The sequence below is a fragment of the Ostrea edulis genome, chromosome 10 (assembly GCF_947568905.1).
Source record: "Ostrea edulis chromosome 10, xbOstEdul1.1, whole genome shotgun sequence".
NCBI classification, from domain to species: domain Eukaryota; kingdom Metazoa; phylum Mollusca; class Bivalvia; order Ostreida; family Ostreidae; genus Ostrea; species Ostrea edulis.
This window is the reverse complement of record NC_079173.1, coordinates 33,753,770-33,814,717: the sequence shown is the minus strand read 5'-3', so window position 1 is coordinate 33,814,717 and position 60,948 is coordinate 33,753,770. Positions and strand designations below refer to the sequence as shown.

Genomic DNA, 60,948 nt, shown 5'->3' with positions numbered 1-60,948 from the left:
TCAAAGGGCTATGTCAACAAAAAAAAGTTATGGCTTAGACAAACTTTGTATGAGAATTGGAGGAAGAAGAATTCACACTAAAACATGTTCCTCTTCTGGGAAAGGGGACATCATTCTAGGGAAATGCGGACCAGTATTGCAGTGACAACAAAATGGAAACAGAACAGTCAAACATGTACTGTGAAATCATCCTTAGGACGTCATATAGCGGGACTAAACGGCAACTTTGTCTATACAATTGATAAAGTCAAATCAACCTATCAAATTGCATGTTATAAATAAAATAAAACAATTAACAAATACAATTTTTGTTAACACAGATTTATTTCAAACAAATGCATTTTGTTATCTACAGAGTAAGCATATTTGACAGCTGGCATCGGCTTTTGCATGACACTTATAAACACAAAAGTATTATAATCAAGCAAACTAACTTGTCTAAGAGCACATCTACATCAAAATTTACAAATAAGCATCACATTGACATAATGATACAAGGATGTCCATATATATAAAGTGTAAAGATAAACCCACAATCATACAAAAATATATCTGAATCCATTTAAACAACAATAAATTCCAAATCACATATCACAGATGGCAAATCAATATGTTACATGATACTTGTTCATAACTAGCAATGTTGATACAGTGAAATCTTCCGCAAGTCCAACAGCTGTGTGTGTATATACATATATATGAAAATTTGCATAGTTTATGGCACCGATACGAATATGCTGCTTGTGACAGCATAAGAGCGTTTCATAGCTTAATTGCAACACAGCATATGATTAATTGACATGCGCTTAATGATAATGAAGATAACTATGTGGCAGTGTGTATGTAGGTATTCATTTCAGCATATCTTAATTTCAAATTAGCAATTTAGAGTTACTGGTCAAAACTACTATAAATGCGATTTGATGTTGGACTCATAGATGTATGTAAGTATGCTAGTATCAGAGATTGTATTTTGATGGAGAAATGCATTAATACATTAAATTTTAATCTTGTGTCAAAAACTTTGTGTATTATCATAAATTACAAAAGCTATAATATTTCCCCAACTTTCCGTCTCCTCATAAACAGAGTTACCAGATAAACGGGATTAATTTTGGGGTTTCTTGATGTGCTCCTTGATTAAAACCGAGTTACCAGATAAAGGGGATTAATTTTGGGGTTTTCTTGATGTGCTCGTGGAAGGCAGGATCTCCACCATAACGTTTTAAGGCCGATCTTTCCTGGAGTGGAATTCCACTGACCTTGGTGAGGAGGAATGTCAGAAAGAGAGGAGAGATGACACTGACGTGCTCCCAGCCCCGCAGGACCGAGGTCGAGGACGTATAAATACCGGACCACATCATGATCTCCCCCAAGTAATTAGGGTACTGGACAACGCTCCACAGACTGTGACTGATAAACTTACCCTGAAGTCAAGAGAATTCATTATTTAGTCAAATGTCCAAGCTATTCATTAAATTACTCCAAAGTCAGTAATTTAGTAAACTGATCCTGACATTAGATAGTAAATATAAATCTATATCATAAATTACTGACATTAGAGAGTAAATATAAATCTATATAATAAATTATTGCCATTAGAGAGTAAATATAAATCTATATCATAAATTACTGACATTAGAGAGTAAATATAAATCTATATAATAAATTATTGCCATTAGAGAGTAAATATAAATCTGATACAGTTACATGTACACACTGATACAGTTACAGACACTGATACAGTTACATATACACACACTGATACAGTTACATATACACACACTGATACAGTTACATATACACACACTGATACAGTTACATGTACACACACTGATACAGTTACATATACACACACTGATACAGTTACATGTACACACACTGATACAGTTACATATACAGACACTGATACAGTTACATGTATACACACTGATACAGTTACATATACAGACACTGATACAGTTACATGTACACACACTGATACAGTTACATATACACACACTGATACAGTTACATGTACAGACACTGATACAGTTACATATACACACACTGATACAGTTACATGTACACACACTGATACAGTTACATGTACACACACTGATACAGTTACATATACACACACTGATACAGTTACATGTACACACACTGATACAGTTACATGTACAGACACTGATACAGTTACATGTACACACACTGATACAGTTACATATACACACACTGATACAGTTACATGTACACACACTGATACAGTTACATATACACACACTGATACAGTTACATGTACAGACACTGATACAGTTACATATACACACACTGATACAGTTACATGTACACACACTGATACAGTTACATGTACACACACTGATACAGTCACATATACACACACTGATACAGTTACATATACACACACTGATACAGTTACATGTACACACACTGATACAGTTACATGTACACACACTGATACAGTTACATATACACACACTGATACAGTTACATGTACACACACTGATACAGTTACATGTACAGACACTGATACAGTTACATGTACACACACTGATACAGTTACATGTACACACACTGATACAGTTACATGTACACACACTGATACAGTTACATATACACACACTGATACAGTTACATATACACACACTGATACAGTTACATGTACACACACTGATACAGTTACATGTACAGACACTGATACAGTTACATGTACACACACTGATACAGTTACATATACACACACTGATACAGTTACATATACACACACTGATACAGTTACATGTACAGACACTGATACAGTTACATATACAGACACTGATACAGTTACATGTACAGACACTGATACAGTTACATGTACACACACTGATACAGTTACATATACACACACTGATACAGTTACATATACAGACACTGATACAGTTACATGTACACACACTGATACAGTTACATATACACACACTGATACAGTTACATGTACACACACTGATACAGTTACATGTATACACACTGATACAGTTACATATACACACACTGATACAGTTACATATACAGACACTGATACAGTTACATATACACACACTGATACAGTTACATGTACACACACTGATACAGTTACATATACACACACTGATACAGTTACATGTACAAACACTGATACAGTTACATATACACACTGATACAGTTACACACACTGATACAGTTACACACACTGATACAGTTACATGTACAGACACTGATACAGTTACATATACAGACACTGATACAGTTACATATACACACACTGATACAGTTACATATACACACACTGATACAGTTACATATACACACACTGATACAGTTACATGTACACACACTGATACAGTTACATGTACACACACTGATACAGTTACATATACAGACACTGATACAGTTACATGTACACACACTGATACAGTTACATGTACACACACTGATACAGTTACATGTACACACACTGATACAGTTACATATACAGACACTGATACAGTTACATGTACACACACTGATACAGTTACATGTACACACACTGATACAGTTACACACACTGATACAGTTACATGTACACACACTGATACAGTTACATATACACACACTGATACAGTTACATGTACACACACTGATACAGTTACATATACACACACTGATACAGTTACATGTACACACACTGATACAGTTACATATACACACACTGATACAGTTACATGTACACACACTGATACAGTTACATATACAGACACTGATACAGTTACATGTACACACACTGATACAGTTACATATACAGACACTGATACAGTTACATGTACACACACTGATACAGTTACATATACAGACACTGATACAGTTACATGTACACACACTGATACAGTTACATATACACACACTGATACAGTTACATGTACACACACTGATACAGTTACATATACAGACACTGATACAGTTACATGTACACACACTGATACAGTTACATGTACACACACTGATACAGTTACATGTACAGACACTGATACAGTTACATGTACACACACTGATACAGTTACATGTACAGACACTGATACAGTTACATGTACACACACTGATACAGTTACATGTACACACACTGATACAGTTACATGTACACACACTGATACAGTTACATGTACACACACTGATACAGTTACATATACACACACTGATACAGTTACATGTATACACACTGATACAGTTACATATACACACACTGATACAGTTACATATACACACACTGATACAGTTACATGTACACACACTGATACAGTTACATGTACACACACTGATACAGTTACATATACACACACTGATACAGTTACATATACACACACTGATACAGTTACATGTACACACACTGATACAGTTACATATACACACACTGATACAGTTACATGTACACACACTGATACAGTTACATGTACAGACACTGATACAGTTACATGTACACACACTGATACAGTTACAGACACTGATACAGTTACATGTACAGACACTGATACAGTTACATGTACACACACTGATACATTTACATGTACACACACTGATACAGTTACATGTATACACACTGATACAGTTACATGTACAGACACTGATACAGTTACATGTACACACACTGATACAGTTACAGACACTGATACAGTTACATATACACACACTGATACAGTTACATATACACACACTGATACAATTACATATACACACACTGATACAGTTACATATACACACACTGATACAGTTACATATACAGACACTGATACAGTTACATATACACACACTGATACAGTTACATATACACACACTGATACAGTTACATATACACACACTGATACAGTTACATGTACAGACACTGATACAGTTACATATACACACACTGATACAGTTACAGACACTGATACAGTTACATATACACACACTGATACAGTTACATATACACACACTGATACAGTTACATATACACACACTGATACAGTTACATATACACACACTGATACAGTTACATATACACACACTGATACAATTACATATACAGACACTGATACAGTTACATGTACACACACTGATACAGTTACATATACACACACTGATACAATTACATATACAGGCACTGATACAGTTACATGTACAGACACTGATACAGTTACATATACACACACTGATACAATTACATATACACACACTGATACAGTTATATGTACACACACTGATACAGTTACATATACACACACTGATACAGTTACATGTACAGACACTGATACAGTTATATATACACACACTGATACAGTTACATATACAGACACTGATACAGTTACACGTACAGACACTGATACAGTTACATGTACAGACACTGATACAGTTACATATACACACACTGATAACGTTTCATGTACACACACTGATACAGTTACATGTACAGACACTGATAGTTACATGTACACACACTGATACAGTTACATATACACACACTGATACAGTTACATATACACACACTGATACAGTTACATGTATACACACTGATACAGTTACATATACAGACACTGATACAGTTACATGTACACACACTGATACAGTTACATATACACACACTGATACAGTTACATGTACACACACTGATACAGTTACATGTACACACACTGATACAGTTACAGACACTGATACAGTTACATATACACACACTGATACAGTTACATATACAGACACTGATACAGTTACATATACACACACTGATACAGTTACATGTACACACACTGATACAGTTACATATATACACACTGATACAGTTACATGTACAGACACTGATACAGTTACATGTACAGACACTGATAGTTACATGTACACACACTGATACAGTTACATGTATACACACTGATACAATTACATATATACACACTGATACAGTTACATGTACACACACTGATACAGTTACATGTACACACACTGATACAGTTACATATACACACACTGATACAGTTACATGTACACACACTGATACAGTTACATGTACACACACTGATACAGTTACATGTACACACACTGATACAGTTACATATACACACACTGATACAGTTACATATACACACACTGATACAGTTACATGTATACACACTGATACAGTTACATGTATACACACTGATACAGTTACATGTACACACACTGATACAGTTACATATACAGACACTAATACAGTTACATGTACACACACTGATACAGTTACATGTACAGACACTGATACAGTTACAGACACTGATTTCGTACCTGGTTTTCTGGATTTGCTCTGAAGGCAGACTTCTGGTAATCTGCAATACTCTCCATCAGGAAACCAGCAGTCCATAGTGACCATCCAATGTAATCACGAGCATTCAGTGGGCGATCCTCTCGCTTGGAATTGACAATCAGAGTAGGAAGCATTGTCAGGAACACCCACACACCTATAAAGAAACAGACCGTAACACTCAGAAGACCTAGAACAACGGCAAAATCATCATCTGTAAGTTCTGTGTACAACGTTTTGAAATTCATTCATTTTAATCCTGTAATTTCATAGAAGACTGTGAATCATACATGTGACATCTCCCAGACTGACTAGCAGACGACCAGTATTCCCAGTATCTCCCAGACTGACTGGCAGACGACCAGTATTCCCAATATCTCTCAGACTGACTAGCAGACAACCAGTATTCTCAATATCTCCCAGACTGACTGGCAGACGACCAGTATTCCCAATATCTCTCAGACTGACTAGCAGACAACCAGTATTCTCAATATCTCCCAGACTGACTGGCAGACGACCAGTATTCCCAATATCTCTCAGACTGACTACCGTATATACTCACCTATAGGTCGGTCCGCCTATAAGTCGGTTGTATTTTTTAAGGTTATTTTATAGGAATTTGTCATTGACCCGCTTATAAGTCGGTCTAGTGTTTTTACCTATGTTTCAAAAAATATTTTGAGAAATCAATAATTATGAGGTGCTCAATATTCAAGCCATATCCGTTTGGAGTTTAAATGCATCCCTTGATCTATTATGGACCATGATCCCTTGATTACCTAAGCAATTATGGTCTCCTCTTAGTGGCACGTGCCTCGCGAAAATTGTTATTGTGGGATTCCGGTATAATTCATTGTATCAACAATAGAGTTTTTAAGAGTCAAGAATGATGATCTAAATTATCTGTTAAAAATATTCAATCTTTTAAGAAATATATTTCAGCTGGTATACATAAGAATATTTCAATATTAAATCGGGTTCGTAATTCAATTTTACTGATAAGCGAATTGAAAGTATTAGTTACGGGTATGTAAATAATTCTAAACTAGATAAAAATATGTAAATACTTGTACTTTATACATGATTTTAAAATACATAAACAATACGTCTAGATACTTGTGAACAATAATCATTTGTGTGGTAGTCGATGATAATCGTCGGAGTTGTTTAAAAAACACTACATTATGCCGCCCAGAAAAATACCAATCTTCTTAGGATGCGCCTATAAGTCGGACATAGAGTTTTGGACCAAAAATTGACTCCCAAAAAACCCGACTTATAGGCGAGTATATACGGTAGCTGGGAGAAGACCAGTATTCCCAATATCTCCCAGACTGACTAGCAGACAACCAGTATTCCCAATATCTCCCAGACTGACTAGCAGACGACCAGTATTCCCAATATTTATGATCTGTTGCTTTCTCGTATATCACAATTTTTTCAAAGAGAGTTTTGGTTCTGCAGCCATGCTTTGAAGAGATATAATAACTATGAATTGTCTTTCTTTGCGGTACTGAGTGATTTACTCTCAGGATTTCAATTTGTGGGAATTTTCTGTTCTGTTCATACCATGAAGATAATTGAAAATGTATAATGGTACATGATGTAAGATGTTGAATTTCACCATAGTGTAATGGTGCAATGTATGTGATGTATGATGTTGAATTTCACCATGGCATAATGGTACATAATGTAAATATATGTTGAATTTCACCATAGTGTAATGATACATGATGTGATACATTAAATTGTACCTTGAATTGTCCAGTACACAAAGAATGTTCCTGGTCGGTCCCTGACTTTGTTAAAGCGCCTGTCTTGGCCTTCTTTTAGGATTCTTGTAAACAGAAACAGTCCAAGCCTATTTAGAAAAAGAAAGGGACTGAGTTCTGAAACCTAAAACATTCATAACAATATTACTATACAAGAAGTCCATGGACCTAGAGTCACCCGAGAAACATGCAACACTCTTCCATACTAGGCATTTCAATCATACAAGGTGTTTAAGTATATTGTTTAAATTCATACACTGTTTGCTGTTCCCCGGAGCCGGAGTAAAAAAAATTAAAGGGTCATGAATCTATAATATTGGTACATGTAGTAGTCTTCATGTTCTTCATATCCATACATATTGTATTTTGTCACAGTGCACCACAGTGAAAAGGATCATCTTATTAAATGAAATGTACCACCAGTGCTCTGCCCGTTCGCTTTAAAACCTTATGAGCCATATCACCCACCTCAGTCATCTACTGTACGTTATTCAGCTCTTATGAATTTTAAAATATTTATTTTAATCTTTATTCCCATGAAACATTTTGTCCCATATTGGGACACTAAGTTTATATCACCCAGAAGTGGCACAATGTCACTATGATCATAACTGCCAACCTCCAACATGTAAAAAGAGGGTCATGACCCTCTTTGGAAAGCAAAAATTCTGGTCATAATGCGTAATGGCATTCACGACATATTTATTAGGATTACATGTGTTATAAGTGTTTATATTTCACAAATATTTACAACAGAAATGTATGTTTTGTGTATTTGTTGAAGAGAAGCATTGTAACTGACAGTGGCACATTTTGAATTTTTCCAGACTGATGGACAAAGCAGGACACAGATTGGTTAAATTTACAGGATAAGAGGGCAGTTAAGGTTTCATTGTTTAGTTCAGATCTGCATGAATTCAGTGTGTATTGTTTTACAATATTAACAACCGAAGATGATGGCAAAAATGAAGACAGTGACTAGATGACTTTTGTGCTAATTTATAAAAGTATTTTTAACATGACTTTGCATTTTGGCATGTTTTGTCAGATCATTTTTAGCTCACGATCCAACAGACAAGAGCGGGTTACACAACGGACAATAAGCTCCATGCTGTACTCAATAACTTGAAAAGTCATTTTCCCAGACTTGTTGGTACAGTGTAGATACATAAATATTGTTTTCTTTTCGTTGGTGTGTCTGTTGCCTGATAACTAAGGAACTCTTCCTGGTGGAAGCCGTTTTACATAATGACTTCAATCCCCGATTTGTCAAATCAACTTGTAGATGATTGTTAATATACCTGCTTTGATAACTTTTCTGTAATGTACATGGCCATCAGCATTGTTTACATAGATCCAAGCTCAAGTTGCAAACTGGAAATTACACTTGCAAAGTAACTTACCAAACCAAATCCAGAAATCGGGTGAAAGGTATGACCATGTAACATATATGAGAATGGATTTAATTTATACATCGACATACAGTTCATTATAATAAATCCATATAAACCACAGGCCTTCAGGCATGGATTATGCAACCCCCTCTCCCACCCCACCCCCCCCCCCCCCCTCCCCATCTAATGATTATGCAACCCACCCACCCCAACCCCAACCATCTACTTTTTATCTGATCTGGAATCAATACATTTATTTTCTTTTTATACTGTAAATATGCATTAGGCCAAAATAAAAATATTGTTTGTTTGCTCTCGCCCCTTCCAGTCTGCATGAGAACATCACACCGACCCAAAAGTTTTTATTTCTTTATTCTGACCAAGTTTTTTTTCCCGAAAAATTTCAGGGTCATAACAGGTACAGATCAGTATTTTATAATGACCAAAATTTTCTATATCTTTGTTGGTTTCGATCAAAAAAAAAAGAGAAAAGATAATACGAATAGAAGTGGTTTGCTACATCGAGATTGAGAAATGTTGTCTACATGAGAAGCGAGGAGACAAGAAACTCCGAGGCGTTCAGGTGTGCAAGTTGTGTTCTTTACTAGGGGAAAGTGTTGATATTTCGGACGGGTGTGATATTTTCGACAGTCAATAAGAAGCATTATACCTATGTTTGCTCAGTTTAAACTTATTTTCGAACTTGATATATTTACAAACTGGAAAACACCTAATTAAATGTACATGTGTGTAACTTAGCTCCGATTGTTTGATTTAAATACATGACCTTGTAAAAGATGTTAGCATCCATTTTGTTTGATCGGCAAAATTAAGTCCTGTTGAAACATTTTCTGGTAAAAGTTAAATCTACCGATATGATTAAAAATTATAAACAAAATAAAAATCACCACCACATATGAATTAATTAACATTATGTGCAAAAACAAAAACATAAAATGCCAGTGAACCACAAAATAAAAGGCAGCAACCCAATTTACTAACTGTCAGAAGTTATAACACCATGTGTCCGAAATAACACCACTGTCCGTGGCTGCAACATTCTATCTGACTTAATTTAAGTGTTAATAATAATATGTGGCATACTTAGCAGAAAAAATCTTATGAAACCCGTTTAACCCGAATATTCGTTGAATTAACCGTTATACCTGGTTCATTAATGATCTTTTCCGAAATACATCGAGTATACTGTTCAAAATATCAACACCTTCCCCTATATGCTAAACGTGGCAATCAAAGAAGAACTTTGTGCAAGAACCGACTTTACGAGTTTGACGAGGAAGCGTGAAATGATGTGCTTCATGACGTTTTGGCATCTGGCTTTGTTAATGGTCATGGGAATTTCATACTAAATAATATTCTGCTGGCTAAAATTTTTTTTTTTACCTACGGTACCTACCTACTGACCCTCTTCAGAAACTTAGGGTTGGGAGAGGGGAAACAAACATACTTTTGAATATGGCCTTAAAGATTATCGAAATCTCTGTTACATGTTAGTAAAAGTCTCGTTATCAGTGTTGATATTTCTACTTATAATCGCTGAAAACGTGATATATTACAATTTAGATGATATTCAATGTATATTTACAATGCATAAGTAAAAAAGGTGTGTGGAAGGTTAGGGGGCATGTTGCATTAACCATCATGCCTCAAGTGTCTGTGTATAAATTAAAACTACCCCTACTGTGACCTCACCATGTGCGACTTCTGGTGAAATATCGAGTCCGAATTATACGATTAAAACTGAGCGATAAATTTTCTTCAGAAACTTTGTGATGCATGAACTACAACTAGCCCAAATGCCAGTTTGGTCCATTACAATTTTTTCCTTTCCAGTTACAATTATAAAAGTAAAATATGTTACATATATATGTAAAGTCAACAGCACAAAAAAAAAAAAGTTTCCCTCAAACTACCAAACCTGAAAGCCCAGGAGGCCACCATGCCGGTGTTGACTTTCTGTCTGAGGTGATAGTGTTCTCCCCATTTCAGACTCTGCAAGGCCAGGTACATAAATGTTCCAGATCCTGCAAAGTGAAAGTAACGAACAACGTGGTTAGAATGTCCATAAATCCACAAGAACCGGTAGTTTTGTCTGTAGTAATAATAGATAGGGTCCACACTATACCAACCCCTAATTTTACTATTATTATTATTACAGACAAAATTACCGGTTAGTGTGATAAATCCATGAACCATTGTCACCAAAATAGAAAACAACAACTAAGGCAAAGTAGACAAGGCTGCTGGTTACAGTAACGAGCATTACAGCTTAATTACAAAACAGGGAGATAAGAACGAAATTTTCAAAAGCTATAATTATTTACACGACAGAGAAAATTCGGCTTACGATTGATGCTCGTTACGTAACTTTACAGTAGGACCCAAATCTTTAATACGAGACATTTTAATGCAATTTCAGGGGATTTACCAGCTAGATCGTAGAATTTTTCTGTCTTCAGAGCAGCTGCCACCGCCCAGCAGGCCCACTGGATGCCGAAGTCTACCGCTACTGCCTTACCCAACGAACTTCCCATGATTTCCAACATGTGCAAAGGTCCTAATGATACCGTAAGGATAAACTTAGAGATTACCGAATGATGGTAAACAATTATTCGGAACACAGTTATTTAATTTAAAGTCGGTCGGAGTTATCTCGCATTGGATTTCCCTTCTCACAAATTATTTAATATTTCATAACAAGCCTATGTACAATGTACGCTGTTTAGGTACGAATTTACCAAATTAAGTGTAATTTAAAGTTGTCATACGTAATTAATATGTAATCTATCGATGAGAAACGACTAATTTCAACATTATCATTTCATCATCTGTGCGTTCATGCAGAGTAAACCCAATGGCAAGCTCTGGTTAGTCCCTGCACGGAGTTTGACCCAATGGGCTGTTGCTAAAACGCGGAACGGAAGACGTAACGGAAAATATTTTATGCAATAATGTTATGAGGAGGTCAGCATTTTGTCACTTAGGTATATATACATTATATGAATATAAAACGATGAATTTAGTACGTACAAATGTACAAATATAATTCTTAAATCAGATTTTCATGATAGTATATTAATTTTATGCTAAATGTACATGTATTTATTTTATCTATACATATATTTTATGACAATTGTTATCAATTCATCTAAGGTGAGAACCTCGTAAGTTGTAAGAACTTGTGTTCAAACCTTTTGTATATTACATATGCAATAAATATGTTCAAACTATAATTTAGTGTTGATACTACCGGTATAAGTAGCCTAAAAAGTACTATTTCATGATTAATTAATATAAAGTTTAGACAAATGTAGAACCACAGGAGTCGGCAATTTTATCAATAAAGTAGAAATATATGAGAAATGAGCATAAATACTACCACTGAGCTTCGCTCGCGAAGCTCAGTGGTAGTATTTATATATGCCCATTTCTCATATATTTCTACTTTATTGATAAAATTGCCGACTCCTGTGGTAGAACCTACCTTCAATATAATCACTTCTAATTTATGATATCACAAAAAATTCTTTCTCAAACACGTACGTTTGCTTGCACCTCTTCGTCCTTCTTACAATATGTAAAGTTATTTGTTCAACCGCCAAATTCAGCTCATGCGCACATTTAAAATCCCAGCATCCCAGTGATGTAAAACGAACGGGGAAGTGACAAAGTTAAAAATAACGTTTTGATGGAAAGATTTCTTGTCGTTTGCAATTGAAACAAAAATTCACGATATGACTGATATTTACGGAAGCTGATAGGTGCCAGGGTAAATAAAAATAAATAAATGTTTATTCGGTATATACATACATACAAACATACATACATAAGATACCAAGGATAACCCATTAAGCTTGAAAGCTTATTTCCAATGGGGTCCTTTTGATGCACGGATGTTTGCGCTAGGGGGTTATTTATGTGGAAGGAAACCGGAGTACCCGGAGGAAACCCACGTGTAGAATTAATATTTATTTAACTGGCGGCCGCCACTTAATTTATGTGGCGGCCACCACTTAAATTACCTGGCGGCCGCCACTTATTATCTGGCGGCCGCCACTTTTTTTTTTCATCATTTATTAAAAAGTATACATACTATTTGGGATAAAATATCCTCGGATACTCCCTCTTAATTCTCACCAATGGTGCCAGGGGCCCATTGGATTGAATGTATTTTATTATAATATTATTTCATATAAGGCATATATATAATTTATATGAAAATACATAATATCAAATATTTTTCAAGGAATAATATATAAACACGTATAGTTATAATGATAAATATTTAAGGATAGTTTATACATTCAGTTTTGTTGATATTAATTTTAAAGCAGAATATATTTATTTCATCTAGGACATTTTTCATAGAAATTTCATTATTTACCGCAACTGTTAAATCGTCTGCGTGCTGTATACCGTTAATGCTGTTATTGTTTTTTATTCTAATCGCTAAGATTTCTGCTACAAAAAGAAAAAGGAGGGCTGATAGGGGACACCCTTGTCTAATCCCCCTTGTCATCGAGCATATTTTAGAAAGCCACCCATTATTTTTCATTTTAAAGATTGGTTCTGTATATAGAATTTTCTATAAAAGTCTATGGCGGCCGCCACTTATTAACTGGCGGCCGCCACTTATTATCTGGCGGCCGCCATATAAATTAACTTGCGGCCGCCACTTAATTTACCTGTTGGCCGCCACTTAATTTATGTGGCGGCCGCCACTTATTATCTGGCGACCGCCAGTTAATTTATATGGCGACCGCCAGTTAATTATATGGCGGCCGCCAGTTAATTTAACTGGCGGCCGCCATATAAATTAACTGGCGGCCGCCACTTAATTTATATGGCGGCCGCCACTCAATTTAATTATTTATATGGCTGTCACCAGTTATTCAACTCCTCTCTCTTTCTCTTTCTCAAAATGAAAGGGGTGCAATCCCTCCCCAATGCTTAGTAATATGTATGTGATATATATATACAATTAAGAGCATTAAATTATTGTTTTTCGATTGTACTGTTAAATACGTAGAACCACGGGGCTGACCCTCCATTTTTTGATAACGTTCAATTTCTGTTATTTTCACATGCAAACTAAATTATTTTCACATGTGAAATAAGATTAATTGGCGGATTGGCCCCCACGCCACTCTTTTGGTGGTAGTAATGAATGGTAAAAATGTAATAATGAATTAACTGATCAATTGAAGGGCTCCCCCTCCCTCTAATTTAGGAGTACGAAGTTTGAACAAAAGAGACATTTTAGGTTCCCTTTCTGCTTGTCAACAATTGTAGAAGATAATTTCTCCTCCGACTGTCCCTATACACTTTGAAAAACGATGCTACGTGTTTGCGTACTATTCTAAATCTTTCCGAAATAACCACTCAGCGATACGAATTACATTCAGCCCGCCATATATAAATTAAGTGGCGGCCGCCAGATAAAATAACTGGCGGCCGCCAGTTAATTTATATGGCGGCCGCCAGGGCCGCCAGTTAATTTATATGGCGGCCGCCAGTTAATTTATATGGTGGCCGCCAGGGCCGCCAGATAATAAGTGGCGACCGCCAGTTAAATTAAGTGGTGGCCGCCACATAAATTAAGTGGCGGCCGCAAGTTAAATAAATATTGATTCTATACCCTGGCACCCATCGGCTATTAAGAATACACACACAGAAAAGAGTTGAACACACACGGACGTCTTGACATATCAGAGCTAGGTGGGGCCAGGTTACTTATAGGAGGAGTAAGCATCCCTGTTGACCGGTCACACCCGCCGTGAGCCCTATATCTTGATCAGGTAAACGGAGTAATCCGTAGTAAAAATCAATGTGCAAAGAACAGCCTATCGGTATGAAACACATCATACAGCATTTTACACAATGACAGGTTGTATTGGTAAATTTGATCGTTATAACGACCATAAATTTTCGAAATCCTGACTTTAAACGAGACTGTAACATCAACTTATTTGTCAGTAGCCTGCTTTGATTAAAACAAAATTGATCATACGCAGATCGAATCAACACCATGTGTAGGTGATGATGGAATGTTACGACATAATCACATAAGTATGAGAAGTAAAGGATGGAGAGGTTAAAATCATCCTGTTTTTCATAATATTGAGTTGTTAATTTGCCAATAATAGCGAAGTATGACTGATCACAAGATATGAATATTTCCTTTTCCCATTTTTATGGAAGAAGCCACTGTATGGGATGTCAGAAGTATAGTATTTGATGTACAAACGTATCATAAGCAATAGTCGTGTGATTTGTTGAAAAGTCATACGTTTTGATATTCTTGATTTGAAAAAAGTTTTGTGATTTCAAATTTACTAAAAAAAATCTTTAGAATACAAATGTATTTTAAAATCTACATTTGATTTACACCATTGCTGGCATATGTTGTCGCACAATACGTTTAATTTGAAGTTTCTCTTTCCTGACAGTTAATATTTTCATGAGGAGCAAAGATAGGGGCTTGTTGGAACATTTACTGGATCCAGCAATGTATCTCTGCTTGTAATGGTTTTTATGAAGTTTAGGAATCCAGTATAGGTACGGTAACTCATATTCATCCGACCCATTGACTGGGATATCAAATGGGTTTAAAACTGAAGCATGATTTTGAAGAATTTCATCTTTTGAAAAGAAAGTTGGAGTTTGAACAGGGTATGCTCACTCCTCGACACCTGTTCTAGGATATGCTTACTTCTCGACACCTGTTCTAGGGTATGCTTACTTCTCGACACCTGTTCTAGGGTATGCTTACTTCTCGACACCTGTTCTAGGATATGCTTACTCCTCGACACCTGTTCTAGGGTATGCTTACTTCTCGACACCTGTTCTCACCTGAGATTTCCAAGTGATTGTCCTACCCTCAGTGTTGTATTCTTTATGGTATTTATGAAATGATCGCTGTTCGTTTTCTTCAGTTTTTCACTTGATAGTTACCAAATAGTTGCAGCCGAATTTGACTCTTGCGTTAATTTCTTTATGTGTACGTAATTATACATTATGAAAATTTTATGGTAGGCAGATAGACAATGGAAAAGTGTCAGAAAAGTTCACTTTAGCTTTCAACGCAGGTCAGTTAAAATCTACATTTAGTGTTTCCATTTCAATACAATTCTCGGTAGCGATTGGCGTATGAGAAAAGAGATTTCGAAACCCGTTGCGGAGGTCACGGTCTCGCGGGCAGTCTTAGAATCACGTGGAATCTCGCGGACAGCTCTGAAATCACGTCGAATCTCGTGGACAGCTCTGGAATCACGTCGAAGGCCACCAGTTCTAACCGTGATTGCCCTCCATAATGAAATGTTAATGTTTCATTAAATGTATCTTAGTGTATTGATTTGTCTGCCTTTGAGCACCCGCGATCTGAAGTCCGATATTAAAGCTAAACAACACCTACCTTAATAGAAATAGATTAGATGTGACAGGAAAATATCAATAATGGGTTTTAATTCTGTTATCCGGCGGTAAAACACAGCAGCATTAATGTGAGCGGTTATCTTAAAAGATCCTAGTAAAACTACAATTCTGAGGATTTTCGGGTAGAAAACACAAATGGATCGAAGGTATGTAAATTCTGAAATCTCATCGATTTGATTATTCCAGTTAATCATACTTCGATTTTTAAAACTTAGGCTACATGGAAAACATGAAAATTCACTTTAAATTTCATTTTGTACTCTACTGAAATAAAAATGAATTAGTACAAATGTGATTGTTTGTAGTTAATTTAATTTGATTATGTTCAGTGCACAATGTCTACATATGTATTTAGCATTTTAAGAAAAGGAGCATGAAAAAAAAAATGAAAGTACATCAATTATTGAATTGAAAATCATGACTGAAAGAACTTCAGCATTAAAACTTCAATTTCAAATCATAATTCATTTGTTTTTTTTAAAGTTTTGATGGTTAAGTGACATTAATTTTTAACAAGACATGCATGATAATATATCGATTATTCTTGAATGCATAAATTTTGCACTTTGTTGATAATTTTGACACGGTATGTTTGTCAGAATACACACACAGATTGATGCAAAAGCAAATTTCGTATTTCTAGAAATATTTGAATTGGAAACTGCCCCGATGTGAACAATCGCTTGATTTTTAAGATACATATTTTAATGGTAAATGTTTTTCACAAGTGATTGATTTCGTAAATGTAAATAAAACCATATAGGCATCGTCCTGCCGCAGAAAAAATATTGCATAACACTGTCAACACTACGCCAAGGATTCAATCATTATTTGATAATAACTCTCTCTCTCTCTCTCTCTCTCTCTCTCTCTCTCTCCATTTTTACACCTTTAGGTCTTGTCACCTATAAGAAGCCCCATGGCTATTTTCTTTTCCTTGAGGAGGGTGATGGTGGGGGGGGGGGGGGGGGGTTGTTCCATGCATGTACCAGTTCAGTTATTCGTTAAATGATTACGCTGCAGTACTCGTCTGCCATGATCGACTGGTATTCCCAGAAGCTGTATTAAGGAATATTGAAATCCGTTACACTCAGCGTTAAACAATTCTAACCAGTAGTCAATAAACTTTGTTTGCTTTATATCAAATACAGAATAGGAACCAAGTTTGACGAGTAGATTTTAATTGCTTTAGTCAATAAAACAGTCAATATTTCTGGTAACGCATAAGCAGTAGAGATAGATCAAGATGAAAGTGTGGGGGTTGATCTAAGAGGATGGGGGGGGGGTGATCTGAGAGGGTGTGGTTGATTTAAGAGGATGTGGTTGATTTGAGAGGGTGGGGTTGGTCTGAGAGGGTGGGGGTTGATCTGAGAGGGTGGGATTGATTTGAGAGGGTGGGGTTGATTTGAGAGGGTTGGTGTTGATCTGAAGGGTAGGGTTGATCTGAGAGGGTAGGGGTTGACTTGAGAGATTGGGTTGATCTGAGAGGGTTAGGATTGATCTCAGAGAGTGGGGTTTATTTGAGAAGGTGGGGGTTGATCTGAGAGAAGGAGGTTGATTTATGAAGGTGGGGTTAATATGAGAGGGTTGCGTTGATTTGAAAGGGTTAGTTTGAAAGGATGGGGTTGAAGTGAGAGGATGGGGGTTGAGATAAATGGGTGGGGTTGATATTAGAGGGTGGGGGTTAAACTTCAGGGAGGGTGTGGTTGATCTGAGAGGGTGGGGTTGATCTGAGAAGGTGAGGTTGATTTGAGAGGATGGGGTTGATCTGAGAGGGTGGAAGTTGATCTGAGTCGGTATTCATAGGGATTGTCACCATCAAATTGGCATTATATATATATACCCAGGTATAGTGTCATATTTGAAACATCTACAGTACATTATCGAATTTAATATCCGAAATGTGAAAATGATCTGGACATTAGGAACGATGACTTATGTCACTGTATGCTTATGTTTGAGTTTGATGTTAGAGAGAGCAACAGCAAGTGAGCGAGAGAGAGAGAGAGAGAGAGAGAGAGAGAGAGAGAGAGAGAGAGCGAAAGAGTGAGAGAGAGAACAAGAGAGAGAGAGCGCGCGAAAGAGTGAGAGAGAGCGCGAAAGAGTGAGAGAGGGAGCGAAAGAGAGAGAGAGCGAAAGAGAGAGAGAGCGCGAAAGAGTGAGAGAGAGCGAAAGAGTGAGAGAGAGAGAGTGAGAGAGAGAGAGAGCGAAAGAGAGAGAGAGAGAGAGAGAGAGAGAGCGAAAGAGTGAGAGAGAGAGCAAGAGAGAGAGAGAGAGAGCGAGCGGGCGAAAGCAAAAGAGAGCGAGAGCTAGTGAAAAGAGTGAGAGAGAGCGCGCGATAGAGAGCGAGCAAAAGAGATTTAACAAAACTGAGCGACTGAGAAAGAACGAGAGAGAGAGAGAGTGTGTGGTAGCGAGAGAGCGAGCAAGAGTAAGGGAGAGAGAGAGCAGAAGAGAGCAAAAGAGGAAGAGAGAGTGAACAAGAAAGAGAGCGGGAAAGAGAGAACGAGAGAGAGAGAGAGAGAGAGAGCGATAGTGAAAGAGAGTGCGAGAGAGAGCGAGAGTGATAGCAAGCAAAAGTGAGAGAGCAAGTGAGAGAGAGAGAGAGAGCAAACGATACAGAATGAGCAAGAAAGAGGGCAAAAGGGCGAGAGAGCAAGCAAGAGAGCAGGTGAGAGGAAGAGAAAGCGAGAGCTAGCAAAAGAGAGAGAGCGCAAGATAAAGCGAGCAAGATAAAACACGAGAGAGCGAGTGATAGCGAAAGAGCGAGAGAGCGAGCGAAAGATTAAGAGCAAGTAAGAGAGAGAGAGTGAGAGAGAGAAAGATTGAGCGAGCGAGAGAGAGCACGAGAGATAGCGAGAGAGAATGAATTAGAGCGAGCAAGACAGCGAGAGAGAGCAAACGAGAGAGAGAAAGTGAGAGTGAGTGAGAGAGAGAGAGAGAGAGAGAGAGAGAGTGAGAAAGAGAGAGCAAAGGTGCAAGAGAGCAAGCGAGAGAGATAGAGAGAGAGAGAGAGCAAGCGAGACAGAACGAGCAAGAGAGAGCGCGAGAAAGCGAACAAGAGAGAGCAAACGAGAGAGAGAGAGAGAGAGAGAGAGAGAGAGAGAGAGAGAGAGAGCAAGCGAGGGAGAGCGAACGAGAGAGTGCAAGAGAGAGAGATAGCGAACGAGAGAGTGCAAGAGAGAGAGATAGCGAGAGAGACCGATAGCGAGAGAGAGAGAGAGAGAGAGCAAGCGAGAGAGAGAGACCGATAGCGAGAGAGAGAACGAGAGAGAGATTGAGAAAGAAAGAGAGAGCGAGAGAAAGTCAAGTTATAAAAGGTAGATATACATGTGTATTTATGTGTAGTTTAAGTTTTGAATAAACAAAACAAGAATACTTAATATTTATCTACATATTGATTGTTGTCTTGACATTGCCCTCGTGCCATGCTGTGCGAACATAACTTAAAACAACCGGCAATTTGTATACATTATATCTATAAACAGAGCCTTCGATAAATGGTATTGATTTAAACAGCAGGGAAAAGAATTCCGAATCAAAAGACAGTCATATCAATTTTATAGACCCCAAGGTACACAAAAGCGAGATATACCTCAGCGAAAATCGGGGAGGGCCGGCCGCATATGTACATAGGAAAATTTGATTACAGATTTAAGACTGTGACATATTGCCTGAGTCTTTCTTAACGACGGGGCTTAAAATCTCAATTCGTCGGTCATCGTTAATCCATACAGCCCATCGCTTCCACTGGACAGTTAGGAAATTCCAAGTTTTCTAAATGATTCTGAAGTAATTTTCTGCGAGGGGCATATGTGAGTGTGTGGGTACAGCGATGAGTTACCTGAATACTTACAGAAAACTGAGGTAAGAGAGCAGGGGGTGGGTTGGGGGTTAAAATATTGCCATGAGGCTGCTTCTCTTGCCATGCAGGTGTAGATTCAAATATGATTACCATACATTCAAGCAGGAATAGAAAGCAGGGGCGGATCAAGGAATTTTTAAGAAATGGGAGAGGGAGGTTCTACCAGTAATATTTCTAACGGGGGGATTCCACCCTCAAATGTGTTATTTTTACCTTTAATAACAAAATTTTCTGACGAGAGGGGAGTTCCGATCGACCCCCTCCCCTGGATCCGCCACTGGAAAGCATGTCAACACTTGTTAAATCATTAGTCTTATGGTTTTTTCCTTGAATGTCGAAGAAATAGCCATGTCCACTGTTAAAAGTTTCATACACTTGAATATGATATGAAATACTTTATTGCAGAGTACACCCATATGGGTCAAGCAAACAAATGAACAAATTAGTAACAATAACATTCAGATAATATATATAATGATAAAATGCTTTAGACTGTCTGAACGGTGTCTAATTTCAACCTAAAGGGACCAAATTTTCCTTCTTCATTCATTTCACATGCAAATAGCATCAACGAGGCATGGAAAATTGATCTCTATATATGTTATGTACCCTGTATATTTAAATGTATCACTCAGCAAGATGTATCAATGTATTGGGTATTTTATTGAGTTGATTATCGGTGCATAACGTCATCAGTAAAGGCCTATGTAAGCCTTTGACGTCTTTGAAATCCACACCATTGATAAATTACCTTTAGAGTGCGACATCTCGAAAAAGACGCACGTCAAACGAACTTAACAATGAGATGAAAATGATGATTTCGTCTATTACGATCTTTAATGGTACATGTACATGAAAAGAAAGGATAACGAAATATCTCATCGGTATTTTTTTCTTAAAATCACCAGTCTCTAATTTCAGTATTTCTACAGCAGAGGAAAAACAGTTGTCGTTTACCCTATTGAATATTATACATTTATTGCATGATAGTGAGGGAGATATGAAGATTTATTCACCCAAGAAAAATCATATTCACCGAGGGCAACACCCGATTATCGGTGCTGGATTCAATAGGAAATTTATGTTTATGAAGATAACGTCAAGATTCAATGTCAAATTAAAAAGGATGGTAAATTCGTCCATGAAAAACCGATAGGTAGATCTACGCTAAATAATGAGACAGCCGGAGGAACTTCCTTCTCTTTCAGCAGTGAAAATAAAATATGCTGAAGATAGGAGATAGTTTTAATCCCAGATAATCCCCCACTACGTGCACTTAACACATTTATAAATCTGAATAATACTTTATTCAATAGATCTGGTTGTATAAACAAACTTTAATGAGAAAACTAAATGCATATTAGTGTTCTTAAATAAATCTTATGAGACATTAACATTTTCTTACACAAAATGGCTTGACAACTTCAGAAAAGAAGTTTCTGTTACGATTAAGCTGATTATAGAATAAATTGCGTGCGGTCTGAAGATTCTACAAAAGGGCGCTTTACACTTGGTCGACAGGCTAATGGTACTATTGATAACTAGGAGAATTCCTTGTAATGACTAACATTTTCGGTGATATAGTTCGAAAGTTCTAAACTGATAAAAGTTTATTTGTTAATTAAATGGCCGAGTGTCCTTTCACTAACCCCCCCCCCAACCGATAGTAACGCCTCACTACCCCCCCCCCCCCCCACTGAAAGTAACGCCTCACTACCCCCCCCCCCCCGATAGTAACGCCTCACTACCCCCCTAACCGATAGTAACGCCTCACTACCCCCCCAACCGATATTAACGCCTCACTAACCCCCAACCAATAGTAAGGCCTCACTACCCCCCCCCCCCAACCGATAGTAACGCCTCACTACCCCCCAACCGATAGTAACGCCTCACTATCCCCCTCCCAATCGATAGTAACGCCTCACTATCCCCCTCCCAACCGATAGTAACGCCTCATTATCCCCCTCCCAACCGATAGTAACGCCTCACTATCCCCCTCCCAACCGATAGTAACGCCTCACTACCCACCCACCCCCAATTTCTTCTTATTAATCTATCGTGTATATGGAGTTGGTTTATAAAGGGTTTTACTGAAAATAATTACCTTTTGCACTTAGAATACTACATGTTAAAAAGAAATATACCGGTAACATAGAATTTGAGAATTCCAAAGAAGAAACTAGGAATATTGTCAGTGTTTTTTCAAATTCTTCAAAAGTTCCAGACTCTTTTTCAAAATTTAAATCATTTAAAAAAAATTATTTGTCAAAGTACTAAATCTTCAAACAAAATTACGAGTAAATTGATAAAGACGTTTTTAACAATTGGCGTTTTGTTTGTATATCAAGCAAAGTAATGGATTTACAACATTGGAATTAGTTGCAGATCTCTGCCAGGTGTATCATATATTGCAAGTATGATACTGACGATAGATTGAATAAAAACAGAAACGGTAAATCCGTGCAGATTTAGACCCAACAATGCACCCGCCACACCGAAGCCCCCTACCCCCTAGCGTATGAATATTGACAAAAGCAAATAAGCACGTGGTCACTGACAACACCTGTGTAAAACATTCTTGTACTTTTACATAACCTGACACATACACAGGCTAGTTTTTCTGATCAATCATTTGTGTTTTAACGGCAAAATTTTAAAGATATCTTCCAGCATATTCCTATTTTAAAAAGTTGACACTTTAATTTCTCCGAGCGACAATTGATGTTACCGTATCTTTATCACATTAGGGATTGACCTCGGACTTGGAACTCGGAGACTAGCGATAGTTTCATCACAGAATGAAGATTCCCGTTTGTACCCGTGCTTGTCAGAATTATACGTGTAATTTGTCATTTCTGAATAGAGAACTGTTGTCTGGACGATCGTTCGATATTCAATAGTGAACTGTGAACTGTCTTCCGAATTTTTGATGATCAAGCGGTTGATTCAAGCGTACTTATAGACATGTATTGACTACTCGTTATACGCAATGCTGACATAGATCACAACGTCAAGATTTCAATATACATTGTACAAAGCATGTTTCCTGTGCTGCATTTTTTTCTTCTTCGGAGTAACATTATGTAAGCTCTCAGTCTGTAAGCAATGCGTTCAGTGACTCGCACGTAAAGAAAAACGGCCTGAATATTTTGTCCAGTCAACAGGTCGCTTACAAACTCTACACTTGTAAGCATTCTTACCACAGGTTTTAAAATTGCAGTAAATTTATTATGTTGAAGAACTACTTGATTTCTTGCCACGATGTTGAAGTGCATTTGGAATATATATATCAACCGTCTAGTTTAAAGTCTTCAAAGGTTTGTAATCTGTAGTGGGCACGCTGCAATACTCATAAGTTAGAGAGAGAGAGAGAGAGAGAGAGAGAGAGAGAGAGAGAGAGAGAGAGATTAGCGATGGCAATTATTTGAACCGCGTTGTGAGGACTGAAGGACACAATTTCTTACAGTTACATCCGCTTAAATGTGGCCCATATAATTTGCAAGGTTTAGAAACAAGATATTAGACTAGCAATCTAATTAAAATTAGATCCTATGATCTGCTCATCTACTATCGCTACACATAGCCTATATGTAGCGATAGCAGATGAGCGGATTATAGGATCTAATTTTGATTAGGTTGTTAGACTAGTGAAGTCAAGTGGTGTGGGGGCATGACCCTACTGAAAATATTTCTTGAAAATATGTTTTTTTTCAAAATTCGATAGAAAGTATTGGATAAAATTCTTATAGGTGTCCCTATAACTATCTAGGATACAATCTAATTAAAATTAAATGTTAGATCCGCTCACATACTCGCTACATAAAAGTAACGAGTATGTGAGCGGATCTAACATCTAATGTTGATTAGATTGTCTAGGACAGTGCATTTTATTTTACCTTCACAACAATCTATGTGTGTATTCTATCCTAGACATTTGCAGGTTTCGTCAGAGAGAGAGAGAGAGAGAGAGAGAGAGAGAGAGAGAGAGAAACAAATTTGCAATTTGTTATCCTTGGATACCAAAAGGAACATGAGTGCTATAACTCACGTGAAGTGGCCATTCAAATTTACACCAGACATTAATAAAAGTATTGGGTTATTGGAGTGCTCCTTCACTCGACAAAAGAGTGAAATATGACTTTAATAATTCCCGGTCTAAGTTTTCCCGTGGTACAACATTTGAAATCGCAAAACTTTTCTGCAATCAACATCAAAACGTGTGATGTACAAGCATTTCTTTTGGCAAGAGGATATTTTCTTGAGAGAAAAAACCCAATTCCTCGTTTTCTACAAGGGAGTGTATCATAATTAGGATTTATCTTAATTAAGGATGAACAATAGATAATAACCCCAAAAGTAGTACTTCATTTATCGCTTTAAATTAAGAACTAGAAATTATCGATGTAGGTCTTCCGTTTCTAACCTGTATATTAGTTATCTAGAAACAATACATGTAGTTTAAAGGAAAATGAATTTATCAGAAATAATTCTTCTGTATGATTATATTGCCTAATAGTTCTCTTTGTGTCTGATTATAAGCTAAGAATGACAAAATCCATATTTTATATACTTAGAAAATATGCTATGTGTCCTTTAAGGTGGGTTTGGTTTGAAAACAATCGCTTAATGTGGATTCTAGATAGGCGAGTGCCTGCTGTTAAGTCAAGATATATAGAGATATGTAGAACTTACGCTGACTCGCTGTTAAGTCAAGTTCTATAGAGGTATGTAGAACTTACGCTGACTCGCTGTTAAGTCAAGTTCTATAGAGGTATGTAGAACTCAAGCTGACTCGCTGTTAAGTCAAGTTCTATAGAGGTATGTAGAACTTATGCTGACTCGCTGTTAAGTCAAGTTCTATAGAGGTATGTAGAACTCAAGCTGACTCGCTGTTAAGTCAAGTTCTATAGAAGTATGTAGAACTCAAGCTGACTCGCTGTTAAGTCAAGTTCTATAGAGGTATGTAGAACTCAAGCTGACTCGCTGTTAAGTCAAGTTCTATAGAAGTATGTAGAACTCAGCTGACTCGCTGTTAAGTCAAGTTCTATGAAGCCCCCAGAAGCTCCTGGATTTAATAGATTTTACAAGGCTTGAGATATGTCGCCTACGTAGTCATTTTAACTATGTTAATATGTCAGTCTTAATGAGGTGAAATGACACAAATTTTAAGTTTAAATATATATATATAAGTTCTCCCAATAAAAGTAACAATAAAGCAAAATATCTTGTCATTTATTTATCTGAAAATGGAAACAACCATTGTTTCTTTTATCATTTATTTTTTTTACTAAACAAGAGTCCGTGATTTACTTTTAATGTGAAAATTTTAGGGAGGGGGGGGGGGCGCACTGATAGAAAGTACCGATGTAATCTTATATTGACCTAATCTTATTTTGACCCATGTACCGATGGGATTTTATGTTGACTCGTGTATCGATGGGATCTTGTATTGACCTAATCTTATATTGACGCATGTACCGATGGGATCTTATATTGACTCGTGTATCGATGGGATCTTATATTGACCTAATCTTATATTGACCCATGTACCGATGAGATCTTATATTGACTCATGTACCGATGAAATCTTATATTGACTCATGTATCGATGGGATCTTATATTGATTCGTGTATCGATGGGATCATGCACTGACTAACTGTTTTGTTTTTATTCGGAATTTACAACCCCAAGAGTCGTTATAGAGAGGTATGTTAAGCGTGATTCCACCGTTTTCTCTCTGAATTCGATGATTCAAGATCAGGCCATGCACTCAGTTCATTTACTTACCTTGGAGTACAGTCTTCAATCGAAAAATTTAATATAGAAAGGTAAACGACCTTGCATTCAAATTTCGCCTGTCTTCAAAACTGTTATCATGGTATCGTCACCATTGTTCGGGTGTATTCCATGGGATTAGAATTTTATCCCGCGGTTATTGATCACCTGTAATGCCGAATTAGTGCACTGTGATTGAGGACAACAAGGTGGTTCCCAGAATGAGTAGGCAAAATATATGTATATGGAAAAAGTACAGACCACAGGTGAAAATAAGCATACATGTACACCTATTGATATCATGCAGCGGTCGTATGTGTGCTGTATGTCAATGACTGTATACCATTTACTCCTAGGCCTTCGTTGTAGATTGAATAGAAAATATTACAAGGGTATTTCATTGACGGGGTTCGAGGACAACAACTGTTTTGTTTGGCCTGAGGACGAATATGTTGCCCGAAGACGTAGGCTGAAGACACATATCCGTCGAGGGTCAAACAAACCAGCTGTTGTCCGAGGACACAGTCTATAATTGATTTGTTATATACCTTCATTTTTTTTGGTTCTGTTTTACTAGATGCATATTGTTTGTTGATTCAGAATATTCAACAATACAGTGTGATTGCATACACTAGTTTGAAAGAAAACATACCCAATTACCTAATCAACAATCAATAATTACATGTTTCGTGTTTCTTCTAGACTGCGTTATATCCAAGGAATCTTTTATTTCATCATCAGTCAAAAAAAAAAAAAGAGAATCACGTGACTTGTGTAGCCAATAGAAATAGGACAGAGTAATAGTTCGTAATCTGTTGACCGTTCAATAGACTATGGGTGTCATAGTTGGTTTAACAGTAAAACTGTTGACTCTAAATCGTGTTACTTTTATAGAGGACAAAAATTAATCTTGTACCAAACCGCTATACTTCATATGCAAACATCAATTTTGGTATTCATTTGATTTTGGTTAATGGTTAAAAATAATCCAACATATGCTGATCAAAATTAAACTCAAATCAAAAGACATCGATGTATATATTTAAAAAAAATGTTTTCATTAGTAAAACACTTAACAGAGAGATTATGAAAAGAGTTTAAGCACTTATTTAAAAGCTGTGGAAACAAAACTGTTTCTATGACAGTATACGGAAACATTTCATAAATTGAATTAAACAGTGCGGGCATAAGGCGTGTATTTCATTTTGTTTTGAAAATTGCAATTGACATGTTAACAGATGCATGAAATTGGAGATGGAAACCCAGTATATTTATCTAAGCTGTACAAACACCATTGCTGCTTAACATTAATGCATCAGAACAGCTGTACCGCAGTGACAGAATAAATGTCGAATGGCCTTGCCCACCCGCAATATGCTCAATGGTTCTCATTCAAATTCTGGCGTCAGCTTCTGTAGGGATTTCACTAACAGCTCAATACGCTGTCTAGGAGGGGTTTGTTCTAAGTATTTGTACATATAACTTTACAAAAAAAACTAATAGATTGTTTTCAGACTTTCAAGTGAATGGTTTTTTCAAAGCATTTCAATTCAAATGAAGATAGCGTAATTTCTTATGGACTATTATCAACGTTAACACGATTTTCATATCTTTTAGATTAATGATATCAAAGGCTTTGTTCATTTGAAAAACTCACTCTCAGATTAAAACTTTTAATTTTTTTTCCTTCTGAGTAAATATTCGAAGGGGGCTAAATGGTTACTAATAAGATTGGCCGTTATAGCTAACTAGAGTATGAGATGAGTTTGCAGTTTGCAAAACAAACATTCATTGTCGAGATTCTGTAATGATTTGTAGAGAGTTTATTCTGATATTAAACACCATGTCGATTTCTAGAGAATTGAGTGAAATGAACATTTCATGAAATATAATGATAAATGCATAAAAGTTAGCGAATCTATTAGAAATATACTGGAATAAAACAGATTTAGGGCACTCATAATTCATAAAGCGCACACCTGGAATTTACCAACACCATTCTACTGAAGATGAGAAGGGATTTGTTTTTATAATAACATATTATTGACAATTGAGTATATATCCATAAGGTGGGTCATTGAAAAAATCTTCTCAAGAACCACTGTGCTAGAAAAGATTAAACGTATGCAGTGGCGCAACCGGCGTCCCCCCCCCCCCCCCCATTTTAAAATTTTCAAACTTTAGGTAAATCGTGGTATCTTGTTTAGAAAAATGTACTAAACAATGTAAGAAGCAATAATTTCTTCCACTCCCGGAGAAATAAATGACAAAATCTATTGATTTCTTGAATTACCTTATTGGGAGAACTTAATTTTTTCCAAAAACCATTAAAATTTGCGTCATTTTATTAATTTCAGCTCATGCAAAATGATAGAAAATTGTTTTTTGTACAAAAGACTAAATAGGAGATATATTTCAAGTCCTATAAAATCTGTAAAATGCGGGGGCTTTGCCCCCTGGGCCCCCACCAGGGCTTCGCCCCCCAGACCCTCTGCCTCATAAAGTGGCGCCCCCGTAACCGCAATTCCTGGATCCGCCCCTGGTATGGGAACTCTTCTTGATAAAATGTAGACTAATATCTACAAATCATGGTCCCAGTGGATAGGAAGGGGTCAAAATAGGATATCAAAGTTTTTACATGTGAATACATGTATGATTTAGGGGCAGGACAATGGTGAGTCATATCAGAGTATACAAACATCCTCAGTCAATGCAGATTCAAGTGTATTCAACCCCCCACCCCCACCCCCACCCCCGGTGTAGGACTGGGACTCAGTAAGGGATCAAATTTTACATGGTACATCTGTTGCATGGAAAATAATCTTTAAACCTTTTCTGAAGAACAACAGGACCATGGTTAGTCGTATTGATATACAAACATCTTCATGGAGGAATTACAGATTCAAGCTTGCTCAAATGATGCCCCCCAGGCGGTACATGTAACGTACAGGAATAAATTCATTATAGTTTGAGTTCACTATGAATAGTCTAAAATTTTACCTTTGGTCAATGACATACTTATAAGCAGGAAGTATCATAAATTATGTTTGTCTGTCTGTCTGGCTGCCTGTCTTTCTGCCTGTCTCTCTGTATGTATGTATGTGAGACAATATATGCATTTGACATGCCTGTAAAGATACTTGTACATCACAAAGATTAGCCACGAGCACATCAAGTACTAACTGCTAATATTTGATTCAAAATGGTTAAAAGTTATATTTCTTAAAGATTTTGGTAATGAATTCAACAGTTTTGCAGATTCATATCTAAAAGATTCCAACCCATATGTTGTTGATTTCAAACATTTGAAATTCATAATCGGTAAATTATCAGGACCCGGATAAAGCGCTCATTAAATTCTCTTTAAGAGCGGCTACGGACACGAGTGTACTGTTTGAATAGCTGAAATGTCAAAAGCAGTGTAATTTTTTCTTTAAAGGTTTATAAAAAAGCTTAACTAAACGGGTAATGAGGCAATTAATTACACTAAAAATCCCAATTCATAATTATGATAATCCCGCGTACACCCTTGATAATAGAGAAGTTAATCAAAGCGTCCTCAGCGATCAAGATCCACAGGGATAACGGCGATAGCGGAACTTTCTAATGAAAATTTCTCTATTGAAATAAAAAACCACCCATGAATTTTATACGAGAGTTCGAAAAATATAAAAGAAAGAAAAGAAAAATACGTTTTAGTTTAATTTTCCTTATCAAATACAGACGAAGTGAAATGCGGAAAAATGTTATTGGTTTTTTTTAATGTTACATAAATCCATATCTACAAATTGATTTTTTTTCCCATTTACTTTAAAAGTGCACATACAATAAGAATAAATAACGCGGCGACAACGGGAGCTTTTAAAATACTTCTTCGTAATTATTACAGGTGTTATTGATGACATTTCGTCTATCGCCTGAACATTATTATTTATACTACATTCCTTTGAATAAAAAAAGCTGGAGGTTTTGTTAAATAAACAAGCACCACAAACGGATGTGTTCATCTCCTGTCGCGTGTGTGAACTAGAAACCTTACGTAAGTTTGAATAAACAGCCTGTACCTTCCACAAGGGAAATTTTTAATCCAAAACATATGTAATGAATTTAGGCCGTCAGAATAGGTTTGAAATATATAAAATTCCTTGGTTCATGTAAATTTTCAGTTTCTAAGAGTCCAATGAGGAATTTAGTGTAATCTTTCAGTTCCTATCATTGGGTCAAATGCTGTCTGACGTGTTTCATACCGATTGTTAGGTCGTTCTTGGCACATTGATTTTGACTACGGATAACTCCGTTTACCTGATTAGGATATAGGGCTCACAGCGGGTGTGACCGGTCGACATGGGATGCTTACTCCTCCTAGGCACCTGATCCCACCTCTAGTGTGTCCAGGGGTCCGTATTGCTTATAGGAGTTGTGAGATTGATCACTGTTAGTTATCTTCACCTTCCTGAATCTTATAAGGTCTTTATTTTTAGTTTGTGAGTCTTATAATGTCTTTACTTAATCTGCACCATTGCCTACCTTAGGTAGAGTATTCCAAATAAGGTTGTTTTTAAGTTACAAGAAATGTCAACTCTACTCAGTTTTCTTTGCCGTGAAATAAGCACAGACCCGTGCGTGTAAAAAGGATGTAGCATTAACTAACGAAAGTATATAAAATTGCTTCACGCAAAGTTGGATACATGTAGTGTAGAGCGGTTCAGATACAATTACATTAAACTTCTGAAAGAATCGCGATTAAAAATGATAAAACCATGGGGACTACCTAAGATCTGTAATATCGAATTACGTAAATTAAAAGATTTATGTTTAATATATATTGAGCTTAATTCGAAGTTTGTAACACTGGCTTGAGTTTTACTAAACTTCTTAGGTTCAAAATTTCAGCGTAAACTTCATTTACGATAAAATATCCGTCTTATTAAATTTCTTAACTTATATGTTACGTTAAAAATCTTCGTTAACTTAACAAGGGCTATCCAAAGTTGAGATATTGCTATGAATTTGTTTTCTGACACCTACATAAAATGGCTACCCTCACGCTGTTAGGACACTGAGAGAGGAAAGGAAGACAAACCTCCTCCTCCTCATCAGATTTTTAACAACTTAAGAACACATTTAATATTGTAAAACGGAAGCGTCCTATCAAAGTTATAATTTACGAAATTATTTTTTCAGATTTTTTTTCCCGCAAGATAAAAAGTTTAGTAAATCTTGCGCCAGTTGTCTTTGAATTTATGGTAATTCACGCTACTGTGTACTTTGTTCAAGGAACAATCTCACGTCAATACTCACTATCTTCATATTGAAACGAGATAGATTAATAAAGGAAGATCTTCAAAACGTGAGCCAATCTTTGCGAAGGTTGGCATTTATGCATAGAATACATGAACAACAAAAGACAAATTGAAAATTATTCTAATATTTATCTATCACCCTCTTCCGTGACTTGGGAATACAAAAGATCAAACACTGACCGTGTACCATATCTTTCCAAATTTCTGCATGACATGTTTGCTGTACAACAATAGGATTACAAAACGATTTTTAAGTTAGTCTAGAATAGCTCTGGAACAATTCCTTAAAAGAAAAGAGAAAGAAAAATTCTCACAATCTCGACGTTTCAGGGGGTAAGTTCGCTCTTTGGAAGTTCTATACGTATATCATATAATTACATAATTAACTACACGCTCTTGGGAACGAGCAGTGATGTCACAGGGGATTATCGTAATTTTACTTGGGCTTCAGTTGTTTCTCCATTTGACGAGCTTCATCAAGCATGCTAACGTAAAGCGGCGCAGTTCATACCCTCATGTATTTACAAACATGACATTTACCGGAGTTTCCTTATTTGTAGGAACAGCAATGATGGCTAAACTATTCATTTGTAGAAACAGTAATGATTGCTGAAATATTCAGTTGCAGAAACAGGATTGAACTTTGCGTGTAGAAAATATGAGATTTGTATGTAAAAATAACGGGGAAAGTAAATTGTAAAAAGGGGAGTGACCAGGGCCCCTGCCTACCCCAACCTATACGTTGTAGATTAAACAGTTCTGTTTGTTGAAAAATTCAGTTGAAGGTTGCTTGTATATTTTCAACTGGAAAAATTAATGGTTGCTGAATATATTGTCGTGGATGGAGAAATGTATGGCTATCAGTATCCAATAAAAGAAAGGGAGAAATTCAGGAATTCAATTTGTCGTAAGAAGAATTTGAATCGAAGAGTATCATATTCGGGGTGGGTGGGGGTGGACAAGGCGATTATTTCACAGTGCAATTTTGATGCCAGAATTCCTTTTTTTTTTCCAAAATGATAATTTTTTCTGTAGATTAGATGTCATGAGTCATGACAGTCCACACGCATTATTGTGTGTTTGATGATCGAAACCTATTACACTATAAATCTGTCAACTACATGTATCTCAATCAGGTCGAGGTTGACATAAAACGATGCGAGAAAATCATGACAAGGCTTACATGTAAGTGACATTTTAAATAAGAAAAGTTTGAAAAGAAAATGTTATTGTTCCGAGGAGCCAAAACTCAGAATCTGTAACCAAAAGTACACAGATGTAACCGCCCTACTGCAATGCCTCATAACATTCTGATTATCTATTATGCATACATTAAACCCCTTTCCCAAATCAGACTAGTCATCAAGAAATCGACAACTAACTGCGACACAGGGAATACTTTTGAGTACCGAAATCAAGATTTCTTTTGCTATAAAACTTTCCTCGACATTCATCAACGTCTTAAAGGACCGATAGTCGCTGTCTGACTTGAAAGAGGTGTTTACTTTATGAAATTGATCAGCATTCAACATCCAGATAATAAAAAGCCTAGATATGTCTGCTCAAGTTTAATAGATTTGTGACGGGTTTGAAAAGGAACTATTTTTCAAATATTTAAATATTGTTAAACTTACGAGAAACGTCATTTAATTGGTAAAGGTATTGACGAGAAATTATCTGCTTGATCAACCTTAGGAAAGGAGGGTTCTATGAATATAAAGCTTGGAGATATAGATTGTGGTTTTCATTTGAGAAAAATTTATCGTCTGAATACGTTTGCAGCGATTGATGGACGTTTTAAGGGGAACAAAAATTAATCCATCTTCATTTATAAAATGCTGTAAATGAAAAGTTATGGTGAATATTTTGGAAGACATGCACACTGTAAACAAACCGGGATCTTTACCCAAAATTGTTATTACAAGGTAAATGATATATTTCTTGTTATTTATAAGTGTTTGTTATTACAAGGTAAATGATAAATTTCTTGTTATTTATAAGTGCTTGTTATTACAAGGTAAATGATAAATGTCTTGTTATTTATAAGTGCTTGTTATTACAAGGTAAATGATAAATGTCTTGTTATTTATAAGTGTTATTACGAGGTAAATGATATATTTCTTGTTATTTATAAGTGTTTGTTATTACAAGGTAAATGATAAATGTCTTGTTATTTATAAGTGTTTGGAATGATTTTAGGCTATATCATGTAAAGGTGATAAAGAAGAAGTGTACAGAGTTGTAACGATGTCATTCTTTATTTAGAATTGAAATTTACAATTTTTATATGCCATGCAACAATTTGTAAATGCCATGCATGTATTGAAAATTAGACCAGTATGCCAAAAATTCTATATCAGGCACGAACATTTAAGATCTCACTTTTTGATATGAAATTCACATCTCTCTCGCTATATTTCTCTCTGTCTATTGCATATTTTATGTAATATGCAGATTGAATGTTTGAGTAAGCAGAGAACCTACAATTAGTGGTACTTCATTTACTGTTCCCACGAAGAATATTTGAAGAAGTAAATTGGGTACAGTCATCACATGTTTATTCAAGCCCTCAATCTATAATTTTCGTATAGAAAGAATCCTGCATTTTTTTTCTATTCACTAGTAATTATTGTCATACTTCTAGAAATGCAGCAATAACACAGGTATGACACTGCGGTCTATAGACATTGTCTATTTTGTATAATAGTGTAGTCACAACTAGAAGATAGAATTAAGTTTTTCATGTGATAAAATGCCTGAAAGAAATGAATTCTCAATTTCATAAAAATTTCCTGCTATTTATGTTTCTCCGGTAAAAAGTGTTTCCAAGGCTACTGGTGTGACGTAACATTTACAAAACGTCGACCTTCACGTAATTTGTTGGACATCATGTCATAAAATGGATGTCATTTTGTGATCTTGAAGTTAATGTGCAATAATTTACAGTTTTACCAACACATGGCGGTTAGAAGAACATAGTACCTTTGATGATAAGTTTTACGACCCAGCACCTGAAATCGTTATTTTCACAATATGAATGATTTGATTTTTCAAGTGGAGGAAAACAAACAGAAAAATTATAGGAACACGGAACACAATCTTCCCAAGATTCTATAATGTACCTTGTTCTCTTGTCACATATTTATATTGCTAAATTTATATCATTATCCATTTTCAGGGCTTCCGGGAGCAACCCGTTTGACCCTCATGCACACAGCCAATATGCTGGAGAAAAACTGCAGGTAATGACAGGGATTTGATATGACATAAGAATACAACTTCATGTAAAAGGAACGAAACGTTTAACAGATTTTCATTTGATGATAGTACATGTACACATATAAAATAGCGAGCATCATTGGATAAGTTTCACTTTGAACTACCGTTGCCCAACTTTCTCAGTACCCCTTGCTTGTCGTAAGAGGTGACTAGATTGGACGGTCCTTCGGATGAGACTTCAAAAACGGAGGCCTCATGTCACAGCAAGTGTGGCACGATAAAGATCCCTCCCTGCTCAAATGTCCGAGCATAAGCCTAAATTCTGCAGCCATACACCGGAAATATCATGACATCTCCATATAAGTGAAAAATTCTTGAACAAGAAAAATTCTTAAACAATACCCAACCAACCATCCAACCTAACTGACAGACCTTAAGCTTTGTATCAGTCACGGGGCAGACACTCTGATCCGAGGTGTTCGACTGCAGTCGTAGGGGGGGGGGGTGTCGTGTCTAAGCAGCAAGAATGACCAGCTCGTCATGCAATACGAAATATATAGTTACTATGTCCAATAAAACATTATACAGAACTCCGCGCGGCAGTCAGAGAAGATTCGTGTGAATTCTGTGATTGCATAAGGGACTCCAAACCGTGATGCTCTTATGCTAATGTAAAAAAAGATATGGGTGCCATCCGATTCTTTGGTCACAAAATCGGACGGTATCTTAGCGACCTACATAAGCCGTGCATACCACACGAAGACGGTTGTGGCCGCCTAAAGTTCCTTCGCCACATCTTAAACATCCTTGCTAAAAAGCCCCCAATGTGCCTTAAGACGAGGAAGAAAAACCCAAGGTGCCTGTACGCTAGCCGAGGCACATTTGCGTGCGCTGTGAAATTTGGCCAGTTTTGAACTGCAAGAATCCCTTCCCCTTTATATACAATGCATAGATTATTCAACAACAGTCTATGTCAGTTGCCCAGTGCAATTCAGTTGATCTCGATAGAATATAAATGTATTGCTATTAACAAAGAAACACTTTTGTCTTCTCTTTTTAAAGGTTCGCATGGTCACCTTGGACGAAAAATACAGAAGCCACCTCCTACATCAACAGATCAAGGCTTTTGAAGAGAAGGTATACACATCATACGACAACTTCAACGTGGACATAATGCTGAAAATGTTCAGAGAACTAGCCAGGAGGTGCAAGGGAAGTCGCGACATTTACACAATAGGAGGGATACGCCAAGCTATTAATCAGGAAATTCGCAAACTACGCATGCGCAAAAGAAACAAACGACTTCCTGTCTCCGAGGACATTGGCAATGAACATGACGATGTGATGGAATATTTCAATTGGTTTTTCAAGAACTTGTCTTATCTTCGAGAACTTAGAAACAATTTCGTCAGTCGTATCTTCAATCCATTATTCAAATATTTTTATACTGTTTCGCACGGAGGACCAGATCGGGAACGCTCCACAGATTCAGCTATGTCTATGTCAAATCTAAGCGTGGCATCCCACCGTTCTTTCGACAGTGGAATTACAGGTATTTCCGGTTGGAGTTCCTTCCGGTTTTCGGATACGGAGAGCCAAGCTTCAGGGGATGACAATATCCCAAGCGCCCGGAAACAAATGATATCAAAAGCTGCTCTTCAACTTCTAGGCCGAGAATTGCGAGATGTAAGGAACTTGTATGATACCACCGAGCTAGAAAAAACAGCACAACGACTAGCTCTAGTCAAAGAACAACTAGACTATTTGATAGACAACGAAGAGGCTATCAACCAGGCGTTATTCAGTCAGGATAGTGAAAGGGTTGTCAGCCACCTTAAAGTTAAGAACTCTCGGACTTACACACTGATGCGCCTCATACCTGATATTCTAGTTAAATGCCAGATTTGTGCATGGCTGGCACGGAAGTGGCTGGACATTGATGACAAGAAAACGAAGGATCTGAAAGAGAGGCTTGGCAAATTAGTATCGCTGGAAGACCAGCTGTCCAGAAGACTTAAGATGCTATCTGTTGACATCCAGAAACACGAGAGAAAGCTGGAAAATGAAACCAATGAATTACAAAAGCTTTTAAAACGAGAGGAAAGAACCAGCGAGCTGGAAATGACGCTTCATGGTTATGAAAATCGGGAAAGAGATTTAAAAGATTACATTGAGAAATTAGAAAAGGAAAAATTAGATCTTACGACAAAATTAAATCACGCAATTAAGGAAAAGAAAACCGGGGAGTATAAAACTCTGCAGACGATGTTGGACAGAAATAAATTACAGCTTTTTGCAATGGAGCGACAGATGGGAACAATGAGCTACCACAAGAACATCGTTCAAAACGATATGCAGGTAGAATTAGAGGTGAAGACCAACATCATCCACTTCACAAACGACGTCCAAGACCAGTGCGAGGAGCTGGAAAAGATGCTGGAAACCGAGAAAAAAGAGAAACGGACAATACAAGCCGCTCTTATCCCTATTGCCCAAGATACAGAGCAAATACGGGAACGTTTGCGCGATAAGACATATCCTGTAGAAGACAATGAAGGTATTGTTGCGCAGTATATCGGAAGTAGTCGGATTCCATTATCCACCATGAGTGTCATGGAAATGAAGCGAAGATTCGCGGCTGATAATCCTAATCCAAAACACGTACCAGTCTTCGAAAGTCCGCGAAAAGTTAACATATTCAAGACCGAGATTCAGCCGTTTCCGAAAACGCCGGATTTTGATTGGTGAACTGCTGGTACGCTTTCAAGCGACGAAGACATTTAACATCGATTACTTTCAAATGTTTTCAAAGCTGGTCTGAAATACATGTACGTGTAACCATGATGATGCAGATGTTATGTTTACATGTACATCAGAAAACAGTGCAAACATTGAATTGTTGCTGTCATTGTGGGTACAGAATTATATCCAAAAAACGTAAATGAAGCTATCAAGTTTGGCATTCATTTTAAGAGTTTTATGATTTTCCACAAATTAAATTGCATGATTATGTTAGTGCTAAAACTTCCATACAGTGTACAATTCATATTTTACAATCCTTGATTAGGGTCCATAAATCCAATTAGTGTTTATGAACCATACACCTCACCATTCAGTAACAGTGACCCCACCTTGTAGAATTAGACTGTTTTGTGTGCAGTCTTATCAGAGCTATACGATGAAATTGGCATTAATGAAATGTTCGTTGAATTCTTTGATGTCGATTTACCATGCTTGATACACATTTTCCTTTCAGGTGCTTGTAGATGGCTCTTTCTCTCGCTCTGCATTTAAACGTCATTAGAAAAATCATATCAGCCCGTGTTACAATAAAGATTTTTAATAGGTCTAGTACATGCACATTTTATGGACATAGGACAGCATTTTTATTTCCTTGTACTTTTCGTTGAATAAATGATTGATAATTGGTTTCCATTTTGCTTTAATTTACCGAGTGCCGTTACCCACATCCTTGAACGGTTAATTTGATGGAATAGTAGTACCCTTTATGTTTGACAGCTGTTGTAAAGTCTGTAGAAAATGTCTTTTGACCTTATGTCCTTCATATCATTAAAGTGCCGTTATCAGTCAGATGTCCTCGTTTGTCATGATAAAGATTTGTAGAAATGAAAGAAAGTTCAGAAAATCATGAAAAATTAGTATACAATACAGGTTAGTTCAAACGTACTGCATTTGACGATTGATTACTTTACCTAGCAAACAATCCCCCTCCCCACTATTTTGACGACTACGCAATGCAAATAAAATATATTTTGGGTGACTGCCCGACCCCCTGCCCCTATTTTTAGAAGTACATGTGTAATAGTGAATGTAAGCTTGAGCTTTATCTGGTAAAAGATCACCCTTCTGCGATATTCAACAATTTTTCAGTTATATGGTGGCGCCCAGTTTTTATTGGTGGAAGAGAGAACCCAGATACAATGTAGCTGGGAAGAGACCACAGACCTTCCGAAAGTAAACTGGGAAACTTTCTCACCGGCGCGAGCGGGATTCGAACCCGCGCCGACCCGGACAGTGTGTGTTAATTGTTTTGTTAAATAAAATCATTGCCGTGCACATACATCTTTTCATAAAGTGATAGAACACAAACATTGATTGTAAACGAAAGTGAAAATATTTTACAATCAGGCATCGATAACAGTTCTGCAACTGAATACAGTAGGGAGAAGATAAGGCTGCTTTCAAGCAGACACTGTATGTCTTTCATTGAGTTTAAGATTAGTTAAGTAAGTTAGTAAAGTTAAGAATGATATATTCAAATTGTTAAGTAAGTTAGTAAAGTTAAGAATGATATATTCAAATTGTTAAGTAAGTTAGTAAAGTTAAGAATATATTCAAATTGTGGCCAAACAATAACGGCGTAAGACCTGTGAAGTCTATCGAAATAATACACTGTAATATATTTGATCACGCATGTATATAAGGAAGGATTAGTGCCTGAGAATAAGGACTTCGTATTACTTGATATATTGCATTTAACTTTCCGTGAAAATAAATGATTTGGCGATTCTTGAACTAATATTCTAATAGAACTATGACGAAAATATATCTGATATGAACTAACGAATTCTCTGTTTGCTTTGTGTAAATGAATGAAAGGTGAAGATAACGAACAGCGATCAATCTCATAGCTCCTATAAAGGTGAAGATAACAAACAGTAATCAATCTCATAACTCCTCCTATAAAAGTGAAGAAAACGAACAGCGATCAATTTCATAACCCCTATAAAGGTGAAGATACCGAACAGCGATCAATCTCATAACTCCTATAAAGGTGAAGATACCGAACAGCGATCAATCTCACAACACCTATAAAGGTGAAGATACCGAACAGCGATCAATCTCACAACACCTATAAAGGTGAAGATAACGAACAGCGATCAATCTCATAACTCCTATAAAGGTGAAGATAACGAACAGCGATCTAATTCATAATTCCTACAAGCAATACAAAATAGAGAGTTGGGCAAACACGGACCCCTATTAAACAACGAACGAGTTAACATCATTTGCATACTCACGTGCTACATTTATGCGGAAATACGTCATTTAAGCAAGACGAAGGAAGAGGTAATCAGATATTTGAAGACTTCAAGAGAATGGTTTCTATCGATATCTGGTACAATGATATTTGACATTTACCGATAAGTGATCACCCCATGCAGATCTGCTGGCTACCATGGATAATGTGACCTTTGATCTCGAATTTTACCATGCATAACATTAATGTTCTCACAACTGTTGAAGATTTTATGGGTAAAATCCTCAAGCTCATGTGTCGTCCGCGTGTTCATAGGGTGTGACCTTGAAATTCTACAGATATCTAGTTAAGTATAATGTGTATGTATGCATGTACATTTTGTTTTGCCATGCCTTAAAGATTCAGAAGTAAAGCTCATAAGATGGTGCTGTATATGCCCTCTCTTGTTGGAAATTGTGAACGAGTCGACTTTAAAGCCCTTGAGGCCTTTGATTTAAAAATCTTGTAGCATTTTCAGTCTTAGTTGCAAGTTCTTTTGTAAAACAGGGCCTAGGTTGTCAATTTTTTGTAGTTTCTTTTGTGTGAATTTAGACCCCCACAGAAGGTGTGTTTCTGAAAGAACCCTATCGTAAATTGTTCTTAAGATCGTTAATTATCAAAATATCACAGATTCGTATAGGGAAAGGCCTGTCCCGAAGGATTTTGAGGCCAAGTTCATGCCAAAATCGGTGCTTAGATAGGGAGAACACTGCTTAGATCAATTCTGAAAGTTAATTTCAGCATCGAAGATAATAATACTTAGGTTCAAATTAGAAATTTGAAAAATGCAAACATATAATATTATACACTAAAACCTATAAAAGTTAATATAAGAATGTGACATTTCGCGGAAAATTGTTCTCCCCATAGGTCAATGCCTTTGTTACACTGACTTGATCCTTTCGACATACAGCTATATGCCTTTTTCAGTTTATAAATTGAGCCAGACGTAGGAAATGAAATTACTGAATTACAACCAATCATCAAAGTAATCATTATAGTATATTACAGAACGTTAAAACATACGTATGTTGTATTTCTGCAATGTATGGATGCGATTTATCTGAATATTGTTCGTAAATGAAGTCTTGGTGTTAAAACATTTAGTTTTGTGAAATGGTTTATCACTGCTTACATTGTGTTGCAGTAAATGAATGAATTACAAGCAACTTGATATAGGGTTCAATTCTACACCATATATGTTATATACACGTGACTACTCTTCTTTTGAAACGGCATATATATATTCATTCTATCAACATATACTTGTATTTTCTTTTTACATAAAGTGGAAGGATATCGTGTTAAAAATATTCATAAATATTCAATATGAAAATTTTATCGATTATATTTTATCGCAGCATACACCTTTTATAAATATACAGTCGAGTGATCGTACATGGAAAAAAAATCTCTAGAATATCGGCCGTTCAAAAGGTTGAGCGGGATCTTATTTAAAGGGAAAGGCAACCTCCAAAATTATACATAATAAAATCTGTTGATATACGGCTTAGATAAGCTTCAGTATTAATTTGAAAACGTTAAAACTTGAAATTCCCGCCATCTACAGAAGCTGTCATGATGTGGAACTCTTTTGTATTCAAGACCACAAAAATCAATAATTTTGACGTTACACCGTCTGTTCCGGTTTTGATGAGATATATGCATTATTACATACAGTAATTTGATCCGAAGAGTCGGATCACGTCGAGTTGACAGGAGCGGATCATCAGATCACACTGTCAACGAGACGTGATGCAACTCTTTGGATCAAGTTACTGTAGTAATAAATCTATTAGATACCCCCTTCTGCATTTAAAATCTACATTTATAAGATAATAAATGTAATCCAAATTATCCAAAACACAGACTAAGTTTTGTGTACGCAGTTTTGTTTGTGACACGGTCAGTATGTTGCGTTGATGCATTGTGACGTTATCAGTCTCAAAGGATACTGAACCACAGTGCGGCGATCCGGAAACAGGATCACATTCTGTGAAATCCACAGTATAAAAAACACACACAAAAAACACACACACACACACACACAAAAACCCACACACGATACATTGCTGTGTATATAATAAAAGGTCATCAAAGATGTGCATGTGGTAGATTTTACGAATAAATAGGTTGATGCCTTCCTGTCAAGCTGTTAATTCCACTAATGCGAAGGGGACATGTGAAATATTTGGTTTTTATTTTTAATTTCTGACCCAACCAAGTCATCTGAAAAGAAAAGACTTAGTGTAAGCTGTGGATCCGTTATTTATATAATGACAAGTTGAGGTTCAAGACATTTGTATGAAGAAACGTGTACCGTCTGCCTGGTCTGCGACTCGACTGAATGTCTTCTTTTCTCGATTTCTTCTTGTGAAATAAAGGGCTCAAATTTATACCACTCCAAACTTAACTGTTCGTGATTTGTCATGTTTACAGCGCTATTGATGAAATAAACCGAACCGATGGTGTGACGTCATAAATTAAACTTTGATGGCCGCTCTCTTAGCGGCGGGTAATTTAAAATAAATGATAGATTGATATTGATTTAATCGTTAAACAAGGATTTTTATTATCAAAGACCGTCATTTACGATATCAGTAAGTAATACTTTATTTACAAAAGCTACAATGTGGTTAGGGTTGCCTTTCCCTTTAAAATTGGGTAATACTTACTTAGTACAAGATACTGTTTGATTCTAGCCACAATTTTTATAAACTTGAGATATTTTCTTTTTATTCAGACCCGGGATAACGTGGAACATGAAAGGATTTATGTGATTTACCTACGATATAATCAAGGTCTCATGATAATATGACACTTTAGCGACACCGTGTCACTAGGACGAGTCTGAAGCACTCGCTCAATAAAATATTGTCGTGTCAAAGGCTTTGCTTATTCATTGAAATTACAATTTTAAAGAAAATGTAATTAAAAAGATAAATGGATGAGGCGCTCTCCTAACACAGTCACCTGCGTTTTATCAAGGTGTGGTTGTTAAACTACAGAAGGTAACAAACGGATCCGCCACATTCGTGTCAACAATATCTCCGAAATCTACAGTGTACTTGCATCTCTGAGAAGTTTGCAGTGGCGGATTTAAGGGGGGGGATCGTGGCATCTTGTTTAAAAAAATGTACTCACCGATAAAAGAAGCAACAAGAGGTACTGTGAGCAATGCTCACTAAGAATACCCCCCCCCCTCCCACGCTTACCCCAATCTCACAAAGGGTGTTATTAATAGGTATAAATTACCTCTTTCCTGAGTGTAAAAATATGGTATGCCTTTGTAGAAGAAAATGGAAGATATAGTCCGAACACAGATCCATGGCATAAACCTATAATTTTGACCTTGAGATCAAAGGTCAAGGTCATAAAGAGGTCATGAATGTACATGACACATAGTCTCATGGTGATACACCCATGTCTTATGGTATGACTATGTCAAAACCCTATAATCAATTTTGACCTTGAAGTCAAAGCTCAAGGTCATATGGAGGTCATGAAGGTACATGCCACATCGTCTCATGGTGATACACTCATGTGTCAAATATGGTATGCTTATGTGAAAGAACAAAGAAGTTTTGGCCCGGACACGAATCCATTGTATGAAACCTTTGATTTTGACCTTGAGGTCAAGGGCAAGGTCATATAGAGGTCATGAAGGTACTCGACACATCGTCTCATGGTGATCCACCTGTGTGCCAAATATGGTATGCCTAAGTCAAAGAAGAAAGAAGTTATGGGCCGGACACGAATCTGCACAGACAGACAGACGGACAGACCAAACTTCCACCAGAGTTCGTTTGCTCACAAACCAAACTCTTCCACTTAGGCATTATGGGATAGCGATTTCTTAGGCCGCGTATACTGTGACGTCACTGTAGAATGACGAAAAAACATAACGTCAAACGTAAACAACTTTCAAAACAAGAACGTAAACATCAAGTTCATTATTTTACACAATAATTTGAACAGAGTCTCCCTACTTTTTAATGATCTTTTGATCATTTTATGTTTAAAATAAAATCCATACTTTTATATTAATACTCTTAATATTAATATCTTCAAACTTTTAACTGCGAAATACTTCTTTAATGTAATTTGTCTGCGTGATAATCGCGGACTCACAATATACAAATCTGTATATTGTGGTGCGTCACATAGGAGAGGTCTATTCGTAGGTGACGTAATGAGGCCTCGACGGGGAGTTTGACGGACAGACTGACAGAGTGATTCCTATATACCCCCCTGAACTTCGTTCGGGGGGTATAATAATTTCTTCCACTCCCGGAGAAATGAATGACAAAATCTTTTGATTTCTTGAATTACCTTATTGGGAGAACTTAATTTTCTCCAAAAACCCTTAAAATTTGTGTCATTTTACTAATTTCACCTTATCAAAAATGATAGAAAATAGTACAGCCTCAGAAAGTGGCGCCCCCCGTAACCGCAATTCCTGGATCCGCCCCTGGTTTGCACCGACCATTTCTGACATTTTACACTGGGACTGCCACGTCGATGACAATTCATAATCACGTTGATTAAATCATTCAGTTTATCACTGATTTTTACAAATGATTGCTATATTGATAAACGGATAGGATTTAGATATGCATGTACGTTGAAGATGATGGGCATATTAAAGTACACGTGTGTCAGACTCGTACTATACACATGGCCGTAGGAACCGGGGGGGGGGGGGGGGGGGGCACAAGGGGGCCGTGCCCCCCCCCCCAAATCATATAGTAAAATTCACATATAGTGTAATGTATAATTGTTTTAAGCAGAAAGTTCATTTAATTCAATGAGACTCAGAGTCAGTCAGTGTGACTGTCCTTTAGCTTAAATAAAAAAAATATTATGAAAAGCACTTAATGCCTTAACATTTCTTAGGGCATCATCCAAAAGGTCGTAATCATGAGGTAATGGTTCGGTTCTCGTTCCCAGTTCCGCATCTGGCGTCAAACCTATGATATGTGGTGACTGTTCCTTTGCCAAGTGTCCGGCACTAGTGTCGTTTAAAGTCCTTTACCGGTATTTGTTGACGACTCATACGAGTGAAAAAATCTCGCAAGGGACGACTGATCAAAAGGTATCTAATATGTGTGACCTTGACTAGCTTTCAAGTTCTAATAATTCATTAGATAGCTTGTTCATAGAAACTTCGTCTTGATACAAAAATGTCTATGCCCAACTGCCCTGATACAGTTCAACGTTTGTATATATTTAAAACCTTTTTGTAAAGCTAATATGATGAATTGTTGACCTTTTTATCATCACAGTTTTTATGGTAAAGGTAAACCTGACAATGTGTGAAGTACTATTTATCAGTGACGTAACACCCCCAATGTGACGTAGGTCATGACGTGTAACAACTTTTTCAAAGCTTGTAAAGTCTCAGACTGTCAAGACCTGTTTCATTCTTGGTTCAAGAGTAGACACTATCGTATCAGTGTAAGATCAACCTTCCGCACAGTTTTAACTTTGATTATATTTCATAATGTATGCCCAGACGGACGAAAGAAAGGCATTTTTCAAAAAAGTGCACGAAGAAGCAAGGAATGCAGGAAACAAGGGATGGGGAGCACTAAGTTTTCTTGTTAGACTCAAAGGGCAAATTTTAAAGAAATATCCTCTTCCAACAAGCATACCTAATATCCTAACTTCGAATATTCGAAAAGATGCTGTTTCCTCAGAGCTTTAATCAAATGATGCTCCTTCTGAGCTTATCCCGATTCAGATACTATGGTGATGGGAATTCTTTATTCAGAACTCTCTCTTTTTTGTGTTTGGACATGAGGACAATTTTAAGGAAATGAGGGTACGAATTGTGTTTGAACTTGTTTCAAACCTGAAGCGCTACACGAATGAAAAAACTTTTGTGACCATGTCCACAAACAAAAGTTCACTTCAATATGTCTTTGAAAGTTCCCTGTCAGAAGAGTTTAATTACTGGTGATTTGATTGCTTCGTTACAAAAGGAAACAATAAAAACAACCCAGAACGGTTACTATTCAAGCCTTTTACATATGTTCGTAGCTTCTAACGTTTTGCAGAAACCAATCATGTCGATTTTCCCCGAGGTGCAAAACCCTGATGTAAACACACAAGACCATAATCAGCTTATTGTTCCTCTTGACCGTGCTGATGCTAAAGAATATCAGGATGTTATCCACATCATGTGGACTCAAACAATTGGTACAAAAATAGATGGTTGGACACCTAATCATTTTGTTGCCTGTATTCACAAGCATGAGGGACCTCTTTCAAAGCGTTCGAGGTTATCCTTTGAGGATTCTGAACCTCGTCGCTCATTTGAACCAAAACAATCACAAGATAGTCCTTCCCCACTCTTGGAGTCTAACACAAATGAGGAGTCTATTGAAACAGGTAAATTGGGGGAAACTGCAAACAAAGAAACAGACAAACATGTTAAAGGTTGCTTCCTTTATTGATTCTTCTTCTTCTTCTTCAGAAGATGATATCTTAGAAATACCAGTTCAAAGGGCCCAGGTTGTACATGAAAAATGGCATACACCAGAGATCGGTAGTACCCCAAATCAGCCACGGAATATTTTCTTTCCAGCAAAAAAAGTTTGGTAAAAAGATGAGATCTTTCAATGCCTCCTGGTTTGATCGGTGGTCTTGGTTACATTATGTAGAAATCAAAGATGTTGTATTCTGTTTTCCTTGCATAAGAAGACTCTCAGTTGTCACAAGAAAGAAAAAGCTTTCATATCAAGTGGTTTTAAAAACTGGAAAAAAGCAACCACAAAATTCGCCTCACACGAGAAAAGTGATTGCCATAAAGAGGCAATGGAAAGGGAGTTTACGATAAAGGAGGAGGTTAAAGATGTTGGAGAATGTCTTTCAAAGACGCACGAAGTCGAGAAGAAGTCTAACAGAGAATTTGCTTAAAATCACAAACATTTTGAAGTTTCTTGCTCGACAAGGAATTGCTCTTCGGGGTGACAAAGACGAGAAAAACTCGAACTTTAATCAATTTCTCATGCTAGAGGCTAAATGCGATCCCCAGCTTCAGGAATGGCTACAACGCAAGAAAAATAAGTATGTTGCTCCAGATATACAAAATGAAATTTTGCAGTTGATGGGGTTGCAGGTTTTGCGACAAATTGTTGCTTTCATCAAATCGTCTGAATTCTTTTCAATAATGGCAGACGAAACACGAGATATTTCCAACAAAGAGCAACTTGTTTTATGCATTCGATGAGTTGATCAAAATTTTACCGCTCATGAAGATTTATTAGGGATGTACTGTCTTTCTGACATTAGGGCTAATTCAATAACCCTAGTAATTAAAGATGCCCTTTTGAGGTTCGATCTGCCTATCAGCAAAGTACGAAGCCAGTGTTATGACATGGCTGCTTCTATGGCAGGTTCAAAGACACTTGAACCCAGAGCCCTTTACATACACTGTTATGGTCATGCTCTTAACCTAGCTTGCAGTGATTCTCTTAAGGCATGTAAGTTGCTTAGAGACACCCTGGACATTGCAAAGGACATAACAAAGTTGATTAAAGAATCTCCAAGAAGGGAGATGATTTTCAATACATTAAAAAATGCCCAAAATCTAGAGAAAACGTCAGCGGGAATAAGGTTTTTTTTTTCCTTTAAGATGGACAATAAAAGCCGACACATTTTTTAGCATTTTGTCAAACTATGAAATTCTAAGAAATGTTTGGGATGAAAGCCTCCAATACGTGCGTGAGGTAGAAATGAGAAACATAATTAGGGGAGTGGCTGCTTATATATGCAGGTTTGATTTCTTCTTTGGGTGTTTACTGAGTGAAAAACTTTTACGTTATAGTAATAATTTGGCAAGGGCTCTGCAGGCTTGAAATCTCTCGGCGAGTGATGGTCAAAAAATGGCATTAACGACAATGAGTGCTTTGCAAAGTCTCCGAGATGAGACAACCTTCACTCAGTTTTACGAGGAAGTTGTTGAAAAAGCAAAACAGATGAACATCGATGATCCTGTTCTTCCTAGAAAACGCAAAATTCCTCGTAAACTTGATGATGGGACAGCAGCACATACTTTTTCATCGTGTGCAGATATGTATAGGAAAGATTTCTACGAGGCATTAGATCTGCTTTTAGCTGGCATAAAATCTAGATTTGACCAACCAGGTTACAAAGCTTATGTTAATCTTGAAAACCTCGTAATTAAGGCTTGCACAGGTCAAACGTTTGAAGAAGAATTCAATTTTGTCACGACCCTGTATGATACAGATTTGAAGCCAAAGGATCTTCACTGCCAGCTTATAATGTTAAAGACTGTTTTGCCAAAAGACTTTACGCCAGATATACCAAGTGTGGTTGAATTTTTCAGACATTCAAATGAAAAAAGTCTGTTTGCCGAGATCCTCAAAATTCTCAAACTAATTTTGGTACTTCCTGCAACTAACGCTACCAGTGAGCGCTCATTCAGCGCCTTGAAAAGATTGAAAACATTACTGAGATCAACAATGAGCCAAATACGAACAAACAATTTGCTTTTATTGCATGTTCATAAAAATGAGACTGATGAACTGAATCCAGAAAAAAATAGCTGAGGAGCTCGTAAGTGAAAGTGAACACAGACTGGCGATTTTTGGAAAGTTTACCGAGTACTAAATACCTTATGACTCAGAAATGATTGATAACAAAATGATAAAGATATAAACAACAACAACAACAAAAAAGATTTTAAAAAAATCCTTAACACCCCCCCCCCTTAAAAAAAAACCAAAAAACCCAAACAAAACTTAAGATTAAAGTTGAGGGGTTTTCTGGGAAACTAATTAGATTCTATGTACATAATTAGATTTATGTACATGACGTACACCTCAATGCTTGCACATATTTATGCAGTTATCTTTTTACTAACGGTTTTGTCGATATCACTTTTTTGTCGTAAATTACTTTGGTGTGGTGCCCCCCCCCCCCCCCCCCCCCGATGAAATTGGTTCCTACGGACCTGATACATGTACACTCGTGTATGTTTAACTGTTTTTACCTTCAAAATCGTTATCATTTGAAATGATAGCCATTTCCTCGTGAATGTGAACATGTGCGTATGGATCTTAATAAATATAATACTGCTGTTTTCACGGCTGGGATTTCCGACAGAAATGGAAGTAAAATTCAAATATAAAAATAAATTTCAATTTTGAATAATACAGGAGGGTATGAAATGTAACGCGTCACAGCAGCACATCAGGCGTTTCATGACGTATGGGTGGCGCAGCATCTCGCACGCTTCCTGGCTTTATGTCCCTTTTGTGCACCGCCATTTTGTTATATTTAGTGCTTTTAAGCATTTGTACATGTTTTCTTGGCTGTGCTACTTTGTGTCATGTGACTAGTTAGCCTGTTTTCAAATGTAACTAAGGAGAAGAACTCGTAAGTTGAAAGAACTTGTTTCTAATCCTTTTGTATATAGTATATACAATAAAATATGTTCAAAACAAATGTAACTAATCAATTTGTAGTTATTAGTCAATTTTCTGATTTAAGCCCAGCCAAGTATGTAATATGCAATTTTAGTTTCTAGTCATTGTTGGATTAATAAATGATAAATTCGCACAATAGTAGTCTTCTTATTCTTTCATGTATAATGTACAATAAAAACAAGCTGCGAGTTATCAGAAATGGGTTTTTTTTCTCATTCTTTGGGAAAATTGTGACCGGAGATGAATACGTTGCGTTAAGTGCTAATGCACTTCGTGGAAAGTATTGGATGAATAAGATTAAATGTACTCTTTCAGTTTAAAAAAAACCCAACTTTCTAATTTTTGTGTGGTTTCAATTGACACGTGTGTTTAGTAATTTCTTATCAGAGACATATTTGGATCTATATAATTTTTTTCTACATTGTATTTACTTTTCCAAAAGTCTGATGCAGTACATATATTAAAATTTATAATCGCTGACACGAATTCCAAAGTGTGCTCGATTTTTCAAAAAATTAAAATGAGGTAGTCCCCTTTATCAGTGTATATGATATCAGATCTATAAAACGTGGACAATGTGTTATGTACGTACAACTGTGGTAAACATGTTTACTATTGAGGTATTTGTCGTGCTTGTCTTGCTCTCTGTCCAAACACGTAATGTGACAAAAACAACATAACAACAAAAACCGTCTATATTCATTCAAAATGAAATAGAAAAAATCTACAGTTTTCCGTAGTGCTTGCTTTTTCCCTCATTGAAGGCCAAATTCTTGTGAAAAACGTAATCCAATTGTTTACAATGTTGTACATGTTTACCCCCTAAACAGCTAAAGAACACCAAGATTTCAGAAACAGTTTAATGGGTGTAGCAATATCATAAACATGTATTGATAAATATTTGTTCGACGACCCCTTACCGAATTAAGCACGCATTGAGCCATGAAATTCACAACTTAAATCTGTTTTCTTCTTTGAAATGGAAATGAAGTAAATACCATCAATTCAAAGGTATTTTACAAATTGAATACAATTGTGCACTGTATTTATCATTATCCTTTAATGGGATTAGGAGATAAAGGTATTTATGTCCCCTCCTTACCAAAACACAAGATAATTCCAATGTTGTTGAAAGTGTATTTATTGATCAAATACTTTTGATAAACAATTAAACATGTGTAATAGAGACAAAATATAGCAGATCACATGACTACCAATTCAACATGTATAATAGAGACAAAATATAGCAGATCACATGACTACCAATTCAACATGTATAATAGAGACAAAATATAGCAGATCACATGACTACCAATTCAACATGTATAATAGAGACAAAATATAGCAGATCACATGACTACCAATTCAACATGTGTAATAGAGACAAAATATAGCAGATCACATTATCACATGACTGTTACGTCATAAAAATACACCTATCCAATACTCATAAAAATACACCTATCCAATACTCACATTTACCGGTATTGAGAAAAACAAAGGTAACATGTATGTGAATAGCCAATAAGAATATCAACAAAATCATGTGCAAAGGTGGGGTCATCACCCCCAAACCGTGCAAATTGTGGAAGGGAGGAGGGTGAGGAAACAAAAACTTTTACGAAAACTAATGATAAACCTTCCGACTTCTTCCAGGATAGAATTACACTGAAAGGACGTTATCTAATAGCCAATCAAAATCAAGAATCAAAAGCGTTTGAATACAGATATAAAGACTACACTGAAACTAGCAGCCACTAGCCAGCAGCCAAATAAGGCCATAGAAGCTAGCAGCCAATAAGAAAGTTCATCAAAGTACTGCAAGTTTTCTGACGGAATACTAAAAAGTAACACATGATAAATCAAAATTGATATTTCAAACAATTAATCAACAAATTTTTAATTACCGAGTTTCGTACTTGAAGGCAATTGAGCTCACCTGAAAGTTTCTGACGTTACATCACATAGGGGGATAATGAATGTTAATAACAAATTAATCTTTGAAGAGTCCACAAAAGGTGTATGCTGGCAAGGAAGTGGACCCCTAGGACTATCATTTTCCGCCCTCAGTTTGGGGCTGTAGGGGTATCACCTGGGGCTAACAAACGGTGGAACCACTTTTCAGGCCTCTCCAATAAATGACTCTAGGGTGTTGGAATAAAACAAAACTGATAAAAGACTACAGAACAATGTGAGAACTGTCACGAAGCGTCAAACTGTCACAAAGTATCAAACTGTCACGAAGCGTCAAACTGTCACAAGAATCAAATTGTCACAAAGTATCAAATTTTCATAGAACGTCAAAATGTCACTGATCGTCAAACTGTCATAAAGTGTCAAACTGGCACAAAGTATGAAACTGTTACGAAGCGTCAGTCAGATGAGCCAACAGTGCAAACTGTCACAAAGCGTCAAACTATCACAAAGTGTCAAACTGTCACAAAGCGTCAAACTGTCACAAAGTGTCAAACTGTCACAAAGCGTCAAACTGTCACAAAGCGTCAAACTATCACAAAGCGTCAAACTGTCACAAAGCGTCAAACTATCACAAACTGCCAAACTGTCACAAAGCGTCAAACTGTCACAAAGCGTCAAACTGTCACAAAGTGCCAAACTGTCACAAAGCGTCAAACTATCACAAAGTGCCAAACTATCACAAAGTGCCAAACTATCACAAAGTGCCAAACTATCACAAAGTGCCAAACTGTCACAAAGCGTCAAACTATCACAAAGTGCCAAACTATCACAAAGTGCCAAACTATCACAAAGTGCCAAACTCTCACAAAGCGTCAAACTCTCACAAAGCGTCAAACTCTCACAAACTGTCAAAGAGCGTCATACTTTCACAAAATTTCAAACTGTCACAAAGTGTCAAACTGTCACAAAGTATCAAAGTGTCAAACTGTCACAAAGCGTCAAACTATCACAAAGTGCCAAACTATCACAAAGTGCCAAACTATCACAAAGTGCCAAACTCTCACAAAGCGTCAAACTCTCACAAAGCGTCAAACTCTCACAAACTGTCAAAGAGCGTCATACTTTCACAAAATTTCAAACTGTCACAAAGTGTCAAACTGTCACAAAGTATCAAAGTGCCAAACTATCACAAAGTGCCAAACTGTCACAAAGCGTCAAACTGTCACAAAGTGTCAAACTGTCACAAAGCGTCAAACTGTCACAAAGCGTCAAACAGTCACAAAAAAGTATTAAACTGTCACAAAGTATCAAACTGTCACAAAGTATCAAACTGTCACCAAAAAAAGTATCAAACTGTCACAAAATATCAAACTGTCACAAAGTATCAAACTGTCACAAAGTGTCAAACTGTCACAAAGTATCAAACTGTCACAAAGTATCAAACTGTCACAAAGTGTAAAACTGTCACAATGTGCCAAACTGTCACAAAGCGTCAAACTATCACAAACTGTCACATAGCGTTAAACTGTCACAAAGTGTGAAACTGTCACAAAACGTCAAACTATCACAAAGTGTCAAACTATCACAAAGTGCCAAACTGTCACAAAGCGTCAAACTGTCACAAAGTACCAAACTGTCACAAAGCGTCAAACTGTCACAAAGCGTCAAACTATCACAAACTGTCACATAGTGTTAAACTGTCACAAAGTGTGAAACTGTCACAAAACGTCAAACTATCACAAAGTGTCAAACTATCACAAAGTGTCAAACTGTCACAAAGTGTCAAACTGTCACAAAGTATCAAACTGTCACAAAGCATCAAACTGTCACAAAACATCAGTCAGATGAGCTAACATTGAAAACTGTCAAAAAGCGTTTGTCGTTATTGAAACTAAAACAAAACTGCACACCAAATCATTATTCCGTGTATTGTTTTAGGAATTTCTGTTTAACAAAAGTCAAACTCGCAGACCACCTCTCTGTGTTTATTTTGACACCGTTCGTCAGTCCAGCCCCATGACGTCATAACGAGACAGTCTTCCCCCTTGACGTTTTGAGGGAATCCTTCTTTCCATTCTGTGTATGTCACAGGGGCCCCAGCATGCCACGTAAACCAGCTTCCGTTTCTATGCCCTCCCAACCAAGCTGGACGTGACACTGAAAAACAAATCAAAGTAATGAAAGTACTTGTAGGAGGTGGTGGTTCTGTTAAAGGATTATTCAATGGGATACGTGCAGTACGAGTTGTTTCCCCTGATTACAGAGGGCGCACACCACATTGTGGTCTTCAACCCATAGCGTTATTATAAGAAATAGGTAGAAAATTTACTATTTCTGAATGCAATGTAATAAAGTGCCGGTTATGACATGTTTTTAAGAATTAAGTGTAATTACTGACAATTGATATGACTGTAAAATAATTTTAGTCATTACTTATATTTATGTGTCAATAGTGTGATTTTGAGCAGGCAAAGTTGGGTCGTGATGTCACAAAGTATGTAAATATTAGTCCTTGACATCTTTAGATCAGGGTAAAGATGTCTTTAACATGTCAGCAATTCTTCATTATTACTTTTTATTATTAAATTCGACTACCAAAACACAACAGATATGCCAGAAATTACATGCGCAACCAATACATGTAATCATCAACTTGTAATCATTTAAAACAGCAGGCAATTTTAATACCCTTCTTTAAAAAAAAAACAAAAAAACAATGCTACGTTTGTGATTATATTTTTATCACCACCCGTTGTCATCGCGCTCTATTTCCACGTGTCTGTTGATTCTTTTTTACAAATTACTTATAAAATTCTGAGGATCAATTGCATTACAACTGGAACAGAAATAAACACTAAGTATGGCGAACACCCTCTTCCATCCCTCCAGTTTGACGAAATGTACATATCAAAAGGTGTCCTCCATAAAATCGTAAAAAATAAACCTTGCTGTTATTGGAGATATACTACCTATTAAAACTCAGTAAGATAAAGAATTTGGTACCGTAACCTTTACTACTTTCTGTTTGTTAATACAATTATATCTGAAGCTAAGAACTGCATTAATAAGCACGCCCCAACTGTGAAGGCAGTATCTGCAAACATGTACACCATGGGATCATTTGACTATGAAACATTACATCCCCCTATGATCTTCTAGTAAGTTAAATTTAGTCCTATTATTATGTGAGTTTCATTTCCAATTATATATTAAATAAATGATGGATACGATAAGCTGATTTCCAACTTTCTAATTACTACTGCCAGGCATAAAATCTTACTTTTTAACATTTTAACAAGAATTCAATACCAATTAAAAATTCAATGCACATGTAATTAAGATGATCAACATACTAGTATTTAGAATTGTTAAACTCTCGGAGGATGTTTTGTTAATTTTCGAAAATAGATGGCTTGTTTTACTAGTAAAAGTGATATTATTCAATATGAATACGGAGGGAGAATCAAGTTATTATTGTAAATATAACAAAACTACGCAGGGCAGTACATGGGAAGACGAGAGCGTATTAACGATTAAAATGGTCGCGTTTAATCAGTTTCTCTCATTATAATTACCTTTAAAGATTGACAAAGATGGTGGCAATCTTATATTTAAAGGTTGGTTATTTCAAAGACCTGTGCAGTGAAAAAAATTGCACTAATTAAGATGCAGTTAACCAACCTAGTTTGCCACTTTGGGGTTTTAAGAGAGCATCTTGGACTGCACTAAGTACATGTATAATACTGGTATAATACTGGCAGCATGTTTTTGTAAATACGTTCCACATAACTCTTAAGCGCATTCCCCAAAACAGTGACACAGTAATTGATAGTTGGTCAGAAGTTTACATAATAGAAAAGCTATTTCATTCGAAAAAAATCTTAATTTTATGGAAGATCAATATTTTATAAGTCAAAGTTTTACAAACTGAATCTATACACGTGTAAATGACCACAAATGATTGATGAATTTGAATACCAAGCAGTTTTTCGGCTTCAAGATTATGAATCATTGTTCCCGAAATTTGAATCTTTAAAACATGGTCATTGAATTTAAATTGCGTTTGTTGTGTTCCCATAACCATACATTTTGTTTTATCTACATTCAAAACCATTTGCTTTTGTAATTACCAATATTCAATTTCACGCAAATCAGAATTGATTGTTGATTCAATATTATGTACATTATATCTTAAATATGTTAAAGTTGCTCAATCAACAAACATTTCTATATTAGAATAAAATACACACAAAGGAAGGTAATTTATATACAATAAAAAGGGCACCCAATATTGATCCCTGTGGTACTCCAGCTGTGATAGGAAATAACCTATACTTAGTAATATAACCCACACTCAGTAATGTTCTACATAGCCTACACTTAGTAATGTTCTACATAGTCTACATTTAGTAATGTTCTACATAGTCTACACTTAGTAATGTTCTACATAGTCTACATTTAGTGATGTTCTACATAGCCTACACTTAGTAATGTTCTACATAGCCTACACTTAGTAATGTTCTACATAGCCTACACTTAGTAATGTTCTACATAGTCTACATTTAGTAATGTTCTACATAGTCTACACTTAGTAATGTTCTACATAGTCTACATTTAGTAATGTTCTACATAGTCTACACTTAGTAATGTTCTACATAACCTACACTTAGTAATGTTCTATATAACCTACACTTAGTAATGTTCTACATAATCTACACTTAGTAATGTTCTACATAACCTACACTCAGTAATGTTCTACATAACCTACACTCAGTAATGTTCTACATAGCCTACATTTAGTAATGTTCTACATAGCCTACACTTAGTAATGTTCTACATAACCTACACTTAGTAACGTTCTACATAACCTACACTTAGTAATGTTCTACATAGTCTACACTTAGTAATGTTCTACATAGTCTACATTTAGTGATGTTCTACATAGTCTACATTTAGTGATGTTCTACATAGTCTACATTTAGTGATGTTCTACATAGTCTACATTTAGTGATGTTCTACATAGTCTACATTTAGTGATGTTCTACATAGTCTACACTTAGTAATGTTCTACATAGCCTACACTTAGTAATGTTCTACATAGTCTACACTTAGTAATGTTCTACATATTCTACATTTAGTGATGTTCTACATATTCTACACTTAGTAATGTTCTACATGGCCTACACTTAGTAATGTTCTACATAGCCTACACTTAGTAATGTTCTACATATTCTACATTTAGTGATGTTCTACATATTCTACACTTAGTAATGTTCTACATGGCCTACACTTAGTAATGTTCTACATAGTCTACACTTAGTAATGTTCTACATATTCTACATTTAGTGATGTTCTACATATTCTACACTTAGTAATGTTCTACATGGCCTACACTTAGTAATGTTCTACATAGTCTACACTTAGTAATGTTCTACATAGTCTACACTTAGTAATGTTCTACATAGTCTACATTTAGTGATGTTCTACATAGCCTACACTTAGTAATGTTCTACATAGCCTACACTTAGTAATGTTCTACATAGTCTACATTTAGTGATGTTCTACATAGTCTACATTTAGTGATGTTCTACATAGTCTACATTTAGTGATGTTCTACATAGTCTACATTTAGTGATGTTCTACATAGTCTACACTTAGTAATGTTCTACATAGTCTACACTTAGTAATGTTCTACATAGTCTACACTTAGTAATGTTCTACATAGTCTACACTTAGTAATGTTCTACATAGTCTACACTTAGTAATGTTCTACATAGTCTACATTTAGTGATGTTCTACATAGTCTACACTTAGTAATGTTCTACATAGTCTACACTTAGTAATGTTCTACATAGTCTACACTTAGTAATGTTCTACATAGTCTACATTTAGTGATGTTCTACATAGTCTACACTTAGTAATGTTCTACATAGCCTACACTTAGTAATGTTCTACATAGTCTACACTTAGTAATGTTCTACATAGTCTACATTTAGTGATGTTCTACATATTCTACACTTAGTAATGTTCTACATGGCCTACACTTAGTAGTGTTCTATTGCTAATGTTCTCTAATGGACAGGTACATTCAGTATGTATGCAATGTCTGTCCACTTCTCTAGAAAGAATATAAATAGTTGTATAACTTTTAGTGTATAGATCGTAATAATAGAAAAACGTCGCGAAAACCCATAATCGACCTTGCTCATTTTCCCTCGAGATAAACCATACCTATCAGCAAAATCAATGTTTCATAAATTAGTTTAGTAAATTTGTCTATTCAATTTTCTATCCACGTCATGTTATTTTTTCAAATGATTAAACTCAATACCAAATACATAATACACAACAAACTATTTTTACAATTAATGAGAAATTGCGAATGCACTGTCATTCCCGTACATATACACGTCGGGTTAGAAAACAAAATACTCACGGGCCTTTTCGGCCACCTAAGTGAAAAGTATCACTAGTCCCAAGGGCTAGGAAATCTATAAAAACAAAACTGTTCTGAATAGCTAAGCTCAATTCTAATGTTGAGCATCAGGAACAATATGTTTGAATGCCCTCAAAAGTGCATACATCGATGAAAGGCTTTACATAATGAAATAGGTGTACATGTATATCATTAAAACATAAAAAAAAAGTGACTAATTCAGACCCATCCTAGAGTCAAAACCCTGGGTTGTGAAATTCGATCACCACATTTGTACATCCTTTTCTGCTATTCCTAAGTATGCATTTAGATTTTATACAGTATCAGCAAACTTTTTTTTTTTTTTTTTTTTTTTTAATTATTCTTTATTGTTGAAGACATACGTCTTATGGCATACATGTTTACAAAAATAATAAACAAGTTAACAATTGTATAGTATGGCATGGCATGACATTATATGGTATGTTACACAATACTGATGTGAATTTATAGACAGAGAATGCTACATAAGTAAATCATTACGTAATTAAAGGCACAGTAAAGATATTTCCCCAAATTACACAACTCTTTGAAATTTTTTACACTTAATAATTGTATAAGTTTAAAAACAGATGGGTTTTTCCAATAATACTTCTTGATATATTTCCTGCGTAATTCAATAAAGTAAGGGCATTTTAAAATGAAATGAAATTCATCCTCAATATCTAAATTACAAAGTTTACAATAGCGGTTATTTCTTGCTACATTAAAATGACGTCCACTCTCAATGGCAAGATTATGCGAAGACATTCTAATTCTACCAATATGTTTTTTATAAACATGTGGTATAGCCTTCATCAAGTAAAATTGCAATGAAAAATAGTCATAAATGTACATATAAATTTTACATCTTGGTGAGGAGTTGATTTGTTCAACAATACTCTGCACAAAAATATCAGAAATTCTTTGCTTAATTATTGGGAAATAAGTATTACAATATACGCCATTATATTCTTGATTACACCAAATATGACCCAAACCTATATCAAATAGTTTGTTTTTTATATGGATAGCCCAATTAATCACACGATTTCCACCCTTGTCTGCTTCTTCACGTAAACTTTTGTAACATGTTTTCAAAATACAATTTTCACTTTGTAATAATTTAAACCAAAATTTAAAAATTCTAAACCAGCGAACAATGTTCATGGGCAGTCTGCCTGTTTCTATATACACCATACCATTATTTGTATTTTTCCTGACACCCAGTACAGACTTCAAATATTCCAAGTGCACTTTTTCAACATCTTTTGCACTATGGCTACTCCAAACTTCACAACTGTAATTAAGTATACTTGCAACATATGTATCAAATAAGGATAACATTGTTTCTGTGTTTAAATACATTTGGCTGACTTTAGATTTCAAGGAAAACATTGCTTTTCTGCCCTGGCTGGCCAATTGCTTTTGTGTGGTGCTAAAGTTACACATAAATACTATATACTAAGTTTGTCAAAACCCCTACCCTGGGGATCATCAAATTTACAATTTTGGTAAAGGACTATCTGCTCTTGCTAAATCTTCATTTAGTTTCTATTTAGTATCAAAAACACTAAAGAAGATGTTATTTAACTGTTTTACACATAAACACTATATAGTAAGTTAATTCCCGCCCTTGGGTCAGAACCCTTAGCCCAGGGATCATGAAGTTTACAATTTGATAAAGGCCTTCCTGTTCTACATCACTATGCATTTAGTTTTTCTTACACATGTGCGGTTCTAGAGAAGAAAGATTTTTGAAAATTGGTCAATTATGGGCAGTTTTTGTCCCATCCCTAAGGCCCTAGGGGTGTACTGTCCTTCGTACGAATTTGTAAGGTACGAGTTATCAACATAAGTACTAGAAGCCATGTGGCTGAAACATTGTTTACCTGAGGATTTTTTGGAAGTTTAAGGGAAATTACAGTGTAAGTAATTGACTGCCTTTGTAAATTTATTCCTTTATGTCTACCTTATTTGATGTTCAATGCATAGTTGCAGTTTTCAACAATAATGATAAATATTTGTGGTTTTCTCTAACCTTGTGTTCTCGAAGTATGATACGCCATTGTTGTCATCACTATGTCTAGGACAATAACTTGTCTATATGTAGCTGAATATTATATGAAATTTGCATTGTTTTCTTTCTCTTCGATAAAATTATGTAAAGTAAGCTATAAGAATATGATTTCATGTTAATTATAGAATTTGAGATAGAATAGGTTGCTGTTCAAAATAATTTTCTATGGAACGCCATAACAGTCATTGTCAAAGTTAGTTAATTCGTATGCTATGTAATAATTAGCTCGTCTGTAATAGTTAGCACATTTTTTTTATTGGTTTTTATCTTTCTTTGTAGTCCTTTACCACATGCCATCTCACATATTCGTCCTTGTCAATAAAAACATCAGTTTATTTGGACTTGGGAGTATTCTATGTAGATGCTTGGTTGTCTGTTTGCTAATCATGAGACAGCACGAGGGGTGCAGGAATCCTGAAAATTACAAGTTATGCCCCCCCCCCCCCCTTGCCCCAAGGATGCTTCATATCACATATGAAAAAAATTGGAATAAGAGGTTAAAAATTTTCAATTGTTAACGCACGACGACGAGCAACAACCTAAAATGATGCTTTGTATATTGGGCCGCCGTTTTTAGCGTAGAAGTTTTATTTGTTAATATGAATATACATAAATTATATACCATTGAATTGTGAATCTACGGAAGCATATTAGGGCCGCAGCAGTATCTTTTTTGTTTAGTTTGTTATAACATTTTAATAATTTGTTAGAAAATTTTAATTTGTTAAAACGTTTTGATAATTTACTCTAACAGATTAATAAATTTGTCATAACGGATTATTGATTTGTTTTAACAAAACTATTAATCTGTTATAACAAGTTATTAATATGATATTTGAAACTGTCAATATGTTATAATAAATTATCAAATTGTTAAAACAAATTATAAATCTGTTATAACAAATTATTAATTTGTTATTTT

At 36.1% G+C, this 60,948-nt stretch overlaps 2 protein-coding genes across 4 annotated transcripts; one reads left to right on the top strand and one right to left on the bottom strand.

Annotated features, from left to right (window-relative positions):
- Nucleotides 1–305: 305 nt before the first annotated feature.
- Nucleotides 306–12,039, bottom strand: LOC125665859 (uncharacterized). Its single transcript, XM_048898767.2, has 5 exons — nt 11,911–12,039; nt 11,401–11,506; nt 8,050–8,156; nt 6,280–6,452; nt 306–1,427 (listed from the first exon to the last, which is right to left on the bottom strand). Exons 1-5 carry the CDS (start codon nt 12,026–12,028, stop codon nt 1,152–1,154), a joined length of 780 nt encoding a protein of 259 aa, XP_048754724.2. The 5' UTR covers nt 12,029–12,039; the 3' UTR covers nt 306–1,151.
- Nucleotides 12,040–16,737: 4,698 nt separating this feature from the next.
- Nucleotides 16,738–38,509, top strand: LOC125665858 (uncharacterized). 3 transcript variants are annotated; one of them, XM_056151065.1, is made up of 3 exons: nt 16,738–17,062; nt 35,039–35,102; nt 36,142–38,509. In XM_056151065.1, exons 1-3 carry the CDS (start codon nt 17,052–17,054, stop codon nt 37,825–37,827), a joined length of 1,761 nt encoding a protein of 586 aa, XP_056007040.1. In that variant the 5' UTR covers nt 16,738–17,051; the 3' UTR covers nt 37,828–38,509. The 3 variants fall into 3 exon arrangements, with proteins under 3 accessions (XP_056007040.1, XP_048754723.2, XP_048754722.2); XM_048898766.2 differs by lacking the exon at nt 16,738–17,062 and adding an exon at nt 20,473–20,783; XM_048898765.2 differs by lacking the exon at nt 16,738–17,062 and adding an exon at nt 33,329–33,785.
- The last annotated feature ends 22,439 nt before the right edge of the window (nt 38,510–60,948 follow it).

What these genes read in the sequence shown, in the direction of transcription:
- LOC125665858 (XM_048898765.2), top strand. Translation starts at nt 33,715, where the DNA reads ATGGTGAATATTTTGGAAGACATGCACACTGTAAACAAACCGGGATCT. An exon ending in CCCAAAATTGTTATTACAAG is followed by an intron (nt 33,786 to 35,038) that starts GTAAATGATATA and finishes ATCCATTTTCAG; the next exon opens with GGCTTCCGGGAGCAACCCGT. An exon ending in ATGCTGGAGAAAAACTGCAG is followed by an intron (nt 35,103 to 36,141) that starts GTAATGACAGGG and finishes CTCTTTTTAAAG; the next exon opens with GTTCGCATGGTCACCTTGGA.
- LOC125665859 (XM_048898767.2), bottom strand. Translation starts at nt 12,028, where the DNA reads ATGTTGGAAATCATGGGAAGTTCGTTGGGTAAGGCAGTAGCGGTAGAC. An exon ending in TGTGTACTGGACAATTCAAG is followed by an intron (nt 6,453 to 8,049) that starts GTACAATTTAAT and finishes GTTTCTTTATAG; the next exon opens with GTGTGTGGGTGTTCCTGACA. An exon ending in GAGCAAATCCAGAAAACCAG is followed by an intron (nt 1,428 to 6,279) that starts GTACGAAATCAG and finishes TCTTGACTTCAG; the next exon opens with GGTAAGTTTATCAGTCACAG.